Below are 72,089 nucleotides of genomic sequence, written 5' to 3' on the forward strand. Positions count from 1 at the left end.
GAATCCACCAGGTGCTCCTTGGAAAGTCTATGGGGGCAGTTCTATTCTGTCCTATAGGGTCGCTATGAGTGAGAATCAACTCAATGGCAATGGGTTTGGTTTCTGTTCATTATTCAACCCATTTGGCCACATACTTCCTAAAAATCAGCCGTGAGATTCAAGTTGACTCAGTGGCAACTGATACCGGTAGTCAACCCAATACATATGGTAAAACTGACTTTGCAGAAGTGACTAAATTAAGGATTTTGAGATGGGGAGATTATCCTGGATTATCCAGGTGGGCACAATGTAATTATAGGTGTTCTTACAAGGGGGAGACAAAAGGGTCAGATGCGATGATGGAAGCAAGAGGCTGGATTGATGCCACGAAGGGGACATGAGCCAAGAAATGTAGGTGGAATCTAGAAGCTGAAAAAGACAAGGAAATGGGCTCTTCCCTGAAGTCTCCAGAAGGAACTGGCCCTGCCAACACCATGGTTTTATGCTTCTGGCCTCCAAAACTGTAGGATAATACATCTGTGTTATCTTGAGCCACTAAATTTGTGGTCATTTGTTACCTCAGCAAAAGGAAACGAATACAGGTGAAAACTGGAGCATAGGTGGGATTACCTCTTTTACATGAGAGAGAGTCCAACATTTCTGACTATGCAGTGCGATGGATAACTTCTGTGTGGCCTTCCTAGCCATGTGACTGGGCAGGAGTGTGTTATAGGGTAATTTTGGCACCACATATTTCCTCCACTAGTGTGTCAGGTTGTCATTCTATGGGGGGTTGTGTGTTATTGTGATGTTTGAAGCTATGGCAGAGGTATTCAAATACCAGCAGGGTCACCTATGGGGGACAGGTTTCAACTGAGCTTCCAGACTAAGATAGACTAGAAAGAAGGACTTGGTGATCTACTTCTGAAAAGAATGAACAAGTGAAAACCTTATGAATAGCAGAAGAACATTGTCTGACATACTGCCAGAAGATGAGCCCTTCAGGTTGGAAGGCACTTAAAATACTACTAGGGATTGGCTGCCTCCTCAAAGTAGAGTTGACCTTAATGAAGTGGTTGGAGTCAAGCTTCCAGGACCTTCATTTGCTAATGTGGCATGACTCAACATGAGAAGAAAGAGCTGCAAACATCCATTAATTTTTGGAAAGTGGAATATACAAAGTGTGAATCTAGGAAAATTGAAAATCATCAAAAATGAAATGGAATGCATAAACATTGTTATCCTAGGCATTAGTGAGCTAAAATGGACTGGTATTGGTCTATTTGAATCAGAAAAGTATATTGTCTACTGTGCTAGGAATGACAAATTGAAGAGGAATGGCTTTGTATTCACCATAGGGGGGGAAAGAAAACATTGTAAGTTCTATCCTAAAGTACAATGCTGTCAGTGATAGGATAATATTCATATGTCTACAAGGAATACCAGTTGATAGGACTATTATTCAAAATTATGCACCAACCACTAAGGCCAAAGGTGAAGAAACTGAAGGTTTTTACCAACTTCTGCAGTCTGAAATTGATCGAACATGCAATCAGGATGCATAGATAATTACTGGTAATTCGAATGTGAAAGTTGAAAACAAAGAAGAAGGAATGGCAGTTGGAAAACATGGCCTCGGTGATAGAATGATGCTGGAGAACACATGATAGAATTTTGTAAGACCGACAACTTCTTCATTGAAAATACATATTTTCACCAACATTAACGGCAACTATACACATGGTCCTCACCAGATGGAATAATACACAGAAATCAAATCGACTACATCTGTGGAAAGAAACAATGGATAAGCCCAATATCATCATTCGGAAAAAGGCCAGGGGCTGATTGTGGAACAGACTATCAACTGCTCATATGCAAGTTCAAGTTGAAACTGAAGAAAATTAGAACAAATTAATGAGAGCCAAAATACAACCTTGAGCATATCCCACCTGAATTTAGAGACTATTTCTATAATATATTTGGTGGCTTTAACACTAATGACTAAAGACCAGATGAGTTATGAAATGCCATCAAGGACATCATACATGAAGAAAGCAAGAGGTCATTAAAAAGACAGGAAAGAAAGTAAAGACCAAAATGTATGTCAGAAAAAAAACTATGACACTTGCTCTTGAACATCAAGTAGCAAGCAAAAGGAAGAATGATGACGTAAATAGCTGAATAGAAGATTTCAAAGGGAGGCTCAAGAAGACAAACTAAAGTATTATAATGACATGTACAAAGACCTGGAGGTAGAAAACCAAAACATTAGAACACTCTCAGTATTTCTCAAGCTGAAAGAATGGAGGAAAAAATTCAAGTCTTGAGTTGCAATATTGAAGGATTCTATAGGGAAAATATTAACGACACAGAAAGCATGAAAAGAAGATGGAAGGACTGCACAGAGTCACTGTAGTGAAAAGAATTGTTTGACATTCAACCATTTCAGGAGGTAGTATGTGATCAGGGGAACTGATGATACTGAAGGAAAAAGTCCAAGCTGCACTGAAGGCATTGGCAAAAAACAAGCCTCCAGGAATTGACAGAATGCCAGATGAGATATTTCAACAAATGGATGCAGCACTGAAAGTGCTTACTTGTCCATGCCAAGAAATTTGGAAGACAGCTATCTGGCCAACTGAATGGAAGAGATCAGTGTTTATGCCTATTCCCAAGAAAGGTGATCCAACCGAATGTGGAAATTATCAAACAATATCATTAATATCATATGCAAGCAAAATTTTGCTGAAGATCATTCAAAAGTGGCTACAGCACTATATCAACAAGGAATGGCCAGAAGTTCAAGCCAGATTCAGAAGAGGATATAGAACCAGGGATATCATTGCTGATGTCAGATGGACCCTGGAAGAAAGCAGAGACTACCAGAAAGATATTTACCTGTGTTTTATTGACTATGCAAAGGCATTCCACTGTGTGGATCATAACAAACTATGAGTAATGATGCGAAGAATGGATATTCTAAAGCACTTCATTTACTCATGAGGAACCTTTACATAGATCAAGAGGCAGTTGTTCAGACAGAACAAGGCGATACTGTTTGGTTTAAAGTCAGAAAAGGTGTGTGTCAGGGTTGTATTCTTTCACCATACCTATTCAATCTGTATGCTGAGCAAATAATCCGAGAAACTGGACTATATGAAGAAGAACGGGGCATCAGGATTGGAGAAAGACTCGTTAACAACCTGCATTATGCAGATGACACAACCTTGCTTGCTGAAAGTGAAGAATACTTGAAGCACTTACTATAGAAGATCAAAGACCACAGCCTTCAGTATGGATTGGACCTCAACATAAAGAAAACAAAAATCCTCACAACTGCATCAGTGAGCAACGTCGTGATAAATGGAGAAAAGATTGAAGTTGTCAAGGATTTCATTTTACTTGGATCCACAATCAACAGCTGTGGAAGCAGCAAAAAAGAAATCAAAAGACGTATTGCATTGGGTAAATCTGCAGCAAAGGGCCTCTTCAAAGAGTTGAAGAGCAAAGACGTCACCTTGAAGTCTAAGGTGTGCCTGACACAAGCCATGTTTTTTCCAATCACATCATATGCGTGTGAAAGCTGGACAATGAATAAGGAAGACAAAGAAGAATTGCCGCCTTTGAACTGTGGTGTTGGCGAAGAATATTGAATATACCATGGACTGCCAAAAGAATGAACAAATCTGTCTTAGAAGATGTGCAGCCAGAATGCTCCTTAGAGGCAAGGGTGAAAAGACTGCATCTTACGTATTTTGGACACGTTGTCAGGAGGAATCAGTCCATGGAGAAGGACACCATACTTTGCAGAGTACAGGCTCAGCGGAAAAGAGGAAGACCCTCAAAGAGGTGAATTGACACAGTGGCTGCAACAATGAGCTCAAGCATAACAACAATTGTAAGGATGACTCAGGACTGGGCAGTATTTCGTTCTGCTGTACATAGGGTCACTATGAGTTGGAACCGACTCGACGGAACCTAACAACAACAACAAAATGCAGGGATGGTTCAACATGAGAAAAAGAATTAATGTAATCCATCACATAAATAAAACAAAAGGCAAGAACTGCATGATTTTATCAATTGAGGGAGAAAAGGCATTTGACAAAGTTCAACACCCATTCATGATAAAAACTCTCAACAAAATAGGAATAGAAGGAAAATTCCTCAACATAATAAAAGGCATTTATACAGAGTGAACAGCCAGCATCATCCTAAATGGAGAGGGCCTGAAATCATTCCCCTTGAGGTCAGGAACCAAACAAGAATGCCCTTTATCACCGCTCTTATTCAACATTGTGCTGGAGATCCTAGCCAGAGCAATTAGGCTAGATAAAAACATAAAGGGCATACAGATTGGCAAGGAAGCAGTAAAATTATCTCTATTTGCAGATGACATGATCTTGTACACAGATAACCCTAAGGAATCCTCAAGAAAACTACTGAAACTAATAGAAGAGTTCAGCAGAGTATCAGGATACAAGATAAACATACAAAAATCAGTTGGATTCCTCTATGCCAACAAAAAGAGCATTGAAGAGGAAATCACCAAATGAATATCATTTACAGTAGCCCCCCAAAAGATAAAATAGTTAAAATTAATCTTACCAGAGATGTAAAAGACTTATGCAAAGAAAACTTCAAAACACTTCTGTAAGAAACAAAAAGATACCTACGTAAGTGGAAAAACATACCTTGCTCTTGGGTAGGAAGACAACATTATAAAAATGTCTATTCTACCAAAAGCAATCTATATATTTTATGCAATTCTAATCCAAATTCCAACAACATTCTTTAAAGAGATGGAGAAACAAGTCACTAAATTCATACAGAAGGGAAAGAGGTCCCAGATAAGTAAAGCATTGCTGAAAAAAGGAACAAAGTGCAAGGCCTTACTCTACCTGATTTTAGAACCTATTATACCGCCACAGTAGTCAAAACAACCTGGTACTGGTACAACAACAGATACATAGACCAATGGAACAGAATTGAGAATTCAGACATAAATCCACCTACATATGAGCAGTTGATATTTAACAAAGTCTCCGAAACAGTTAAATGGGGAAAAGACTGTCTTTTTAACAAATGGTGCTGGCGTAACTGGATATCCATCTGCAAAACAATGAAACAAGACCCATACCTCACTCTATGCACAAAAACTAACTCAAAATGGATCAAAGACCTAAATATAAAATCTAAAATGATAAAGATCATGGGAGAAAAAATAGGGACAATTTTAGGAGCCCTGATACATGGCATAAACAGTATACAAAACATTACTAAAAATGCAGAAGAAAAAGTAGATAACTGGGCGCTTCTAAAAATCAAGCATCTGTGCTCATCCCAAGGCTTCACCAAAAGAGTAAAAAGATTACCTACAGACTGGGAAAAAGTTTTTAGTATGACATTTCCAATCAGCACCTGATCTCTAAAATTTCCATGATACTGCAAAAACTCAACTACAAAAAGACAAATAACCCAATTAAAAAATGGGCAAAAGGTATGAACAGACACTTCATTAAAGAGGACGTTCAGGTAGCTTACAGATACATGAGGAAATGCTCATAATCATTAGCCATGCAGAGAAATGCAAATCAAAACTGCAATGAGATTTCATCTGACTCCAACAAGGCTGGCATTAATTCAAAAACCACAAAACAATAAATGTTGGAGGGGCTGTGGAGGGATTAGAACACTTCTACACTGCTGGTGGGAATGTAAAATGGTACAACCACTTTGGACATTGATTTGGCGCTTCCTAGAAATAGAACTACCATATGATCCAGCAATCCCTTTCTTTGGAATATATCGTAGAGAAATAAGAGCCTTTACATGAACAGATATATAATCACACCTGTGTTTATTGCAGCACTGTTCACAATAGCAAAAAGATGGAAGCAACCAAGGTGCCCATCAATGGGTAAATGGATAAATAAATTATGGTATGGTCACACAATGGAATACTACGCACTGATAAAGAACAGGGATGAATCTGTGTAACTTTTCATAACACGGACGAATCTGGAAGGCATTACGTTGAGTGAAATTAGTCAGTTGCAAAAGGACAGATATTGTATAAGACCACTATAATAAGAACTCAAGAAATAGTTTAAACAGAGAAGAATATATCCTTTAATGGTTATGAGAGGGTGGAGGGACAGAGGGTGGGAAAGGGGTATTCACTAATTAGATAGTAGATAAGAACTACCTTAGGTTGTGGGAAAGGTAACAAATAATACAGATGAGGTCAGCACAACTAGACTAAACCAAAAGCAAAGAAGTTTCCTGAATAAACTGAATGCTACGAAGGCCAGCGTACCAGGGGCAGGGTTTTGGGGACCATGGTTTCGGGGGACATCTAAGTATATAGGCATAATAAAACCTGTTAAGAAAACATTCTGCATCCCACCTTGGAGAGGGGCTTCTGAGGTCTTAAATGCTAGCAAGCAGCCATGTAAGATGCATTAATTGGCCTCAACCCATCTGCACCAAAGGAGAATGAAGAACACCAAAGACACAAGGTAATTATGAGCCCAAGAGACAGAAAGGGCCACATAACTAGAGACTATAACAGCCTGAGACCAGAAGAGCTAGATGGTGCCCAGCTACAACCAATGACTGCCCTGACAGGGAACACAACAGAGAACCCCTGAGGGAGCAGGAGAGCAGTAGCATGCAGACCCCAAATTCTCATAAAAAGACCAGACTTAATGGTCTGACTGAGACTAGACGGACCCCGTTGATAATGGCTCCCAGGCCTTCTCTTTGCCCAGAATAGGAACCATTCCCAAAGCCAACTCTTTTGACAGGGATTGGGCTGGACAGTGGGAGGGAGAGGGATGCTGGTGAGAAGTGAGCTTCTTGGATCAGGTGGACACTTGAGACTATGTTGGCATGTCCTCCCTGGAGGGGAGATGAGGGGGAGAGGGGGTTAGAAGCTGGTGAAATGGACACAAAAAGAGAGAGTGGAGGGATGGAGCGGACTGTCTCATTAGGGGGAGAGCAACCGGGAGTATGTAGCAAGGTGTATATAAGTTTTTGTGTGAGAAACTCGCTTGATTCGTAAACTTTCACTTAAAGCACAATAAAAATTAAAAAAAAAAAAAATATCTCCAGACATTGATAAATGTCCTCTTTGGGTAAAATTAAAAATGCACCTGGTTGAGAATCATAGATCTACCATGACCTAGAACAGTCAGGAGAAGTGAATGCAGGAAAAATAAAGTGAGGGAAAACCCTGGTTGTCCTAAGGCTCAGAGCAGAGCAGACATCTAGCCAGAGGGTTCTTTGAAAAGAGGTGGACTTAATCCTGTAATGAAGGAGTGCCAATGCACATTTGTTGAAGAAAAATCTGTTGAATATTGTTAGTAATCCCAAAACTCAACAGGTTAGTAACCTTGTCTGTTCTTAATACCTGCTTTTATCTCCAATGCCTACTACACACATTGCTGTCGAGCCGATTGTGACCCATACTAACCCTATAGGTCAGAGTAGAAGAACCCAATAGTTTTTCCAAGGCTGTAACCTTTACAGAAGCAGACTGTCACATCTTTCTCCCATGGAGCCACTGGTGGGTTTGAACTGATCACCTTTTGTTTATCACCTAAGCACATAACCTACTGCACCACCAGGGCTCCTGCCTACTACTAAAAAAAAAAAAAAAAACTACTAAGATGATCCTAAATAAATATTTACTAAATTAAATGTCAATGAAAGTCCCTGGGTAGCACACAGCTGCATTGACAGGGAACTGACAGATATTCAAGCCAGATTCAGTATAGGACATGGAATGAAATCCATATTTGTACCCATTCCCAAGAAAGGTGATCCAACGGAATGTGCAAATTATCAAACAATATCATTAATATCAGACACAAGTAAAATTATGCTGAAAATCATTCAAAAGCAGTTGTAGCAGTATATCCACAGGGAACAGCCAGAAATTCAACCTGAATTTAAAAGAGGCTGTGGAACCAGGGATATCATTGCCTATGTCAGATGGATCTTGGCTGAAAGCAGAGATTAGGAGAAAGATGTTCCCCTGTGTTTCATTGACTATGCAAAGACATTTGACTGTGTGGATCATAAGAAATGATGGATAATATTTTGAATAAGGAATTGTAGAACACTTAATTGTGCTCATGAAGAACCTGTACATAGATCAAGAGGCAGTCATTCGAACAGAACAAGAGGATACTGGATAGTTTAAAGTCAGAGAAAGTATGCGTCAGGTTTGTATCCTTTCACCATACTTATTCAATCTGTATGTTGAGCAAATAATCTGAGAAGCTGGATGATATGAAGAAGAATGGGGCATCAAGATTGGTGAGGAAGACTCATTAGCAACCTGTGATATGCAGATACCAACCTTGCTGCTGAAACTGAAGAGGACTTGAAGCACTTACTGATGAAGACCAAAGATTATAGGCTTCAGTATGGATTGCACCACAACGTAAAGAAAATAAAAATCCTCACAACTGGACCAGTAAGCAACATCATGATAAATGGAGAAAACATTGAAGTTGTCAAGCATTTCATTGTACTTGGATCCACAATCAACGCTCATGGAGGCAGTAGTCAAGAAATCAAAGGACGCATTGGATTGGGCAAAACTGCTGCAAAAGACCTCTTTAAAGTGTAAAGAAACAAAGATGCCACTTTGAGGACTACCGTGTGCCATGGTATTTTCAATTGCTTCATACGCATGTGAAAGCTGAACAATGAATAAGGAACACTAAAGAAGAACTGATGCCTTTGAATTACAGTGTTGGCAAAGAATGTTGAATATACCATGGACTTCCAGAAGAACAAAAATATTTGTCTTAAGAAGTACAGCCAGAATGCTCCTTAGAAGTGAGGATGGTGAGACTTGGCCTCACGTACATTGGACAGCTTATCAGGAGCAGCCACTCCCTGGAGAACATATCATGCTTACATCTTTGTTTACATCCTTTTCCTGCCCTATCCACCTTCTCCTACTTTTCTTCTTTCCTAGAGTGCTGCTCCAAAAATCATTTAATAAGAGCCCCTTCTTCAATGGAACATGACCAGAGAAACTGAGTTTAGAGAGTTTGCCAAACAGCACAGAGCCACAAAAAGAGAAAAATCAATTTTCAACCTCAAGTTCAAATGTGTTGTTATTAGGTGCTACCGAGTCAATTGCGACTCACAGTAACCTTATGTACAACAGAATGAAATACTGTCTGGTCCTACACCATCCTCACAATTGTTGCTATATTTGAGTCGATTGTTGCAGCCACTTGTCAAACCATCTCACTGAAGGTGTTCCTCTTTTTCACAGACCCTGTACTTTACCAAGTATGATGTCCTTCTCCAGGGATTGATCCCTCCCCATAACTTGTCCAAAGTAAGTGAGATGAAGTCTTGCCATCCTCGCTTCTAAGAAGCATTCTGGCTATACTTCTTCCAAGCAGATGATTGAAAATACCCTGGCTTGGATCAGATGCACCTTAGTCTTCAGAGTGACATCTTTTTTTTAACACTTTAAAGAGGTCTTTTGCAGCAGGTTTGCCCAAAGCAATACATCATTTGATTTCTTGGCTACTGCTTTCACGGGTGTTGATTGAGGATCCAGGTAAAATGAAACCCTTGACAACTTCGAAATTTTCTGCATTTATCCTGTATAAGTTGAAATGTAATTAGCCATTTTGTTATCTAGTTGTTGTAGAAGAACTTGCTAATGAAACAGCCAGACATCCTTGATTAGCGGTATTCCTTCCACTTTGACACATCCTACAGTCCCAAGCCCAAAACAGATGACATAATCACTAAAATGATGGTATCCTACTGATGAGTTTCCTCAAGGCTACCTTCATGTTCCTGTTCCTCAAGCTGTAGATAAAAGGGTTCATCATTTGAGGGACCGCATTGTACATCACTGAGGCTAGTGCTATGTTCCTGGGAAAATGTGAAATGCAGAACTGATGTACACACCATGGCCTGTCCCATAGAATAAGGAAACAACTGAAAGCTGAGACATACAGGTGGAAGAACCTTTATACTTTCCACCTGTTGATGGCATTCTCAAAACAGAGAAGACAACCTGAGTGTAAGAGTAAATGATTCCAGAGAGAGGAACACCACCCCAAACAGTAGCCACAAAAAACAATAGGATATAATTGATGAGGGTATCAGAACAGGCAAGCTTGAGAATTTGAACAAGTTCACAGAAGAAATGAGGGGTCTCCAGGTCTGTGCAGGAGCACACGTGCAACACCATCAGAGTGTGAATTAAGGCATCCATAATGCTAGTTAGCAAGGAGAGTAGGGACAGCAAGCCACAGAAGTGGGGTTTCATGATGATGGTATACCTCAGTGGATGGCAAATGGCCACATAGTGGTCATAGACCATTACTTCGAGGGGACAATTTTCCAAACAAGCAAAAATCATTACAAAGCAGGCCTGGGTGAGGCAGCCTGTGTATGTGATGCTCTGATTCTCTACTTGGAGGTTCACCAGCATCTTCGGTGTCGTGGTTGTGCTGAAACAGATGTCAGTGAAGGAGAGATTGGAAAGAAAGAAGTACATGGGGGTGTGGAGGTGGGAGTCAGAGCTGATGGCCAGGATGATGAGTAAGTTTCCCAGGAAGGTGACCAAGTATGTGGACAGAAACAGGCTAAATAAGAGGGGTTGCAGTTCTGGATCCTCTGTCAGTCCAAGAAGAAGGAATTCTGAAGCATCTATTTGGTTTCTGGGTTCCATACTGTTGGTGAACCTGTTGGAAAAGATGAAGTGACAAATAATCAAATGTGTGAATCCTAGATGCCCAGCAAGAACATTACCTGGGATCTTGTTAGAAATGTAAATACTTGGGACCCACTCCAGACTTACTGATGATAAGCTCTGGAATGAGGACCAGCAGTTAATGCTTTAACAAGACTTGCATGTGATTCTGATGTATGCTAAAATTTGAAAACCAATGCTCTAGAAAAAAAAAAAAATTCTCATATATATTATGAACCTAAGTGAATATTCAAATCTTTTATCCACTTGCTTTTTCCCTCCATCTCTCTTCTCTCTCTCTACCCTTCACTCCTTCTAAAAGGTCAAATATTAATTAAGTGCCCAGCCCACTCTATTTCACACATTGTACGAAGGTGTGAGAATGAAGTAAAGAATAAGGTATGGCCCTTTTCTTTCGAAATTTTTTCATGCCTTCAAATAGAATAAAATTATGAAATCTGTTTTTAGAGAAATTGTTATCAAACTTTGGAATGCTTCAGAATCACTTAAAGGGATTGTCAATGGTGAGGTAGTTTATACTGTCACCACCATCAACCTGGGAGTACACTTAGGAAAGGTGGTGTTATGTCAGACACAAAGTACAAACTGAGTGTGTAGCAGGGATTGCATCTGAGCTCAGATTATCTGATCGAGTTGATTCTCTTGACCTCTCTCTGTTAATGCCTCTGGAGAGTACACAATTGACATCTCTAAATAGTCACTCAGATTTTATAATTTCCCTAAAAAATTTTAATATCATCTTCTGAAAAAAGTCTTTGTCTTCTGGGTGTTTCCACGTCTGTCATCGAAGTTAGTATGTAGCAGGTGGAGGGCATCCAACTAGGTCCATGCTTTGGATCTGAGGTAAAGATAAAAAAATGTTATTGATAAACCTAAGCTCAAAAAATTCCTCATGGAAAAGTAAGTCACTTGCATTAGTGATTGATTTTAAGAGAAGCTAGGCAACTACATCAATGAGATTCTCTCTTCTCCCAGTTATGTAAGGGTTAAAAAGTTCTCTCCATGACATGATAGATGGCATATCAATGGGAAAAAAAAAAAAAAACCCGATTTCACCAATGAGGATATTTAAATGTCCAACAAGCACACAAAAAGACTCTCAAAGTCATTATACATTATTAAACAAAAACAAAACAAACTCATTGCCTTCGAGTCAATTCCAACCCATAGCTACTCTATAGGACAAAGTAGAGCCGTCCCATAGGGTATCCAAGGAGTAGCTGGTGGGTTTGCACTGCCAACCTTTTAGCTAGCAGTCAAGCTCTTAACCACTACTCCATCAGGGCTCCCATTATACATTGTTGTTTTGTTGTTGTTAGGTGCCATCAAGTCAGTTCCAACTCATAGTGACCCTAAGCACAACAGAAAGAAAAACCTTCCAGTCCTGCGATATCCTGACAATCACTGTTATGCTTGAGCCCACTGTTACAGTCACTGTGTCAGTCCATATCCTTAAGGGTCTTCCTCTTTTTCACTGACCCTCTAGTCTACCAAGCTTGATGTCTTTCTCCAGGAACTGGTCATTCCTGATAACATGTCCAAAGTATGTGAGATATATTCTCACCATCTTCCCTCCTAATGACCATTCTGGCTGTACTTCTTCCAAGACAGATTTGCTCATTCTTTTGGCAGTCCATGGTATATTCAATATTCTATGCCAACAACAAAATTCAAAGGAATCATTACTTTTTCAGTCTTCCTTATTCATTGTCCAGCTTTCACATGCATATGAGGCTATTGAAAACACCACCGCTTCTGTCAGGTGCACCTTACTCCTAAAGTGATACCTTTGCTTTTTAACACTTTAAAGTGATCTTTCACAGCAGATATGCTCAATGCAGTGCATCGTTTGATTTCTTGACTGCTGCTTCCAAGATTGTGGATCCAAGTAAAATGAAATCTTTCACAACGTCAATATTTACTCTAATTTCATGATGATCCATATTGGTCCAGTTGTGAGGATTTTTGTCTTATTTATGTTGAAGTGTAATCCATATTAAAGGCTGTAGTTAGTCTTTGATCTTTATTCAGTAAGTGCTTCAAGCCCTCTTCCCTTTCAGCAAGCAAATTTGTGTCATCTGCATAATGCAGGTTGTTAATGAGTCTTCTTCCAACCCTATGTACTGTTCTTCTTCATATAGTCAAGCTTCTTGGATTATTTGCTCAGCACATAGATTGAGAAAGTATGGTGAAAGGATACAACCCTGATGCACACCTTTCTTGACTTTACACCACACAATAACCTCTTGTTGTATTCAAATGACTGTCTCTTGGTCTATGTACAGGTTCCTCAAGGACACAATGAAGTGTTCCAGAATTTCCATTCTTCATAATGTTATCCATAATTCGTTATTATCCACACAGTGGAATACCTTTGCATACTCAATAAAACACAGGTAAACATCTTTCTGGTATTCTCTTCTTTCAGGCATGATTCATCTGACATCAGCATTGATATCCCTTGTTCCACACCCTCTTCTGAATCTGGCTTGAATTTCTCACAGTTCCCTGTTGATATACTGCTGTAGTCACTTTGGAAAGCTCTTCAGCAACATTTTACTTGTGTGTGATATTAATGACATTGATAATTTCTGCATTCTGTTGGATCTTTCTTTGGAATGGGTACAAATATGGATATCTTCCAGCTGGTTGGCCAGGTAGCTGTCATCCAATTTTCTTGGCATACACAAATGAGCACTTCTAGCACTGCATCCGCTTGTTGAAACATCTCAATTCATATTCCTTCAGTTTCTGGAGGCTTGTTTTTCACCAACGCCTTTAGTGCAGCTTGGGCTTCTTCTTTCAGGGCCATCAGTTCTTGGTCATAAGCTACCACTTGAAGTAGCTGAATGTCCACTAATTCTTTTTGGTGTAGTGTCCCTGTGTATTCCTTCCCTCTTCTTTTGATGCTTCCTGCATCATTTAGTCTTTTCCCTATGGAATTCTTCAATATTACAACCTGAGGCTTGAATTTTTTCTGCAGTCCTTTCAGCTTGAGAAATGCCAAAGGTGTTAGAACCTTTTGTTTTCTATTTACAGGTTTTTGCACATTTCATTGCATTTTACTTTGCCTTCTAGAGCTACCCTTTGAGGTCTTCCATTCAGCTCCTTTACTTCATCATTTCTTCCATTTGCTTTAGCTACTCCACGTTCAAGAGAAAATTTCAGAGTCTCTTCTGACATCCATTTTGGTCTTTTCTTTCTTTCCTGTCTTTTTAATGGCCTCTTGCTTTCTTCATGTACCATATTCTTGATGTCATTCCATAACTCATCTGACCTTGGTCATTACTATTCAATGCACCAAATTTATTCTTGAGATGGTCTCTAAATTGAGGTGGGATATACTCAAGGTCATAGTTTGTCTCTCGTGAACATGTTATAATTTTCTTCTTCTTTAGCTTGACCTTGCATAGGAGTAATTGATGACCTGTTCTGCAGTCCTCCCCTGATCTTGTTCTGACTGCTCATATTGAGGTTTTCCATCATCTCTTTCCACAGATGTAATGGATTCTATCTGGCAAGGTTCACAGATATAGTCCCATCTGTCAGTTTGTCACACTGTGGGGGCTTATGTGTTGCTGGAAGCGATGCCACCGATATTCAAATACCAGCAAGGTCACCCACGGTGGACAGATTATAGCTGAGTTTCCAGACTAAGACAGAATAGGAAGAACGACCTGGTGATCCACTGATGAAAAAAAAAAAATTAGCCACTGAAAACCTTACGGATAGCAGCGGGACACTGTCTGATATAGTGCCAGGAGACAATCCCCTCAGGTTGGAAGGTACTCAAAAGGGAACTGGGGAAGAGCTACCTCCTCAAAGTAGAATTGACCTTAATGACATGGATGGAGTCAAGATTTGGGACCTTCATTTGCTGATGCAGCATGACTCAAAATGAGAAGAAAGAGCTGCAAACATCTATTAATAATCAGAACATGGAATGTATGAAGTTTGAATCTGGGAAAATTGGAAATCGTCAAAAATGAAACAGCATGCATAAACATCGACATTCTAGGCATTAGTGAGCTGAAATGGACTGGTAGTGGCCATTTGAAATAAGACAATCATATGGTGTACTCTGCTGGGAATGGCAACTTGAAGAGGAATGGTGTTGCACTCACCATCCAAAAGAATATTTGTAGATCTATCCTGAAGTACAATGGTGTCAGTGATAGGATAATATCCATATGCATTCAAGGAAAGTCAGTTAATACAAATATTATTCAAATTTATGCACCAGCCACTAAGGTTAAAGAAGAAATTCAAGTTTTACCACTCTGAAATTGATCAAACATGCAGTCAAGATGCATTGATGATTACTAGTGATTGGAATGGGAAAGTTGGAAATAAAGAAGGCTTGGCAGTTGGAAAATATGGCCTTGGTGATTGAAATGAAGCCAGAGATTCATTATGCACTGGAGAGATGCAAATCAAAACCACAATGAGGGAGGCTGTAATCTTCAGAGAAGCACACTGCCATATCTCTCTCCCACAGAGCAGCTGGTGGATTCAACCTGTCAACCTTTGCATTAGCAGCCAATTGCTTAACCACTGTGCCACCAGGGCTCCTTTTGGATGAACCTTAGTAGAAAACATTACACTGAGCAAAGTCAGTCAGTCACAAAAGGACAAAGACTGTATGATGTCACTTATATAAAATGAGCAAATATAAATAAACCAAACCTTATTAGTGGTTACCAGGGGTAGGAGGGAAGGGGGAAAGAGGAAGTTTTTGCTTCAAGGGCACTGAATGCATGTTCCTGGTGGTAGGATAATTTGAAAAAAAAAAAATGGTCACACAACTTGAAGAACGTAATCAAGGTCACTGAACTGTATGTGTAAAAAATTATTGAATTACTGTACTTTTTGTTGTATATATTTTCACCACAATATAAAACATTTTTTAAAACCTTATGGAGATGTTGCAATGATGAGAAGTGAGTAAGCAAAAAGTCCTTGGTACAGTGATCAGCACATGAGGTCCTCACAATAGCATGTCCTACTGTGATTGTGCATGTGTGCGTGTGTGTTTGACATGAACAATAGCTATTTGCATGTTTTACTCCTTGGATAGAAGTGATTAGTAGAACAGTAGAGGGAAGAGAAAAAGAGAGAACATTCCTAGCATAATAACTGCAAACTTCAGGAAAGAATTGATATGCTGAAACTCCCACTGGGAATCTTGCTCATGTACAGAAGCAGAAGGAAGAAACACCCTAAATGAACATCAGTGATATCAATATTCATTTGGCACGGACAGATGATGAAACGTATAGCAATTAAAAGCAATAAATTAGGCCCAGATGAATCAATACAAATAATGAAAACCTAGCAGAGAAAAAGAAGAAATTCTTATGACAAGAAGTCTACAGCTTGAAAAATTTTAAAATATTTTTTTAAATCTATACAGTTTTTTTTTTATTATTATGGATAATTAAACCATAATGAAAAGTACAGAATAACAATGAAGGGTTGGGTACTCACCAGTCCATGCTGTCAATTCCCACATTTCACTACCCTTGCTTTAGATATTTTTATTGCAACAAAATAATGCAGGTATAATGATGACCTCCCTGACAGGGAACAAAAGAGAGAATCCCTGATGGAGGAGGAAAGCAGTGGAATGCAGACCCCAAACTCTAGTACAAAGACCAGACTTAAAGATCTGCCTGAGACTAGAGAGACCCCGGAGGTCATGGTCCCCAGACCTTCTGTAAGTCCAACACTGGAATCACTCCCAAAGATAACTCTTCAGACAGGTATTGGACTGGACTATAAGATAGAAAATGATGCTGGTGAGGAGTGAGCTTCTTGGCTCAAGTGGGCAGCTCCTCTCTGGAGGGCAGATGAAAAGGCAGAGGGAGACAGAGGCTGCCTGAATGGACATGGGGAATACAGGATGGAAAGAAGGAGCGTGCTGTCTCATTAGGGAGAAAGCAACTAGAAGTACATAGCAAGGTGTATATAAATTTTTGTATGAGAGACTGACTTGATTTGTAAACTTTCACTTAAACACACAATTTTAAAAAATGCAGGTATATTTGAGGCTCTCCACATCATGTATTTTGCACAATATTGATTCTTTTCCTTCCCCAGGGCTAAGCGTTGTATTAACTTGATAGACATTATTCCTCTGTACTTTTCACTATATTTGGTATTATTCTTCCATAAAATTGCACTGTTCGCATTTTTAAAAGCTTTATGTAAACAGAATCACACTGTACATATCATTTTACAATTGGCTGCCTTAATATAATTTTTTAAATGAATGTTGATATATTTAGTTCTGCTTCATTGATTTTAACTATAATAGAGTATCCCACTATATTATTATGCCATAATTTACTTCTTTACCCCCTAACTGATAGTTATTATAGTTATCGCCATCTATCTATCTATGTATCCATCTCTCTATCTACTGCCTTCAATTTATATACCAACTCGATGGCACTGGGTCTTATATATATATACACACACACACACAGATATATACATATATAATATAAAACCATGCATGGGGGATACCATCACATGCAAGATGCTGTTGCTTCTGGGTCGAAAAGAGAGCAACAGAGAGAACTACAAAAAGAATGCTTTCTGTATACATATTATTTTGTCACTTAAAAAAATATCCAAAGCTGCTACAGCAAAACGTCAACAATGTTAATTCTGGAAACACATAAGAGGTGGTCATTTTTTTTTTTTTTAACACCGTAGTGTTCTAATTTTAAATATTTGATAATTTTATAAAGAGAAACAGATAACCTAGTGAGGCAGCCTGCTAAGTCTGTCTGGGTCTCCACTTCCTTCCCCAGAGCCCTCAGAGGCTGGCACCAGGGATAATACCAAAGCTCTCCTAAAGATGATGTGTAAGAACCAGAGATAGGAAGATAAAGTGAAGCTCACCAACTCTCCTCCTCACCCCACCAGCATGAGAATACAAGTAAATGTCAGGGATTTTTGTAACAGTCATTGTATTTGAGAAGGGGCAGATTTCTGCTCCGGAAGAAAGTGATCCTTGCCATTCTAGAGACAGAGTAAGAGTCTACGGAGTTGATTAAGAGCTGCTTGATATTGGTGCAAAGATACAAGTAAATAAGTCAGTAGGATGGGAGACAGGCAGGAGCCCACGAGTTACTCGGCTCTAACCTTTTCATGCGTGTATTCTCTTCACATCTTCCACTGGATGTAGCTATAGCGAAACACCTGTCCTCATTTCCAGACACTAACTAAGGGACTCTAGGTTGCCTGGCTGGCATCATGAAAGACGATGCTGGATATCTTCCATGGATGTTGGATGGCGTTGACGAAAGATCCGTCCTCAGGAAATGCAAAGTGACTGAGGCACTGGTCTCTTGCACAAGAAGATGATCTGGGGGCACAGTCTCAGGTGTGCTGCTTCCTGACTGGAAAAGGGCTGCTGAGTGAGGGGGTCACAGGCAGAGTATCTGCAGCCTCTGTGTCCCTGGGTTCTCAATATCCAAAGCTCCTCATTAACCAAAGACTTTTATTGTCATTCTGATCCCAGGGCTGTGCAAATCCTGAAAGACCAAGACAATAACCAAACCAAACCCAGTGCCGTCAAGTTGATTCCAACTCATAGCGACCCTATAGCACAGAGTAGAACTGCCCCATAGAGTTCCCAAGGAATGCCTGGCGGATTTGAACTGCCAACCCTTTGATTAGCAGCTGTAGCACTTAACCACTACACCACCAGGGTTTCCAACCAAGACAATAGTAGAAGGAAATTCAGAATGGCTGATTTACTTACCCTTAGAGGCCAGGTGTCTGCCATTTACTTCTTTCCATCTGTTTCAGCTCACCTCCAATTCACATACCTTGCACACCAGTCTTCCTTTTTTATGTACAGCTGAAAGCATCTCTATCTCATCAATTATATCAGCAAGTCTGATTCCAATTTAAAGTGTCAAAATATAGTTTACTTATGGGGACATAGATGATATATTTATAATAGCTAAAATATGTAAAAATGCAAATACTTGAGAGTTTATCTTTCTAAAGGTCATTGAATGTCTCCTGAACTTTAATCTTCATTCTGAATATTTCATATGGCAGATTTTAATCTATTTGTTGTGGTCATTTCTGGCTGTGATCAGTGTAGTCAGACCCGTTACATCCTCTTTTGCATCCCATATGCACTTTTTCCAATTTTGTCCAAATAGTTTCAACGTGTATTGTTCTTTACACTAAAGGACTATGCGTTGAAAGTGTGATTCTTCATTTTTAACAGAGTTGGGACAAATCACAGTGTCACTGACTAGGCACTAGTCTCCAGGTTTATCTATAAAAAAAAAAAATACTCTCAGTAAATTCAGGTAAAGGACAACCATTATTTAATAGGTGAAGATGGTGCTCTAAGTTAATAGTCACTTAAAAGCCTTTCACCTTTTACTGAATTCAATATTTTCATGCGTTTGCCAATTTCTTATACCTCGTGTTAGCTGTTTCCATATGAACTTTGTTAATATATGGTCTTCTCAATACACCATTTGAAAACCAAAGATGGCATTGCAATGTCACCTTTTGCCATCTTAATGCTATTCACTATCAAACACATGAAATAATAGATAAAATATAATGAGACATAATGGGATCACCTTACACGATAGAATGAATACATAGATGGAAAGAGAGAGCAGAAAAAAAAACTTCCCATTCAGAAACTATCTGCAAACTATGATTTAAATAGCCAGGAAGAGAAATAGTTCTGAAACAGAGAGCCAACAAAATCAATAATCAGCATATGGAGGCCTGCAGAACTATAATAGAATGAATTATGGGGAAAATAGAAACATGAGATCAAAGACATAGTGTGAGTAGATTATACAAACAGCCTCCCGATGGCAAGGGCAGATGTAGGGAGGCTGTTTGTATAATCTACTCACACTATGTCTTTGATCTCATGTTTCTAAATCTTAAAATGATGGTGGCTTGGACCATGGTGATAATGGTGAAGGTGGTGAGATTTGCTTGAATTCTGGATATACTTTAATGTACAGATAACAGGGTTATCTGAAAGGTTGGCCACAGGGTGAAAGAAGAGAAGGATCAAAGATCATGCTCAATGACAGAAAACTACCTAACACTTGAAAGAATAGAGTTGTCGTCCACTGTGATAGGTAAGGTCCCTGTGTGGTGCAAAGGGTTATGTGCTCAGCTACTAACAAAAAGGTTGGTGGTTCAAACCACCAAACCAGAGGAACCTCAGAAGAATGGCCTGGTGATCCTTCCAAAAGATCACAGCTATTGAAAACTCTACGGAGCACAGTTCTACTTAACACTCATGGGGCTGCCATGAATTGGAATCAACTTGTGGGAAATGATTTTTTTTTTTTGTGATAGGTAATTTTGTGGGCAACGCATATTGAGAGATAGCAAGTGGGCAGTTGGATATACAAGTCTGGGACTCAGGTGATACTTCCTGTCTAAATACAAACTTAGGACTCATCTGTGATCAGACGACTTTTAAATGAATGGGTCTGGATGCTGTTGCAAAGAAGTGAATGTAGCTGGAGAAGAAGAGGCCTGAGGATTGAGACAAGAGACCCTCTAGTGTTTGGGTATTGGAAAGATGAGAAGACACATTAGAGGAGACTGAGAAATAGTGAGGTAGGAGTAAAACCAAAATAATGCGTGCTGCTGAAATCCAAGTGAAGCAAATGTTTCAATAAGTGATAAACTGAGTTAATGTGATTTACAGGTCAAGTATGAGAAAGACAGAATGTACTGGACTGGACTGGACTTAAGGTAGGAAACATTGGTGTTTCTTCAAGAACACTTTCCATGAAGTGTTGGGGCAAAGCTTGATTGCATTGAACACGGAAGAAAATGGAAGAAGAATTGGGGAGAGTGAGTGGAGACATCTCTTTTGAGGAGTTTTCCTATAAAGGAAGCAGGGAAATGAGGCTAGTGCTAGAGCAAAATGAGGGGTCTCAAGAGGGGTCTTTTTTTTTTTTTTTTTTTTAAAGATTGGAGGAACTCGATCTTGGATGCTATTGAAAATGAACAAATCAAAAGGAGAAAACTGATGATGCAAGCAAGAGATGATGGAATTACCGGAGTTATGTCCTAAAGTAGGCAGGAGAGATTGAATTCTATGCCCAAGTGGAAATGTTGGTCATGGTTAAATCCAACTGACCACACTTCTCGCAAGAAGAAATAGAAAGCAAGTAATCTTGGAAACTGTAAATAAATTAAAATTCTCAATAATATAATTTGTCATGAAACACAACCTGAGATACATAGTTTTACAGGCAAGTTCTTCCAAGCATTCAAAGGAGTTAATTTCAATTTTAAAGGAAGGGTTCCAGAAAATACAAGGGATGGGATATTCTTTATCTCATTTTATAAGGCCAGCACGAACTTGGTGCCCAAACCAGACCAGGTTAGCACAAGAAAGAAAAACCCCAGCATTTAAAAATATGTGGAAGAACAATGGAGAAACAATATTTACCTTGATGGCAAGTAAGAACAATCTGGAGTATTTGCCTTACCAACTATCAGAATGTATCATGGAACTATAATAACTAAAATGGTATGGTTCTAGTATAAGACTGAAAAATGGAAGTAATAGAATACTCATCTATTTGAAGACTTACTGAATACAGAGGAGACATCACTTTTTTATGACCCAGCTGCATCACAGGGAAAGGATGGTATCATTCAGAAAATAGTGCTGAAATCATTGTTTATCCATATGAAAAGAAAACGAAATTGGATTCTCCATCACACTATATTCAAAGATTATTCCAATGTCCTTTAAACACAAAAGGAAAAATGGTTAAATGTTTACAAGACAGTACAAGAAAATATTTTCATGAGATTTGAGGAGCTAATCACCTCTTAAATGAGATATAATATGCACAATCCAAAAGGGGAAACACTGACCAATCCAACCACTTTAAAAATAAGCCACTAAAACAAATCATTTGAGAATGAAAATTCAAAGTTGTTCTTTCAGTGTAACAAAAAGAAGACAGCAGGACAAATAAGCATCCACTGCAGCATTTCCAAAAGTGGCCTTGCCTGCACCATAAGTATCAACTGCTGATAAATATTTAAATTAATAACCTAGGAGAATAGCTGAAGTATGTGCTAAAAATACGTGACAGCAGAAGGAGCCAAAAAAGGAGAACGAGAGCAGCACTACCCTTGGAAAGTAATTATGCTGGCTCACACTCGTTGAGTATACTGAGTGCTTATTAGGTGGCAGGCATTATACTCTTACGTTGTTAGGTGCTGTCGAGTCAGTTCCAACTCATGTCAACCCTCTGTACAACAAAATAAAACACTGCCAGTTCCTTCATCATCTTCAAAATGGTTATTATGCTGGAACCCATTGTTGCAATCACTGTGTCAATTCAACCCATTGAGGGTCTTCCTCATTTTCGTTTACCCTCTACTTTGCCAAGCATGATGTCCTTCTCCAGAGGCTGACCCCTCCTGATAACATGTCAAGTATGTGAGGCATACTCTTGTCATCCTTGCTTCTAAGGAGCATTCTGGTTGTACTTCTTGCAAGGCAGATTTTTTTGTTCCTTTGGCAGTCCATAGTATGTATATTCAATATTTTTCACCAACACCGTAATTTAAAAGCATCAATTCTTCTTTGGTCTTCTTTATTCATTGTCCAGCTTTCACTCACATCCATATGAGGAGATCGAAAGCACCACAGCTTGAGTCAAGCACGTCTTAGTCTTCAAGGTGACATCTTTGCTTTTTAACACTTTAAAGAAGTCTTTTGCAGCAGATTTGACCAATGCAGCACATCATTTGATTTCTTGACTGCTGCTTCCTTGGGCATTGATAGAGGACCCAGGTAAAATGAAATCCTTGACAACATCAATCTTTTCTTCATTTATCATGATGTTGTTTATTGGTCCAGTTGTGAGGATTTTTGTGTTCCTTATGTTAAGGCATAATCCATCCTGAAGGCTGTGGTCTTTGACCTTCAGCAGTAAGTGCTTCAAATCATCCTTATTTTCAGTAAGCAAGGTTGTGTCATCTGAATATGTTGTTGTTAGGTGCCATCGAGTCAGTTCCAACTAAGAGCGACCCTACATACCATGCAAGGAAACACTGCCTGGTCCAGTGCTATCCTCACGATTGTTGTTATGCTTGAGCCCATTGTTGCAGTCACTGGGTCAATCCATCCCCTTGAGGGTCTTCCTTTTTTTCACTGACCCTCTACTTTACTAAGCACGGTGTCCTTCTCCGGGGACTGATCCCTCCTGACAACAAGTCCAAAGTTTGTAAGATGCAGTCTCACCACCTTGCTTCTAAGAAGCATTCTGATTGTACTTCTTCCAAAACAGATTTGTTCATTCTTTTGGCAGTCCGTGGTATATTCAACATTTTTTGCCAACACCACAATTCAAAGGCATTAAGTCTTCTTTGGTCTTCCTTATTCATTGTCCAGCTTTCACATATATATGTATGATGCAATTGAAAATACCATGGATTGGGTCCGGTGCACCTTAGTCTCCACGCTGTCATCTTTGTTTTTCAACACTTTAAAGAGGTCCTTTGCAGCAGATTTGCCCAAGGCAATGCATCTTCTGATTTCCTGACTGCTGGTTCCATGGGTGTTGAATGTGGATCCAAGTAAAATGAAATCCTTGACGACTTCAATCTTTTCTCCGTTTATCATGATTTTACTCATTGGTCCAGTTGTGAGGATTTTTGTTTTCTTTACGTTGAGGAGTAATCCATACTGAGGACTGTGGTCTTTGATCTTTATTAATAAGTGCTTCAAGCTCTCTACACTTTCAGCAAGCAAGTTTGTGCCATCTGCATAACGCAAGTTGTTAATGAGTCTTCCTCCAATCCTGATGTCCCATTCTTTTTCATATAGTCCAGTTTCTCAGATTATTTGCTGAGCATACAGATTGAATAGGTATGGTGAAAGATACCACCCTGACGCACAACTTTCCTGACTTTAAACCACTCGGTATCGCCTTGTTCTGCCTGAACAACTGCCTCTTGATCTGTGTACAGGTTCCTTTTGAGCACAATTAAGTGTTCTGGAATTCCCATTCTTCTTAATACTATCCATAATATGTTATCATCCACAGAGTCGAATGCCTTTGCTTAGTCAGTAAAACACAGGTAAACATCCTTCTAGTATTCTCTGCTTTCAGCCAGGATCCATCTTATATCAGCAATGATATCCCTGGTTCCACATCCTCTTCTGAATCCAGCCTGAATTTTTGGCAGTTCCCTGTCGATTTACTGCTGTAGTCGCTTTTGAAAGATCTTCAGCAAAATTTTGCTTGCTTGGGATACTAATGATATTGTTTGATAATTTCTGCATTTGGTTGCATTACCTTTCTTGGGAACAGGCATAAATATGGATCTCTTCCAGTCAGTTGACCAGGTAGCTACTGTCCTCCAAATTTCTTGGCATAGACGAGTGAGCACTTCCAGGGCTGCATCTGTTTTTTGAAACATCTCAATTGATGTTCCGTCAATTCTTGGAGCCTTGTTTTTTGCCAATGCCTTCTGTGCAGCTTGGACTTCTTCCTTCAGTGCCATTGGTTCCTGATCATATGCTACATCTTGAAATGGTTGAACATCGACCAATTCTTTTTGGTATAATGACTCCATGTATTCCTTCCATCTTCTTTTGATGCTTCCTGTGTTGTTTAATATTTTCCCCACAGAATCCTTCACTATTGCAACTCAAGGCTTGAATTTTTTTTCAGTTCTTCCAGCTTGAGAAATGCCTAGTGTGTTCTTCCCTTTTGGTTTTCTATCTCCAGCTCTTTGCACATGTCATTATAATACTTTATTTTTTCTTCTAGAACAACCCTTTGAAATCTTCTGTTCAGTTCTTTTAGTTTAACATTTCTTCCTTTTGTTTTACTGCTCTGTGTTCAAGAGCAAGTTTCTGAGTCTCTTCTTATATCCATCTTGCTCTTTTCTTCCTTTCCTGTCTTTTCAATGACCTCTTGCTTTCCTCATGTATGATGTCCTTGATGTCATTCCACAACTCATCTGGTCTTCGGGCATTAGTGTTCAACATGTCAAATCCATTCTTTACATGGTCTCTAAATTCAGGTGGGATATACTCACGGTCGTACTTTGGCTCTCGTGGACTTGCTCAGATTTTCTTCAGTTTCACCTTGAACTTGCATATGAGCAATTATTATCTGTTCCACAGTCAGCTCCTTGCGTGTTCTGTCGGATGATATTGAGCTTTTCCATCGTCTCTTTCCACAGTTGTAGTCGATTTGATTTCTGTGCATTCCATCTGGCAAGGTCCATGTGTATAGTCACCATTTATGTTGTTGAAAAAAGGTATTTGCAATGAAGAAGTCATTGATCTGCAAAAGTCAATCATGAGGTCTCCAGCATCATTTCTATCACCAAGGCCATATTTTCCAACTACCGATGCTTCTTTGTTTCCAATGTTTGCGTTCCAATCAGCAGTAATTATCAATGCATCTTGATTGCGTGTTCGATCGATTTCAGACTGCAAAAACTGGTAAAAATCTTCAATTTCTTCATCTTTGGCCTTAGTGGTTGGTGAGTAAATTTGAATAATAGTAATGTTAACAGGTCTTCCTTGTAGGAGTATGGATATTATCCTGTCACTGACAGCGTCATACTTCAGGACAGATCTTGAAACATTCTTTTTGATGATGAATGCAACACCATTCCTCTTCAAGCTGTCATTCCCAGAATAGTAGACTATACAATTGTCGGATTCAAAATGGCCAATACCAGTCCATTTCAGCTCATTAATGCTTAGGATATCGATGTTTACTTCTTCCATTTCATATTTGACAATTTCTAATTTTCCTAAATTCATACTTTGTACACTCCAGGTTCCAATTATTAACGGATATTTGCAGCTGTTTCTTCTCATTTTGAGTCATGCCACATCAGAAAATGAAGATACCAAGAGCTTTACTCCATTTAAGGCATTAAGGTTGACTACTTTGAGGAGGCACCTCTTTCCCAGTTGCAGGCTGTTAATGAGTCTTCCTCCAATTCTGATGTATAGTCCAGGTTCTCAGACTATTTGCTCAGCAGACAGATTGTGTAAGTATGGTGAAAGGATACTACCCTGTTGCACACCTTTGATGATTTTAAACCACACAGTATCCCCTCATTTTGTTTGAGCAACTGCCTCTTGGCCTATGTACAGCTTTCACATGAGCACAATTAAGTATTCTGGAATTCCCACTCTTTGCAATGTTATCCATAATTCGTTATGATCCACACAGTTGAAAACATATGCGTAGTCAATAAAACACAGGTAAATACCTTTCTGGTATTCTCTGCTTTCAGTCAAGGTCTATGTTGTCCACCACTCGTCTGTCAGTTTGTTCTACTATGGTGGCTTGTGTGTTGCTGTGATGCTGGAAACTATGCCACCGGTATTTCAAACACCAGCAGAGTCACCCATGGGGACAAGATTCAGCTGAATGTCCAGACTAAGATGTACGAGGAAGAAGAACCAGGTGAGCTACTTCTAAAAAGAATTGGCCAGCAAAAACCTTATGAATGGCAAGGAAATATTGTCTGATATAGTGCAGGAAGATGAGCCCCTTAGGTTGAAGGCATTCAAAATAAAACTGGGGAAGAGCTGCTTCCTTAAAATAGAGTTGACCTTAATGATGTGGATGGAATAAACCTTTCAGGTCCTTCATTTGTTGATGTGGCAAAACTTTAAACGAGAAAAAATAGCTGCAGTCATCCATTAATAACTAGAACGTGGAATATATGAAGTATAAATCTAGGAAAATTGGAAGTTTTCACAAAAGAAATAGAATGTATAAAGGTGATATCCTAGGCATTAGTGAACTGAAATGAACTGCTATTGGCCATTTTGCATCAGACAATCATATCGTCTACTATGTCAGGAATGAAAAAATGAAAAGGAATGGCATTGTACTAATCACTTGTAATCATTATACCACTTGATCCCACATCAGACTTTTCTAATCAAAGAATTTATCTAACCCTTCCTTCCAACCTTCTAAGGTAATGAAATTCCTCTTGCCAATAGTTTTAGAAGGGGATATGCCCCGATTCTGGCTGATGACATAGGATGTGTTCTGGATGAGTACTTTGAAAGATTATCTCTCGATTACAGAGAACCAGTAGGAAGCAGTTTTCTCTTTCTGGCTATTGTATCTAAAATGACCCCTGTGCCACTGCAGGCATTGGTGACAGGAACATATTTAGGAAGAAACCAACACATGCAGCTGTGAAATGGAGCCCTGCATTCTGTAGATTCAGGACTACCCTATCTCTGAAATCTGTTTTTTTACCATTTGATCCTATATGAGTTGAAACTTTTCTCTTAGTATAGCTGAAGACATTCTCACTCATAGAGTTGAAGTATCTCAAATCTATACGAAAAAAATGTGAACGAATATAAAAAAAAAACCCACTGCAATCGAGTCAATTCTGACTCATAGCAACCCTGCAGGACAGAGTAAAACTGCTCCACAGGGTTTCCAAGGAGCACCTGGCAGATTCAAACTGAATATAAATACACCAGATTTATAGATGACTAAACTGAACTCACTGTTATTATTGTTAGTTGCTGTCAAGTTGACTGGGACTCATGGTGTCTCCATGTGTTACAGGACAGAATTACTCCATAGGGTTTTCTTAGCTTTAATCTTTACAGAAACAGATTGCAAGGCCTTTTCTTCAACAGTACCTCTGGGTGGATTTGAACCATCAACCTTTAGGTTAGCAGTTCAGTGTAAACCATTTGTACCACCTAGGGGGTTCAAACTGAGCTTAGAAAGCTCAAATAAATATTCAATATCCAGAAAGCTATTGCATAGAAGAGGTAGAATTCATACCCAAGTGGTCTGATGTGAAATTTTCACCCTTACCCATTACGATCTCTGGATTCTTACTATTCAAAGAATTTGGCCAGATTTTCTGAATCACTATTGTTTATTTCCCTCTGGCATATTTTAATAGCATCATGGATTGAATTGTGTCCCCCAAAAATATGTGTATCAGTTTGGATAGGCCATGATTCCCAGTATTGTGTGATTGTCCACCATTTTGTTGTCTGATATGATTTTCCTGTGTGTTGTAAATCCTATCTCTATGATGTTGCTATGATGTTGATGAGGTAGTATTCCTGGCCTTTATGTTAATGAGGCAGGACTCAATCTACAAGATTACATTGTGTTTAAGCTAATCTCTTTTGAGATGGAAGACACACAAGAGAGAAATGAGCAGAGAGACAGGGGGACTTCATGCCACCAAGAAAGAAGCACTGGGAACATAGCATGTCCTTTGGACCCGGGGGTCCCCACATGGGAAAGCTTCTTGACCGACCAGAGGGAGATTGGTGACAAGGACCTTCCTCCAGAGCTGACAGAGAGAGAAAGCCTTCCCCTAGAGCTGACGCCTTGAATTCAGACTTCTAGCCTACTAGACTGCCAGCCAATAAACCTCTGCTTGTCAAAGCCACTCATTTGAGATATTTCTATCATAACAGCACTAGATAACAAAGACAAACATTTTAAGCCCTGTGCAGGTGACACATTAATGGAAAGAAGATATTTTAGAGATGAGTTTCCTCAAGGTGCCCATCATTTCCTTGTTCCTCAGGCTGTAGATGAAGGGGTTCAGCATGGGTGTGACCATGGTGTGCATCAATGATGCAACTGCACTTTTTCTAGAGGAGAGAGTAGCTGCAGAGTTAAGATACACCCCAAAACCTGTCCCGTAGAACAAGGAAACAACTGAGAGGTGAGACCCACAAGTAGAAAAAGCTTTATGCATTCCTCCTGTTGAAGGCATTTTCAGGAGGGAAGAGACAATTTTCAGGTAAGAGAAAATGATCCCAAGAAAGGTTCCAGCACCCAAAATGCTAGTCATAAAATATAACAGGATGTTATTGAAGAGGGTGTCAGAACAGGCAAGCTTGAGGACCTGAGGAAGTTCACAGAAAAACTGGGGGATTTCCAGATCCGTGCAGAAGGACAGACGCAGCACCATCAGACTGTGGAGCAGGGCATTCATGATGCTAATGACCAAGGAGAATAGAATCAGCAGGCCACAGAGGCGGGGGTTCATGATGACCGTGTACCACAGTGGGTGACAAATGGCTACATAGCGGTCATAGGCCATTGCTGCAAGGAGACAATTTTCCAAACAAGCAAAAACCAGGAAGAAGCAGATCTGGGTAAGGCAGCCTGTGTAACTGATGGATTTGCTCTGTGTCTGAATGTTCACCAGCATCTTGGGGACCGTAGTGGTGCTGAAACAGATGTCACTGAAGGACAGGTTGGAGAGGAAGAAGTACATGGGGGTGTGGAGGTGAGAGTCTGAGTTGACAGCCAAGACGATGAGCAGGTTCCCAAGCACAGTGACCAGGTACATGGTCAGGAACATTCCAAGAAGAAGCTGCAGTTCTGGATTCTCTGAGAAGCCTAGGAGGAGGAATTCTGCTACATCTGTTTGGTTTTCTGATTCCATATAGTTGATGATTCTGATGGGAAGAACAGAGATGGGATACACAGCAGATGTTCAAAGATCCCGTATTTTAGAGAAACACTCTAATCTATATTGTGAAATGAAATGAACACTATAAATCTTTCCTGTGGTTCTCTCTCTCTCTCTCTTTCTCACCTCCTCTTCTTTCTCCTCCCTCCTTTTCTCTCTCCCTCCCCCTCTGTTCTCTTTCCTCCTACACTGTCATTTCTTTCTGTCCTCCTTTCACTTCCTCTACCATACCTTTGCAAATTTTAAGTACCTACTCTTTTTCCACAGTTGTCAACTAGCATAAATATAATTTGAAATGATATATAAATATTTTCTGAAGAATTTTCTGACCATTGCAAATTAGCAGGAAAATCAAAATCATATGATGTTAAATATGTGTTTCGGAAGAGTGGTTCTCCAACTTTCTTGCATCAGAGTCAGCTGGAGTTCCTGCTAAAATTCAGATTGCTGGGCACCACCCTTAGAGCATTGGATTCAGAAGGTTAGGCATCAGGGCTCCGAAATGTGCCTTTCTAACAGATTTCCAAATACTGCTGCTGTTCAACTGGGAACCACACACTGAGGACCGATATTCTAGGATACAGAATTAGAGAAGACCTGGTGCACTTCCTGAGGAGGTAATGACCTGGCTCATCAATGCACTTCAAAGTGGACTGGCAGCTCAAGTCCATGACTCAGCCCATTTTAGTGAGTCTTCACAATTTGTCCTTTTACTTATTCAAGTCCTTTTCAGTATTCCATTCTTTGGATCCTTATCCTAAACTCTTGCCTAATTATTCTAAGTAATAGTAGTATTAGCAGGAGACCCTGGTTGGTGCAAAAGGTTAAGCTGCAAAGGAGAATGTTGAAGGTTCAAGTGTATTCGGAGGTACCTTAGGAGAAAGGCCAGATGACCTACTTCTGAAAAACCAGCCATTGAAAACCCTATGGAGCACAGCTCTACTCTGACACACATGGAGCTGCCAGAGTTGGAAGTGACTTGACAGCAACTGATTTGGCTTTTGTTTGATTAGCAGATAACATAGTAACAAATATAATAACTATTATAAACTTCTATAACCAGACCACCAACAGACAGCTCTGTGTATTGCCATACAGAATTCTTGACATTTATATGAATTAATTTTATTCTCCCTACAGATATGTGACTGAAGTGATTCTATCATCCCCTATTTTAGCCATGATCTTGTGTAGGTAACATGAGCTTAAGTGATACATTCAAGACACATGGCCTTCTTGTAAGAATTGCTGGAGGAATTTGAACTTAGTTTGACAGATCAATCTGGGCGTCTTACCACCATGTGATATGACCTCTGAGGAACACAGGCTCAGGCATCAGAAGGGTCAACAGATTCCATCACTTGGCTTTTGAAAACTTCCACCTGAATACAGAACCTAGTGTCTTCCCTGAACTTCAAGGTCATCTACTTTCTGACTCCATAGGTAGTATACAGCAGGGAACAACATCAAAGCACAACCCACATTCAGGACTTGAGGTCAATATTGGAATATGCCCCCTGAAACCTCAAGCTGTTATGGTTATTATGTTCATAAGATTCTTTTTTCTCTCAGTAGTCGAAGGTTAAAACATTACTCCCTAAAATTATACGTAGCACATTTTTTTCCCCTAAAACAGAGAAACGGGAGAAAGAATGAAATGCATTGTCTTTAAATAACAAAAAAAAAGAGAGAGAAACAATTTGTTAGTGTATCCTAAATGGACTTTTAGAATGAGAAAGACACAATCTAATAGCACAAGCTTCCAAGTTGCTTGTCAGACAAGTCCCCACAGGTGTAGGAAGAGGGGTAATAGAAGCTTGCCAAGTCAGTCTTAAGAGGGAAAAGGATCTTGACCAAAGTACACCTAGACACCTCAACAACGTTTTTATGGTTGTGAGACTTAAACATTGAATCAATACATATGGCCCAGTAACTAACCTGGCAACTGGTAACCATGGGAAGTACTTACAGGTTAAGGTGTGAAGTGCTTGTTATAGTCAGATGATCATGACAATTGGACAAGATAGTAAGACCTTAATTTTAGGAATTCCTTATCTTATACATATGACAAACAGCAATGTAGGAAATAAACACATACACACTTTTCTGTTTAACTGCCACTCACATTTATACATCAAAAAAATAGGAAAACACACACACACAATTTCAAATTTTAAACTAATAACCCATAGCCATCATGTTGATCCTGACTCATAGCAACCCTATAGGACAGAGTAGAACTGTGCCATATGGTTTCCAAGGAGTGCCTGGTGGATTCCAACTGCTGAGCTTTTGGTTAGCAGCTGTAGCTCTTAACCACTACACCACCGGGGTTTCCATTAAACTAATAGGAGTCATAATTAATCTCCATTAACACATTATTACTTCGATATTTATTTTCCTTTTTCTTTACTCATTTCCAAGGATTCCCATTGAAATCTGTCCCTTCTTTCCTTTCTCCCTTAATATGCCAGATTATAGGAATAATTAACCCTTTGACACTCAGTAGCTTGATCCAGTCCCTATTCCTTCTATGGTTTGACTCAATGACTCCGTTGTATAATTAGCAGATAATGGTAGAAAAAGAAATATAGAAAATAAATCACGAAATTTCACATCCTCCTTCCTTTTGTTTGTGGTTAAGCTCATCAAAGCCTGGATCAATAAGCCTTGGGAACTGGTTCATACAGGAATCTCAAAGTTGTGTACGAGGATCAAGTCCAGGACACTACCATTTTCTATGTTAGGGTGAGGTCCTGAGAATATGGTCACTGGATCCTCAGAAACAGGCAAGAGTTGATTGCCTAAGTCCTGGGAACATTTATGTTTTTACTCATTATTCTTATGAACCAACGATTTAGAAAAAGTCTCAAAGGAGTCCCAAGGATGAACACCTCATTAGAATCCTTATGTTCAGAGTAAATCCCCCTAGACAAACACTGCTTCCCCTACAAGAAAATATGGGGCCCTAAACATGTGATTATGACAACAAGCAACCCTAACAATCAATTGTTTGCTGGAAGATTTGGAATCAGACACCTGGGTTTATCGCCAGCTTTAGCACTTGCTTTGTGAACAAGGAAACTTTTATGACTGTTCAAAAAGCCTCAAATGTCTCCTTTGTATAATGGAAACCAATATAAAACCTTATAGGAATCTTGCAAAGATCACAAACGAATAGAAAATCATCAAGCACAGCAGTCAACATATCACATCCTCTCAATATTTTTCTATTGTAATATATTTTTCATGGGCACAACCTGGTATTGTTCAGATGGAAAGGAAGAGTAACAGGTGGGGCCAGATAAAGGTGGATCAAAGATAGAACATTCCTGGTATGATAATTGCAAATTTTAGGGAGGAAAGAATGTGGCAAAAGTTTATTGGAAATCTTTCTCATCTAGAGAAGCAGGAGGAGAGAGCAAGCCAAAGGCACATCATTGATATCAGTGTAAAAGGAGCCTGGTGACGCAGTGGTTAAGCACTTGGCTGCTAACGGAAAGGTCAGTGGCTTGAATTCACCAGGCATTCAATGGAAGGAAGATGTGGCAGTCTGCTTCTGTAAAGAGTTCAACCTTGGAAACCCTATGGCACAGTTCTACTCTGTCCTACAGCGTCTCTATGAGTTGGAATCGACTCAACGGCAATGGGTTAATGGGATATCAGTGTTCATTTCACACAGATATAAGAAACATCTAGCAATTAAAATGAATAAATTAGACCTAGATGGACCAACACAAGTAATGAAAACTTAAAAGACACAAGTAATTTCTCTAACAAGACATCTGTAGTGTGAGAAAATTGAAATAAGGTTTAAAATCATACAGACATAAATTTTCATTTTTTATTATGAAATATTTCAAGCATACTGAAAAATACAGAGAAAAACAGTAAAGGTCTAATCTTCTAACACTCAGCACCATCAAATTAAAATATATTATCATAACTGCATTAGATACTTTTTAAAATTATGATTATTTCCCTTGATTCCTGTGCTTCAATCCTTTATTTTATATATTTAATTATTTTTAAAATTGTGTTGTATTCTGCATTTTTTTAATTAAAAAAAAAATTTATTTGGACACTTTCTCCTTTAGTTTTGCGGTCTTTTATTTTCTCTACCAGGTGAACCACAGCACTGAATTGGTATACATTATTCCCCAGTGTTTTCACTACTTTCAGTCTGATTCTCTCAATGAACAATGCTATCGTTTTACATTTTAATACCTTATATACTGTGAATGTCATTTTACAATTGGTCTCTTAAAATAATACACCCAACCTTGTCAGTCTTGATACATTTCAGTAGGGTTCATTAACTTAAACTAACAAGATATTTCACTCTGTTATTCCACAAGAATTTATTTTTTCCTTCTCCAACATTTGGGTATTTTTACTGTGGTATGCACATACAAACACATGAGTAAAAAATACTTTAATATCTGGGTAACTACCAAATGTAAGATTGGTTGCCTGTTGGAAGCAAAGGAGACTAAAGGATGGGAATGGAGTGGAATAAAAAGGGTATATATATCATCTTTATGTATACTACTTTTTTACTTTAAGAATAGAACTGTCATGGCAAAATATCAACATTTATTAGTTCTGGAAGCATTGATACATGGGTATTTGTCTTATTATCCTGGACTATTGTCTTAAAGTATTTCATAGGTTAATATAGAGACACCAGTAGATACAGGTATGTAGCCTGTGGGGTCAGACTGGTTCTCCACTTCCTCTCTTTGAGCCCTCATAGCCAGGTTATATCATAGCCAGGTCAAGGATCCCCCCTAAAAAGGGGGTATCAAGAATCAGGTAAGGAGAAGCTGACCAAACACGCCTGCCCCCTGCCTAAGAGATACAAGCAAAATTTTGAGAATTCTAGAAAATTTATCAAATTGAGCAAAGGCATATTTTGGTTGAAGACAGAAAAAGTCCCTGGAAATTTAGGTTCAGAAGAGGTGCATAGCAGAATGAGAGCTCAAGCATTGGTGTAAAGGCACAAGGAAACATGTCAAGAAGATGTTGGACTACTAGGCAGACATCTCACAAGTATCTCCATTCTGCTCATTTTCTGCATGTACTCACCTCACAGCTGCCCCCAGATGGACTGGAAAACAAAGGCCTATCCCTATTTGCAAAAGATACATTAGGGGACTTCAGATTACCTGACTGCCAGCATTAAGATATGACATTCAGCCCTCCCCTGAAGGTTGAACGATAAAAATAGAAGTTCTGGACTCACAGAGCACAGAAGACAGAGAAGGGCCGGGCTCCTATAGAAAGTGATGGGGACAATGCTCAGGTGTGCTACTCCTGCCTCCTGACCTGGGTGAAGCTATTGAGTGGGTGGTCACTGGCAGTCTATTTGTAGTGTCTGAAGCCTGGGGGATTTCAATAATCAAACCTCCTCATTAGTCAAATTATTTTGCTGTCATTCTGCTCCCAGGGTAGTACAAAACATTAAGGAGCAAGGCTTAGAGAAGGAATAATTTATGTTGAATGATTACAACACCCTAAGAGCGCAGGGGTATTCCATCTTATTTGCCTCACCTTCTTCTGCTCGCATCCATTTCAAGTGCCTTGTACACATGAACTCATCTACCTTCTGTAATTATATTACTCTTCTTTCCTTATGTTCAAAGTTGCCCCTATCTTAACAACAACATCAGGAAGGCTGACAACATATTTAGGATAAAAATATATACTTTATTATATGGGGATATGTATCCTATATAAATATAAGTGATACTATAATAAATTTATCTTAAAATGGAGGTCCTAAGGGCTGATTCTATGTATGGTACATTGATCCTGTTTCTGCATCTAATATTCAGCAGTTTCTAAGTCTCTGTAATCAAACAGAATTGAGCATGAAACAGACATTTTACCTCCTTTTTAGAATTCCACTAAACCTTCCCCAATATTACAGTAGTAACTTCAATATCCCACCATGCTTCTGTCAGTTTGTTATATTGTGGTGGCTTGGACGTTATAATGAAACATGTGAAGACTGGAGTTGGAAAACCAAATGGGAGAACACCCTCAGCATTTCTCCAGCTGAACAAACTCAAGAGAAAGTTCAAGTCTCGAATTGCAATTTTGATGGATTCTATAGGCCAAATATTGAATGACGCAGGAATCATCAAAAGCAGATGGAAGGAATACACACAATCACCAGACCAAAAAAAACTGGTTGACGTTCAACAATTTCAGGAGGTACCATATGATTTAGAAAAGATGGTATTGAAGGAAGAATTCCAAGCTTCACTGGAGGCACTGACGAAAAACAAGTCTCCAGTAATTCATGCAATACCAATGGAGGTGTTTCAACAGATGCAATACTGGAGGCACTCACTTGTCTATGCCAAGAAATTTGGAAGAGAGCTACCTGGCCAACCAACTGGAAGAGATCCATGTTTGTGCCCATTCCAAGGAAAGGTGATTCAACAGAATGTGGAAATTATAAGACAATATCATTAATACCACACACAAGTAAAATTTTGCTGAAAAATCATTCAAAAATGGTTGCAGCCATACATCGACAGCTTAATGCCAGAAACTCAAGTCAGATTTAGAAGAGGACATGGAAGGAGGAATATCATTGCTGATGTCACATGGATCCTGGCTGAAAGCAGAGAATACCAGAAAGATATTCACTTGTGTTTCATTGACTATGCAAAGGCATTAGACTGTGGGGATCATAACAAATTACATATAACACTGTGAAGAATGGAAATTTCAGAGCACTTAATTGTGCTCATGCAGAATCTATACATAGACCAAGAGAGAGTCGTTTGAACACAGCAAGGGGATACTGTGTGGTTGAAATTCAGGAAAGGTGTACATCAGGGTCATATCCTTTCACCATACTTATTCAATCTGTATGCTGAGCAAATAATCTGAGAAACTAGGCTACATGAAGAAGAACATGGCATAAGGATTGGTGGAAGACTCATTAACAACCTTCATTATGCAGATGCCACAACCTTGCTTCCTGAAAGTGAAGAGGACTTGAAGCACTTACTGATGGAGATCAAATGCTACAGCCTTCAGTATGGATTACACCTCAACATAAAGAAAACAAAAATTCTCAGAACTGGACCAATGAGCAACATCATGATAATGGAGAACAGATTGACATTGTAAGGATTTCATTTAACTTGAATCCACAATCAACGCCCATGAAGGAGCAGTCAAGAAATCAAATGACATATTTCATTGGGCAAATCTGCTGCAAAAGACCTCCTTAAAGTGTTAAAAAGCAAAGATGTCACTCTGAGGACTAAGGTGCACCTGACTCAAGCCATGGTATTTTCAATCGCCTCAAATACATGTGAAAGCTGGACAAGAATAAGGAAGACTGAAGAAAAATTGACGACTTTTAATTATGGCGATGGCGAAGAATACCGAATATACCATGGATTGCCAGAAGAGTTGTCTGTCTTGGAAGAAATATAGTAAAAGTGCTCCTTGGAAATGAGGATTGTGAGACTTCATGTCACTTACTTTGGACATGTTATCAGGAGGGACCAGTCCCTGGAGAAGGACAATATGCTTAGTAATGTACAGCATCAGCAAAAAGAGGAAGGCCCTAAATAATGTAGAGTGACATAGCAGTTTAAACAATGGGCTCAAACATGGCAATGATTGTGAGGATTGTACAGGACCAAGCGGTGTTTCATTCTGTTTTACATAGGACTGCAATGAGTCGGAACCAACTCGACTGCACTGAACAACAACTTCAATATCCACCACCTGTCTGGCAGTTTACTATACTTGTGTGTTGCTCTGATGCCGGAAGCTATACCACTGGTATTTTAAGGAACAGCAGGACCCTTGATGGACAGGATTCAGCAGCAGAGCATTCAGAATAAGACAGGCTAGGAAGAAGGATCTGGTGATCCACTTCTAAAAAATTGTCCGGTGAAAGCCTAAGGAATAGCAGCAGAACAAGGTCTGTTATGGTGGCAAATGATGAGCTGCTCAGGTTGGAAGCACTCAAAATATGACTGGGGAAGAGCTGCCTCCTCAAAGTAGAGTGTATCTTAATGATGTAGGTGGAGTAAAGCTTTCAGGATGTTCATTTGCTGATGTGGCATGACTCAAAATGAGAAGCAACAGGTGTGAGCATCCATTAATAACTGGAACATGGACTGTACAAAGTGTGAATCTAGGAAAATTGTGAGTTGTCAAAAAAGAAATGGAACACATAAAGATCTATATCCTAGCCATTAGTGAGCTGAAATGGGCTGGTATTGAACATTTTGCATTAAACAATCATATGGTCTACTATGCCAGAAATAACAAATTAAAGAGCAATGGTGTCACACCCATCATCGAAAAGAACAATTCAAGATCTACCCTGAAGTACAACACTGTCAGTGTTGGGAAAATATCCATAGGGCTACAAGGAAGACCACTTAATACAAGGATGGTTCAAATTTATGCACCAACCACTAATGCCAAAGATGAAGATACTGAAGATTTTTACCAACCTCAGCAGTATAAAATTTCAGACATGTGATCAAGATGCATTGATAAGTCTGGTGATTGGAATGCTAAAGTCAGAAACAAACAAGAAGGACTGGTAGTTGGAATATATGGCCCTGATAATAGAAATGATGCATGATAGAATTTTGCAAGACCAACAACTTCATTGCAAAGATCTTTTTTCAACAACATAAACGGCAAGGATACACGTGTACCTCACTAGATGGAATACACAGGAATCAAATCAACTACATCTGTGGAAAGATACTATGGAAAAGCTCAATATCATCAGTCAGAACAAGGCCAGGGGCAGATTGCAGAACAGGCTATCCATTGCTCATATACAAGTTCAAGTCGAAGCTGAAGAAAATTGTAACAAATCCATGAGCGTCAAAGTACAACCTTGAATATATCCCACCTGAATTTACAGACAATCTCAAGAATAGATTTGATGCTTTGAACACTAATGACTGGAGATTAGATGAGTTATGGAATGACATTAAGGACATCATTCACGAAGAAGGCAAGAAGTCATTAAAAAAAACAGGAAACAAAAGAGAGAAGACCAAAATGAATGTCAGAAAATACTCTTAAATTTGCTCTCGAAAGTAGAGTAGGTAAAGTGAATAGAAGAAATGATGAAGCAAAAGAGCTGAAGAGAAGATTTCAAAGGGTTGCTCAAGAAGACAAAGTAAAGCATTATAATGAAGAGTGCAAAGACCTGAACTTTGAAAGCCAAAAGAGAAGAATATGCTTGGCATTTCTCAAGCTTCAAGAACTGAAGAAAAAACTCAAGTCTCGAGTTGCAACAGTGAAGGATTCTACAGGCAAAATACAGAATGATGCAGAAAGCATCAAAAGAAGATGGAAAGAATACACAGAGTCACTGTACCAGTAAGGAGTGGTTGATGTTCTACCATTTCAGGAGATAGCATATGCTCAAGAAGCGATGATACTGAAGGAAGAAGTCCAAGCTGTGCTGAAGGCATTGGCAAAAAACAAGGCTCCAGGAATTCATGGAATAACAGTTGAGATGCTGCAACAAACGGATGCAACACTGGAAGTGCTCACTCATCCATGCCAAGAAATACGGCAGACAGCTACCTGGTCACCCGTCCAGAAGAGATCCTTATTTGTGCCTATTCCAAACAAAGATGATCCAAAAGAATGTGAAAATTATATAACAATATTGTTAATATCACACAAGGCAAAATTTTTCTGAAGGTAATTAAAAAATGTTGCAGTAGTTCATTGACAGGGAACTGCCAGAAATTCACACTGGATTCAGAAGAGGATGTGGAATGAGGGATATCATTGCTAATGTCAGATGGATCTTAGCTGACAGCACAGAATACCAGAAAGATGTTTACTTGTGTTTTATTGACTATGCAAAGACATTTTATTGTGTGGATCATATCAAATTATGGATAACATTGCAAAGAATGGAAATTTCAAAAACTTGAGAGGCAGTGATTCAAACAGAAAGGAGACACTGTGTATTTTAAAATCAGGAAGTGTGTGTGTTAGTGTTGTATCATTTCACCATACTTATTCAATCTGTATGCTGAGCAAATAATTCAAGAAGCTGGACTATTTGAAGAAGAACACAGTATCAGGATTGGAGGAATAATCATTCACACTCTGTGATATGCAGATGACACACCTTGCTTGCTGAAAGCAAATAGGACTTGAAGCACTTACTGATGAAGATTAAAGAGTATAACCTTCAGTATTGATTACACTTTAACAAAAAGAAAACAAAAATCCTCACAATTGGACCAATAAGCAACACCATGATAAATGGAGAAAATGTAGAAGTTGTCAAGGATTTCATTTTACTTGAATCCACAATTAATGCTCATGGAAACGCAGTGAAAAAAATCAAATGATGAATTGCATTGGTAAAATCTGTTGTAGAAACTTGAAAGTGCTGAAAAGATGTCACTTTGAGGAAAAAGGTGAGCCTGACCCAAGCCATGGAAACCCTGGTGGTGAAGTGGTTAAGAGTTTGGCTGCTAACCAAAAAGTCAGCAGTATGAATCCACCAGGCCCTTTTTGGAATCCCTATGGAGCAGCTCTACTCTCTCCTATAGGGTCACTGTGAGTTGGAGTCTTCTCGATGGCAATGGGGTTGGTAGGGTTTTGGTTTGACCCAAGCCATGGTATTTTCTCTTGCCTCGTACACACATGAAAGCTGCAGGATGAATGAGGAAGACCAAAGAAGAACTGACCCTTTTGTATTATTACATTGGTGAAAACTATTGAATATACCATGGACTGCCAGAAGAATGAACAAATCTGTCTTGGAAGAAGAACAAGCTCCTTGGAAGCAAGGATGGACAGACTTCATCCCACATACTTTGGACATGTTATCAGGAGGAACCAGTCCCTGGAGATGGAGATGGACATCATGTTTGGTAGAGGTTCAGCCACAAGGAAGAAGACCCCAGATGGGATAGATTGACACAATGGCTGCAACAATGGGCTCAAGCATAACAACAATCCTGAGAATGGCACAGGATCAGGCAGTGTTTCGTTCTCTTGTACATAGGGTCGCTATGAGTGAGAAGCAACTTGATGGCACCTAACAATAACAGCATATGCATTGAAAAGCTGGACAATGAGTAAAGGAGACTGAAGAAGAAGTGATGCTTTTGAATTATAGTGTTGGTGAAGAATATTGAATATACCATGGACTGCCAGAAGAAAGAACAAATCTGTCTTAGCAGAAGTACAACCAGAATACTCCCTAGAAGTGAGGTTGAAGAGGCCACCTCTCATGTACTTTGGACATATTATCGGGAGGGACCAATCCCTGGAGAAGGACATCATGCTTTGTAAAGTAGAAAACCAAAAACCAAACCCATTTCCATGCAGTGTATTTTGACTCATAGCGTCACTACAGGACAGAGCAGAACTGCCGCATAGAGTTTCCAAGGAGCGCCTGGTGGATTTGAACAGCTGGCCTTTTGGTTGACAGCCTTAGCTCTTAATCACTATGCCACCAGGGTTTCCTTGTAAAGTAGAAGGTCAGCGAAAAAGTGGAGGAACCTCAAGGAGATGGGTTGACACAGTGGATGCAAAAATGGGCTCAAACATAGCAGTGATTGTGAGGATGGTGCAGGACGGGGCAGTGTTTTGTTCTGTTGTATGCAGTGTCACTATGAATCGAAAGCATCTTGATGGCACCTGACAACAGGGTAGCACAAATGATTAAGCACTCGATGACTAGCCAAAAGGTTGGCAATTTGAACTCACCCAGAGCCACCTCAGGAGTCAGGCCTGGCCGTCTGCTTCCAAAGGGTCACAGCCTTCAAAATCCTATGGAGCAGTTCTACCCTGCACACACGGGGTCACCATGAGTTGGAACTGACTCAATGACAACTAACAACACCAAATTGAATAATATTTGTTTTGTGCTCAGTGTGCCAGGCATTATTCTAAGTAAGTTTTAATTTGGTTAATCCTCACAACTACTTTAATGAGACAGGTACTGTTACTAATTCCATTCTGCAAAAAGGTAAACAGTGGCCCAGAATGATGATTCATAGATATCGCTGAAGTATTTTTCATTCTATTGTCTGAAAATTTCCACTCCTGATCCCCAAGAAGAGACTTTCCTGCTAATTCTATTTCCAAGTGGGCTACTTTGGTGAAAGATATACACCTCTCTCACTGACCTCCCTTCTTCTTGGAGGAGCTCTGCCCTTAGGTCTGATCCCTAGGATGTGGGAGCCAAGTCCCAGCAGCATCTAAGGTGCAATTTCTTCCACCAGCGGAAAGACTAGGGAATGTTTGCAGAAAGTATTCTGAATGTCTACAGCCTTGACTCAGAGATGTGGAGTCTGGCCAGACCTACCTCCACGCAGGATAACTTCACCCCAAATCCCATCCCAAACCACTAGGACAAGCCCAGGAAAAGGAACCCACAGGGTCAAAAGCCACTGTCATCCAACTCAGGGTCATACTTTTCTACTGAAAAAGAGAACATTTCTATGAATTAACCAGAGAGGATGCCATCTGTAGCCACCTCCTATCCTATACAATTTCCGACGCCCAAAAAAGGGCCTGATATATAACCTGGGCTCTAACCTCTCTAAATAAATAAATGGTGACCCTTATGTAGAATGTGGCTGGAAAGTGTCATGCTTTCACCTGTCCCCTTTGAAACCTGAAAGCACAGAGTTGATGACTAGAGTTTACAGGGCTTACTCGGTCTCAGTAGTAAAGAGGAACCAAGAGAATCAGCCAGATTTATTTATTTTTTTTAGGTCCTTCAGACCTGAGCTGCTTATTCCCAGGGTCTGAGTGGCTCTACAAAGAACACCAGTCTCATAAAATATGGCTTTTGGTCTCTTGTGGGTGCTCAGCCTCTTAGAATTGTAAACCAAATTTTCTTCCATCTCTGTAGACTGTTCTGTTTCCATCCTTTTAAGGAGACTCCTTGTGGCAGCTCCATAGCTTCCACTAGAGGGCTCAATAGTACCTTCACTGTGAGCTGCTTCCGAGGGACAGAGGACTTTCAAAGTAAAAAAATATATATAAGGTTATTCATTGTCCAGCTTTCACATGCATATGACGCAATTGAAAATACCATGGCTTGAGTCAGGCACATCTTAGTCTTTGAGGTGAAATCTTTGCTTTTCAACACTTTAAAGAGGTCCTTTGCAGCAGATTTGCCCAAGACAATACATCTTTTGATTTCTTGACTGCTGCTTCCATGGGTGTTGATTGCGGATCCAAGTAAAATGAAATCCTTGACAATTTCAATCTTTTCTCTCTTTTATCATAATGTTGCTTATTCGTCCAGTGGTGAGGACTTTTGTTTTCTTTATGTTGAGGTGTAATCCATACTGAAGGCTGTGGTCTTTGATTTTCATTAGTAAGTGCTTCAAGTCCTCTTCACTTTCAGCAAACAAGGTTGTGTTATCTGCATAACTCAGGTTGTTAATAATTCTTCCTCCAATCCTGATGCCCCATTCTTCTTCGTATAGTCCAGCTTCTCGAATTATTTGCTCAGCATACAGCTTGAATAGGTATGGTGAATGGATACAACCCTGACACACACTTTTCCTGACTTTAAGCCAATCAGTATCCCCTTGTTCTGTCCGAACAACTACCTCTTGATCTATGTACAGGTTCCTCATGAGCACAACTAAGAGCTCTGGAATTCCCATTCTTCGCAATGTTATCCATAATTTGTTACGATCCACACAGTTGAATGCCTTTGCATAGTCAATAAAACACAGGTAAACATCTTTCTGGTATTCTCTGCTTTCAGCCAGGATCCATCTGACATCAGTAATGATACCTCTGGTTCCATGCCCTATTGTGAATCTGGCCTGAAGTTCCAGAAGTTCCGTGTCGATATACTGCTACAGCCACCTTTGAATGATCTTCAGCAAAGTTTTGCTTGTGTGAGATGTTAATGATATTGTTCGATAATTTCTGCATTTGGTGGGATCACTGTTCTTGGGAATAGGCATAAATATGAATCTCTTCCAGTCAGTTGGCAGGAAGCTGTCTTGCTTATTTCTTGGCATAGACCAGTGAGCACTTCCAGTGTTGCATCCATTTGTTGAAACATCTCAATTGGTATTCTGTCAATTCTTAGCGCCTTGTTTGTCGCCAATGCCTTTGGTGCACCTTGGGCTTCTTCCTTTAGTACCTTAAAACAGAGTTGGCCTTAATGATGTGGATGGAGCAAACCTTTCAGGGCCTTCATTTGCTGATATGGCACAACTCTAAATGAGAAGAAATAGCTGCAATCATGCATTAATAACTAGAACATGGAATATATGAAGTATAAATCTAGAAAAATTGGAAGTTTTTACAAATGAAAAAGAATGTATAAAGATGATATCCTAGATATTAGTGAACTGAAATGAACTGATATTGGCCATTTTGCATCAGACAATCATATAGTCTGCTATGCTGGGAAATGAAAAACATTAAGAGGAATGGTATTGTACTAAACACTTGTAATTGTTCTAGCACTTGATTCCACATCGAACTTTTCTAATCAGAGAATTTATCTAATCCTACCAAGGTAATGAAATTCCTCTTGCCAATAATTAGTTTTAGAAGGGGATGTGCCCCAATTCAGGCTGATGATACAGGATGTGTTCTAGATGAGTACCTCCAAAGATTGTCTCTCCATTACAGAGACCCAGTAAGGAACAGTCAGTTTTCTTTCTCTGGCTGTTGTATCTTAAATGACCCCTGTGCCACTGCAGCCATTGGTGACCATCACAGGAACACCTTTAGGAAGAAACCAACACATAGAGCTGGGAAATGCAGCCCTGCGTTCTGTAGATTCTAGACCTACCCTACCTCTGAATTCTTTCTTTTTACCATTTGCTCCTATGTGAGTTGAGACTTTTCCCTTAGTATAACCGAAGACACCTTCACTTATAGAGTTGAAGTATCTCAAACCTATATGGAAAAAAATGTGACTGAATATAAATACAACAAATTTATAGATGAGTAAACTGAAATTACTGTTGTTATTGTTGTTAGTTGCTATCAGGTTGACTGGGACTCACACTGAGTCCATGGTTACAGAATAGAACCACTCCATAGGGTTTCTAAGCTTTAATATTTACAGAAACAGATTGCCAGGCCTTTTCTTCTACAGTACCTCTGGGTGGATTTGAACCACCAACCTTTAGGTTAGCAGTTGAGTGCAAACAATTTGTGCCACCTAAAGGCCTTCACACTGAGCTTAGAAAGGTGAAATATTCAATATCCAGACAGCTATTGCATAGACGAGGTAGAATTCAAACCCAAGTGGTCAGACGTCAAATTGTCACCCTTAACCGTTATGATCTCTGGCCTCTTACTATTCAGAGAACTTGGTTAGGTTTTCTGAATCACTATACTTTATTTCTCTCTGGCATATTTCAACAGGGTCATAGATTGAGTTGTGTCCCCCAAAAATATGTGTATCAATTTGGCTACGCCATTATTCTCAGTATTGTTTGATTGTCCACAATTTGGTCATCCAATGTGATTTTCCTGTGTGTTGTAAATCCTATCTCTATGATGTTGATGAGGTGGTATCCGTAGCACTTATGTTAATGAGGCTGGACTCAATCTATAAGATTACATCGTGTTTTAAGCCAATCTCTTTTGAGGTATGAGATATAAAAGGAAGAAATGAGCAGAGAGACAGGGGGACTTCATACCACCAAAAAAAGAAGCACTGGGAACATAGAGCATCCTTTGGACCTGGGGGTCCCCACGTAGAAAAGCTTATCAACCAGGGGAAGATTGATGACAACAAACTTCCTTCAGAGCCAACAGAGAGAGAAAGCCTTCCCCTGGAGTTGACACCCAGAATTCAGACTTCTAGACTGTGACAGAATAAACTTCTGCTTGTTAAAGTCGTTCACTTGTGGTATTTCTGTTACAGCAACACTAGATAACTAAGACAAACAGCTTAAGCCCAAAGCAGGTGACACATTAATAGAAAGAAGATATTTTAGAGATGAGTTTCTGCAAAGCGCCCATCATGTCCTTGTTCCTCCGGCTATAGATGAAGGGGTTCAGCATGGGTGTGACCATGGTGTGCATCAATGATGCAACTGCACTCTTCCTAGAGGAGACAGTAGCTGCAGAGTTAAGATACACCCCAAAACCTGTCCCATAGAACAAGGAAACAACTGAGAGGTGAGACCCACAAGTAGAAAAGGCTTTATACATTCCACCTGTTGGAGGCCTTTTCAGGAGGGAAGAGACAATTTTCAGGTAAGAGAAAATGATCCCAAGGAAGGTTCCAGCACCCAAAATGCTAGTCATAAAATATAACAGGATGTTATTAAAGAGGGTGTCAGAACAGGCAAGCTTGAGGACCTGAGGAAGTTCACAGAAAAACTGGGGGATTTCCAGATCTGTGCAGAAGGACAGACGCAGCACCATCAGACTGTGGAGCAGGGCATTCATGATGCTAATAAACAAGGAGAGAAGAATCAGCAGGCCACAGAAGCGGGGGTTCATGATGACCCTGTACCTCAGCGGGTAACAAATGGCCACATAGCGGTCATAGGCCATTGCTGCAAGGAGACAATTTTCCAAACAAGCAAAAACCAGGAAGAAGCAGATCTGGGTAAGGCAGCCTGTGTAACTGATGGATTTGCTCTGTGTCTGAATGTTCACCAGCATCTTGGGGACCGTAGTGGTGCTGAAACAGATGTCACTGAAGGACAGGTTGGAGAGGAAGAAGTACATGGGGGTGTGGAGGTGGGAGTCTGAGTTGACAGCCAGGATGATGAGCAGGTTCCCAAGCACAGTGACCAGGTACATGGACAGGAACATTCCAAGGAGAAGAAGCTGCAGTTCTGGATTCTCTGAGAAGCCTAGGAGGAGGAATTCTGCTACATCTGTTTGGTTTTCTGATTCCATGTTGTTGATGATTCTGATGGAGAGAACAGAGATGGAATACACAGCAGATATTCAAAGATCCCGTATTTTAGAGAAACACTCTAATCTGTATTGTGAAATGAAATGAATGCTATAAATCTTTCCTGTGGTTCTCTTTCTCTGTCTCTCTCTCTCTCTTTCTCGCCTCCTCTTCTTTCTCCTCCCTCCTTTTCTCTCTCCTTCCCCCTCTGTTCTCTTTCCTCCTACATTCTCATTTCTCTCTGTCCTCCTTTTACTTCCTCTACCACACCTTTGCAAATTTTAAGCACCTACTCTTTTTCCACAGTTGTCAACTAGCATAAATGCAATTTGAAATGATACATAAATATTTTCTGAAGAATTTTCTGAACATTGCAAATTGGCAGGAAAATCAAAATCATGTGATATTAAATCTGTGTTTTAGAGCAGTGGTTCTCCAACTTCCTTGCATCAGAGTCATATGGAGGTCCTGCTAAAATTCAGATTGTTGGGCACTACCCTCAGAACATTGGATTCAGAAGGTTAGGCATCAGGGCTCCAAAATGTGCCTTTCTAACAGATTTCCAAATACTGCTGCTGTTCAACTGGGAACCACACACTGAGGACCAATATTCTAGGATACAGAATGGAGCAGACCTGGTGCACTTCCTGAGGAGGTAATGACCTGGCTCATCAATGCACTACAAAGTGGACCTGGAGTTCAAGTTCATGACTCAGCCCATTTTCATTGGGTCTTCAGAATTTGTCATTTTAATTATTCACTTCCATTTCAATATTCCATTCTTTGGATTCTCATCACAAACTCTTGCCTAATTGTTATAAATAATAGTATTAACAGGAGACCCTGGTTGGTGCAAAAGGTTAAGCTGCTAAGGAAAACGTTGAAGGTTCAAGTGTATCCAGAGGTACCTTAGGAGAAAGGCCTGATGACCTACTTCTGAAAAACCAGCCATTGAAAGCCCTATGGAGCACAGCTCTACTCTGAGACACATGGAGCTGCCAGAGTTGGAAGTGACTTGACAGCAACTGATTTGGCTTTTCTTTGATTGGGGGATAACATAGCAAAAAATAACTATTATGAACTTCTACAGCCAGGCCACTAACAGACAGCTCTGTGTACTGCCATACAAAATTCTTGGCATTTATGTGAATTAATTTTATTCTCCCTACAGATCCATGACTTAGATGCTTCTGTCATCCCTCATTTTACCCATGATCTCATGTAGGTAACATGAGGTTAAGTTATACATACAAGATACATGGTCTTCTTGTAAGAATTGCTGGAGGAATTTGAACTCAGATTGACAGATCAAACTGGGCCTCTTACCACCATGTGATATGACCTCTGAGGAACACAGGCTCAGGCATCGGAAGGGTCAACAGGTTCCATCACTTGGCTCTTGAAAACTTTCACCTGAATACAGAACCAAGTGCTTTCCCTGGACTTCAAGATCAACTACTTTCTGACTCCATAGGTAGTATATAGCAGGTAACAGCATCAAAGCAGAACCCACATTCAGGACCTGAGGTCAGTACTGGAATATGTTCCCTGAATCCTCAAACTGTTATGGCTATTATGCTGATAAATTCTCTTTTCTCTCAGTACTTGAAGATTAAAACATTACTCCCTAAAATTATATGTAGCACATTTTTTCTCCTAAAACAGAGAAATGGGAGAAAGAATGAAATGCATTTTCTTTAAATCACTGAAAAAAAAGCCAAAAAATTCATTAGTGTAACCTAAGTGGAATTTTAGGATAAGAAAGATACAATCTAACAACACAAGCTTCCAAGTTTGCTTGTCAGGCAAGTCCCTGCAGCTGTAGGAAGAGGGGTAATAGAAGCTTGCCAAGTCAGTCTTGAGAGGGAAAAAGGAAGTTGAGCAAAGTACACCTAGACAACTCAAACGCTTTTATGGTAGTAAGACTTAAACATTGAATGAATACAAATTGCCTAGTAAGTAGCCCGGCAGCTGATGACCATGGGAAGTACTTACCAGTTAAGGTATGAAGAACTTGTTATATAAGATAATCATGACAATTGGACAAGACAATAAGACCTTATTTTTAGGAATCCTTATCTTATACATATGACACACAGCAACGCAGGAAGTAAACACATTCATACATTTTCTGTTTAACTGCCACTCACATTTGTACACGAAAAACAATAGGGAAAAATGCACACAATTTCTAATCTTAAACTATTAACCCATTGTCATTGAGTCAATCCTGAGTCATAGCAACCCTCTAGGACAGAGTAGAACTGCCCCATACATTTTCCAAGGAGTGCCTGGTAGATTTCAACTGCTGACCTTTTGGTTAGCAGCTGTAGCTCTTAACCACTACACCACCAGGGTTTCCATTAAACTAATAGGAGTCATAAACAATCTCCATTAATAGATTATTACTTCTATAATTATATAAAAAAAATATTTTCCCTTTTCTTTACTCACTTCCTACGTATCCCTTTGAAATCTGTCCCTCCCTTCCTTTCTCCCTTAATATGCCAGATTATAGGAATAAATTAACCCCTTGACAACAGCCTGATCCGGTCCCTATTCCTTCTATGGTTTGACTCAATGTCTCCATTGTACAATTAGCAGATAATGGTAGAAAAGGAAAAATGGAAAACAAATCACAAAATTTCACATCCTCCTTCCTTTTGTCTCTGGTTATGCTCATCAAAGCCTGGGTCAAGCAGCCTTAGGAAGTGGTTCCTATAGGAATCTCAAAGTTGTGTACCAGGATCAAGTCCAGGGCATTCCCATTTCCTTTGTTAAAATGAGCTTCTGAGAATATGGTCACTGGATCTTCAAAAACAGGCAAAAGTTGATTGCCAAGTCCTGGGAACATTTATGTGTTCACCCATTGTTCTTATGAGCCAATGATTTAGAAAGTCTCCAAAGGAGGCCCTAAGATGGACGGCTTATTAGGATCCATATGTTCAGAGTAAATGCCTGTAGGCAAACACTGCTTCCCCAACAAGGAAATCTGGGGCCCTAAGCATTACGACAAGCAACCCGAACAAGCAATTGTTTGCTGGAAGATTTGGAATCAGACACACCTGAGTTTATCGCCAGCTTTAGCACTTGCTTTGTGAACGAGGAAACTTTTATGACTGTTCAAGAAGCCTCAAATGTCTCTTTTGTATAATGGAAGCCATCATAAAACCTTATAAGAATCTTGCAAAGGTCAGAAATGAATAGAAAACCATTGAGCACAGTGTTCAACGTATTAAACTCGTTGCAATATTTTCTACTGTGATATATTGTTCATGGGCACAACCTGGTTTTGTTCATTACAGAAAGGAAGAATAACAGATGGTACCAGATGAAGGTGGATCAGAGAAAGATAGAACATTCCTAGTGTGATAACTGCAAATTTTAAGGAAGAAAGAATGTGGCAAAAGTTTATTGGAAATCTTGCTCATCTAGAGAAGCAGGAGGAGAGAGCAAGCCAAATGAACATCACTGATGTCAGTGTAAAAGGAGCCTGGTGATGCAGTGGTTAAGGACTTGGCTGCTAACGGAAAGGTCGATGGTTTGAGTTCACCAGGCATTCAATGGAAGGAAGATGTTGCAGTCTGCTTCTGTAACCTTGGGAACCCTATGGGGCAGTTCTACTCTGTCCTATAGGGTCTCTATGAGTGGGAATCAACTCGATGCCAATGGGTTAATGGGGTATAAATGTTATTTGGTATGGACATGTGATGAAATATCTAGCAATGAAAAGGAATAAATTAGACCAAGACAGACCATCACGAGTAATGAAAACTTAAAAGACACAGTAATTTCTCTAACAAGACATCTATAATATGGGAAAAATGAAATGTTTTAAAGTTATACAGACATTAATTTTCATTTTTTATTATGAAATATTTTGAGCATACTGAAAAGTACAGAGAAAAACAGTAGAGGTCTAATCATCTAACACTCAGCACCATCAAATTAAAATATATTACCTTCATTGCATTAGGTACTTTTTTAAAATTATGATTAGTCCCTTTATTCCTGAGCTTCAATCCTTTTATATATTTAATTATTTTAGAAATTGTGGTGTGTTCTGCATTTCTAAAGTAAAAATAAAGATTATTTAAATACTTTCACCTCTACTTTTTCACAATCTGTCTTTTTTTCTCCACCAGGTGAACCACAGTGCTGAACTTGGTATACATTATTCCCTGGTATTTTCACTACTTTCAGTCTGATTCTCCAATAAACAATGCTTTGTTTTACATTTTAATACTTTATATACTGTGAATGTCATTTTACACTTGGTCCCTTAAAATAATACACTCAACCTTATCAGTCTTGATATATTTCAGTAGGGTTCATTAACTTAAACTAACTTAAAGTATTTCACTCTGTTATTACAAAAGAATTTATTTTTTTCCTTCTCTAACTGATGGCATTTTTATTGTGGTACACACATACAAACTCATGAGTAAAAAATAGTTTAAAATAATATCTGGGTAACTACTAAATATAAGATTGGTTGCCTTTGGGAAACAAAGAAGACCAAAAGATGGGAATGGAGTAGAATAAAAAAGGTATATATAGAATCTTTATGCATGTTATTTTGTTACCTTAAGAATAGAACTGTTACGACAAAATGTCAACATTTATAAATTCTGGAAGAATTGATACATAGGTATTTGTCCTATTATCCTGGGCTATTTTGTCTTATAGTATTTCATAGGTTAATAAGGAGACACAGGTAGATACAGGTATGTAGCCTGTGGAGTCAGACTGGCTCTCCACTTCCTGTCTTTGAGTTCTCATAGCCAGGTTACATTGTAGCCAGGTTAAAGATCTCCCCTAAAAGGGGCACCAAGAACCAGCTAAGGAAAAGCTGACCAAACACACCTACCCCTGCCTAAGAGATATAAGAAAATTTTTAGAGAATCCTAGAAAACTTATCAAAATTGAGCAAAGACATATTTTGGTTGAAGACAGAAAAAGTCTCTGGAAATTTAGGTTCAGAAGAGGTGGTTAGCAGAATGAGAGCTGCTCAAGTATTGGTGCAAAGGCAAAGGAAACATGTCAAGAAGATGACAGACAATTAGACAGATATTTTACAAGTAGCTCCATTCTGCTCATCTTCTTCATGTACTCACCTCACAGCTGCCCCCAGATGGACTGGAAGACAAAGACCTCTCCCTGTTTACAAAAGATAAATTAGGGGACTTCAATGAAATGACATTCAGTTCTCCCCTGAAGGTTGAATGATAAAAACAGAAGCTCTGGATTCAGGGAGCATAGAAGACAGAGGACAAAGTTGCTGTGAAAAGTGATGGGGACAAGGCTCAGGTGTGCTGCCTCCTGCCTCCTGCCTCCTGACCTGGTTAAAGCTGTTGAGTGGGTAGTCACTGGGAGTCTACTTGCAGTCTCTGAAGCCCGTGGGGTTTCAATAACCAACCCTCCTCATTAGACAAATTCTTTTGCTGTCATTCTGATCCCAGGGGAGTACAAACCCTTAAGAAGCAAGGCTCAGAGAAGAATAATTTATGTTGAATGATTACATCACCCCAAGAGCCCAGTGATATGCCATCTTATTTGCCTCATCTACTTCTGTTCACATCCATTTCAAGTGCCTTGTACATAGGAACACATCTCCCTTCTGTAATTGTATTAGTCTTCTTTCCATGTATTCAAAGGTGCCCCTATCCTAACAACAACATCAGAAAGGCTGACACCATGTTTAGGATAAAAATATATACTTTATTATATGGGGATATGTATCCTATATAAATACAAGTGATAATATAATAAATTTACCTTAAAATGGAAGTTCTAAGGGCTGATTCTATTGATCCTGTTTCTGCATCTAATATTAATTTCTAAGTCTCTGTAATCAAAGAGAATTGAGCATGTAACAGGCATTTTACCTTCTTTTTATAATTCTACTAAAGTTTTCTCAATTGTACAGTAGTAACTTTAATATCCCATCATGAATATGCCGGTTTGTCATATTATGGTGGCTCACATGCTATAATGAAATGCGTAAAGACTGGAGTTAGAAAACTAAAAGGGAAGAACACCCTCAGCATTTCTCTGGCTAAAAGAACTGAAGAGAAAATTCAAGTCTCGAGTTGCAATTTTGAAGGATTGTACAGGCAAAATATTGAATCACGCCAGAAGCATCAAAAGCAGATGGAAGGCATACATATAACCACAAGACCAAAAAGAACTGGTTAATGTTCAACAATTTCAGGAGGTACCATATGATCTAGAACAGATGGTTCTGAAGAAAGAAGTCCAAGCTTCACTGGAGGCATTGGCGAAAAACAAGTCTCCAGGAATTGACAGAATACCAATGGCAACATTTCAACAAACAGATGCAGCACTGAAGATGCTCACTTGTTCATGCCAAGAAATTTGTGAAACAGCTACCTGGCCAACCGACTGGAAGAGATTCATATTTGTGCCCATTCCAAGGAAAGGTGGTTCAAAAGAATGTGGAAATTATCAAACAATATCATTAGTATCACACGCAAGGAAAGTTTTGCTGAAAATCATCCAAAAGCAGTTGTAGCTGTACATCAACAGGTTATTGCAGAAATTCAAGCTAGATTCAGAAGAAGACATGGAAGAAGGGAAATCATTGCTGATGTAAAATGGATCCTGGCTGAAAGCAGAGAATACCAGAAAGATGTTCATCTCTGTTTCATTGACTATGAAAAGGCATCAGACTGTATGGATGACAACAAATTACACATAACATTGTGAAGAATGGGAACTTCAGAACACTTAATTGTGCTCATGTTGAAACTGTACATAGACCAAGAGACAGTGGTTCAAATACAGCGAGGCAATACTGTGTGGTTTAAACTCAGAAAAGGTGTGCATCAGGGTTGTATCCTTTTCCCATACTTATTCAATCTATATGCTGAGCAAATAATCTGAGAGACTAGGCTATATGAAGGAGAATGTAGCATCAGGATTGGTAGAAGACTCATTAACAACCTGTGTTATGCAGATGACACAATTGTGCTTGCTGAAAGTGAAGAGGACTTGAAGCATTTACTAATGAAGATTGAACAAACACTACAACCTGCAATATGGATTACACCTCAACATAAAGAAAATAGAAATTCTCAGAATTAGACCAATAAGCAACATCATAATAAATGGAGAACAGATTGCCATTTTAAGGATTTCATTTTACTTGGATCCATAATCAACACCCATGAAGAAGCAGTCAAGAAACCAAACAATGTATTGCATTGGGCAAATCTGTTGCAAAAGAACACTCTGATAGTGTTAGAAAGCAAAGATGTCACTTTAAGGACAAAGGTGTGCCTGACCCAAGCCATGATATTTTCAGTCACCTCATATCCATGCGAAAGCTAGAGAAAAATAAGACTGAAGAATAGACGCTTTTGAATTATGGTGTTGGTGATGAATATTGAATACACCATGGACTTCCCAAAGAATGAACAAGTCTGTCTTGGAAGAAATACAGTAAAAGTTCTCCTTGGAAGCGAGGATGGCGAGACTTCATCTCACGTATTTTGGACATGTTATCAGGAGGGACCCGTCCCTGGAGAAGGACAAGATGCTTGGTAATGTAGAGGGTCAGCAAAAAAGAGGAAGACCCTCAACAAGATGAATGACATAGTGGCTTCAACAATGGGCTCAAACACAGCAATGATTTTAAGGGTGATGCAAGGCCAAGCGGTGTTTCGTTCTGTTTTAAATAGGGTCACTATGAGTCAGAACCAACTCTACTGCACTGAACAACAACTTCAATATCCATAACCCATCTGGCGGTTTACCATACTGTGGTGGCTTGCGTATTGCTGTGATGCTAGAAGCAGCTATACCACTAGTATTTCAAATAATAGCAGGAACCTTGATGGCCAGGATTCAGTGGAGTGTACAGAATAAAACAGACCAGGAAGAAGGATCTGGTGATTCACTTCTAAAAAATTGGTCAGTAAAAGCCTTATGAATAACAGCAGAACAAGGTCTGATATGGTGGCCGAAGATGACCTGCTCAGGTTGGAAGCACTCAAAATATGACTGGGGAAGAGTTGCCTCCTCAAAGTAGAGTGTATCTTAATGATGTAGATGGAGTAAAGCTTTCAGGACGTTCATTTGTTGGTGTGGCGTGACTTAAAATGAGAAAAAAAAAACAGCCATAAATGTCCATTAATAATTGGAACATGGATTGTACAAAGTATGAATCTAGGAAAATTATAAGTTGTCAAAAATGGAATGGAACACATAAAGATCTATATCCTAGCCATTAGTGAGCTGAAACGGGCTGGTATTGAACATTTTGCACTAGACAATCATATGGTCTACTATGCCAGGAATAACAAATTAAAGAGCAATGGTGTTACATCCATCATCAAAAAGAACAATTCAAGATCTATCCTGAAGTACAACGCTGTCAGTGTTAGGAAAATATCCATATGGCTACAAGAAAGACCAATTAATACAAGAATTATTCAAATTTATGCACCAACCACTAATGCCAAAGATGAAGAAATTGAAGATTTTTACCAATCTCAGCAGTATAAAATTTCAGACATGAGATCAAGATGCATCGATAATTCTGGTTATTGGAATGTTAAAGTTAGAAACAAACAAGAAGGACTGGTAGTTGGAATATACGGCCCTGATAATAGAAATGATGCTGAAGATCACGTGATAGAATTTGGCAAGACCAACAACTTCTTAATTGCAAAGATCTTTTTTCAACAACATAAATGGCAATTATACACATAGACCTCACTAGATGGAATACACAGGAATCCAATCGACAATGTCTGTGGAAAGGGACAAGGGAAAAGCTCAATATCATCACTCAGAACAAGGCGAGGGGCAGACTGCAGAACAGACTATCCATTGCCCATATGCAAGTTCAAGTTACAGCTGAAGAAAATCGACACCAGTCCATGAGAGCCAAAGTACATCCTTGAATATATCCCACCTGAATTTAGAGATGATCTCAGGAATAGATTTGATGCTGTGAACACTGATGACTGGAGACTAGACAAGTTATGGGATGACATCAAGGGTATCATACATGAAAAAAGCAAAAGGTCATTAAAACAACAAGAAAAAAAAAAGACCACAATGCATGTCAGAAGAGACTCTGAAACTTGCTCTCAAATGTAGAGTAGCTAAAGTGAATGGAAGAAATGATGAAATAAAAAAGCTGAATGGGAGATTACAAAGGGTTGCTTAAGAAGACAAAGTAAAGCATTATAATGAAATGTGCAAAGACCTGGATTTAGCAAACTAAAAGAGAAGAACATGCTTGGCATTTCTCAAGCTGAAAGAACTGAAGAAAAAATTAAAGCCTCAAGTTGAAATATTGAAATATTCTATGGGCAATATATAGAATGACACAGAAAGCATCAAAAGAAGATGGAAGGAATACACAGAGTCACTGTACCAGAAAGGAGTGGTTGATGTCCTACCATTTCAGGAGGTTGCATATGATCAAGAACCGATGATACTGAAGGAGAAGTCTAAGCTGTGCTGAAGGCATTGACAAAATACAAGGCTCCAGGAATTGATGGAATAGCAGTTGAGATGCTTCAACAAACGGATGCAACACTAGAAGTACTCACTCATGTGTGCCAAGAAATATGGCAGACAGCTACCTGGTCAACCAACTGGAAGAGATCCTTATTTGTGCCTATTCCAAACAAAGATGATCCAAAAGAATGTGAAAATTATCAAATGATGTCATTAATATCACACGCAAGCAAAATTTTGCTGAAGAAAATTCAAAAATGGTTGCAGTAAGTTATTGACAAGGAATGCCAGAAATTCAAGCTGGATTCAGAATAGGATGTAGAATGAGAGATATCATTGCTGATGTCAAATGGATCTTAGGTGACCGCAGAAAGTACCAGGAAGACATTCACCTGTGTTTTATTGACTATGCAAAGGCATTTTATTGTGTGGATCATAACAAATTATGGATAACACTGCAAAGAATGGGAATTCCAAAGCACTTAACTTTGCTCTGGGAAACCTGTACATAGACTAAGAGGCAGTCATTCAAACAGAACAAAGAGATACTGTGTGGTTTAAAACAGGAAATATGTGTGTCAATGTTTTATCATTTTACCACACTTATTCAACCTGTGTGCTGAGCAAATAATCCAAGAAGCTGGACTATTTGAAGAAGAACACAGAATCATGATTGGAGGAATACTCCTTCACGACCTGTGATATACAGATGACATAACCTTGCTTGCTGAAAACAAAGAGGACTTGAAGCACTTACTGATTGAGATTAAAGAGTACAACCCTAAGTATTGATTACACTTCAACAAAAAGAAAGCAAAAATTCATACAACTGGACCAATAAGCAACTTCCTGATAAATGGAGAAAATGTTGAAGTTATCAAGGATTTCATTTAATTGAATTCACAATCAATGCCCATGGAAAAGGCAGTCAAAAAAATCAAATGATGAATTGCATTGGTAAAACCTGTTCAAGACTTGAAAGTGTTGAAAAGATGCCACTTTGAGGAATAAAGTGTGCCTGACCCAAGCCATGGAAACCCTGGTGGCGATGTGGTTGAGTTTAGCAGCTAACCAAAAGATCAGCAGTTCAAAATTCACCACGCACTCTTTGGAAACCCTCTGGAGCAGTTCTACTCCGTCCATAGGTTTGCTGTGAGTCGAAATCGACTTGACGGCAACGAGTTTGGTCGGGTTTTGGACTGACTCAAGCCGTGGTATTTTCAGTTGCCTCATATGCACATGAAAGCTGCATGATGAATAAGGAAGACTAAAGAAGAATTGACCTTTCTGAATCATTATGGTGACAAAGAATATTGAATATACCATGGACTTGTAGAAGAAGGAACAAACCTGTCTTGAAAGAAATACTGCCATAATGCTCCTTGGAAGCCAGGATGACTAGACTTCATCTCACATACTTTGGATATGTTATCAGGAGGAACCAGTCCCTGGAGAAGGACATCATGCTTGGCCGAGGTTCAGCCACAAGGAGGAAGACCCTAGATGAGATGGACTGACACGGTGGCTGCAACCATGGGCTCAAGCTGAACAACAATTGTGGGAATGGCACAGGATCAGGCAGTGTTTATTTCTGCTGCACATAGATTTGCTATAAGTGGGAACTGCCTCGATAGCACCTAACAATAACAACATATGCGTTGGAAAGCTGGACAATGAGTAAAGAAGACAGAAGAAGTGATGCTTTTGAATTATGCTGTTGGCAAAGAAGATTGGATAGACCATGGACTGCCAGAAGAACAAACAAATCTGTCTTAGAAGTACAGCCAGAATACTACTGAGAAATGAGGATAAAGAGACTGCATCTCATGTACTTTGGACATGTTATCAGGAGGGACCAATCTCTGGAGAAGGACATCATGCTTTGTAAAACAGAGGGTTAGCAAAGAAGAGGAAGATCCTAAAGGAGACAGGTTGACAGAGTGGGTGGAACAATAGGTTCAAACATAGCAACAGTTGTGAAGATGGTGCAGGACCAGGCAGTGTTTTGTTGTACGTAGTATCACCATGAATCAAAACCAACTTGATGGTACCTAACAACTGGGTAACACAAATGGTTAAACACTCAACCACTAGCCAAAAGTTTGGCAATTTGAACTCATCAGCACCACCTCAGGAGACAGGCCTGGCCATCTGCTTCCGAAAAGTCACAGCCTTGAAAATCCTATGGAGCAGTTCTACTGTGCACAAAGGGGTCACCATGAGTTGGAATTGACTCGATGGCAACTAACACCAAACTGAATAGTATTTGTCTTGTGCCGGGCATTACTCTAAGTAAGTTTTAACTTGGTTAATCCTCACAACTACTTTAATGAGACAGGTACTGTTACTATTCCCATTTTCCAAAAAGGTAAACAGTGGCTCAGAATGATTATTCACAGATATCGTTGAATTGTTTTTCATCCTATTATCTGAAAATTTCCACTCCTGATCCCCAAGAAGAGACTTTCCTACTAATTCTGCCTCCAAGTGGGCTACTTTGGTGAAAGATATGTACCTCTCCCGCTGACCTCCCTTCTTCTTGGAGGAGCTCTGCCCTTAGGTCTGATCCCTAGGATGTGGGAGCCAAGTCCCAGCAGCATCTAAGGTACAATTTCTTCCACCAGCTGAAAGGCTAAGGAATGTTTGCACAAAATATTCTGAGTGTCTATGGCCTTGACTCAGGGTTGTGGAGCCTGGCCAGACCTACCACTACACAGGATAACTTCACCCTGAATCTCATCCCAAACCACTAGGACAAGCCCAGGAAGAGGAACCCACAGGGTCAAAGCCATTGTCATCCAACTCTGGGTCAAACTTTTCTACTGAAAGAGAGAACATTTCTATGAGTTAACCGGAGAGCATATCATCTGTGGCCAACTCCTATCCTATTCTATTTCCAATGCCCCAAAAAGGCCCTGATATATAACCTGGGCTCTAACCACTCTAAATAAATAAATGGGGACTCTCAATGAAGAATGTGATTGGAAAGTGCCATGCTCCCACCTGTCCACTCTGAAACCTGAAGGCACAGAGTTGATGATTAGAGTTTACAGGGTTTACCCTGTCCCAGTAGTAAAGAAGAACCAAGGGAATCAGCCAGATTTATTTATTTATTTATTTTAGGTCCTTCAGACCTGAGCTGCTTATTCCCAGGGTCTGAGTGGCTCTACAAAGAACATCAGTCGCATAAAGTATAGTTTTTGGTCTCTTGTGGGTGCTCAGCTTCTCAGAATCCTAAACCAAATTTTCTTCCATCTCTGTACACTCTGTTCTGTTTCCATCCTTACAAGGGGCTCCACATGGCAGCTCCATAGCTTCCACTAGAGGGCTCAATAGTACCTTCACTGTGGCTGCTCCCCAGAGACAGATGCCTTTCAAAGATGATAAGGATGATAGTGAGATAAAGACTGTGGGTAGAGGGAAAGAAACTTGGTTGGAAGTCAGGATTTGATTCATCATAGGGAAACACAATTAGATCTGTTCAATAATGGAAAAATCACTGGGAAAGATGCGCTCCCCCACCACTCAAGATACTCAATTTTTCCCTAATATAAGAACACTAACCTTAAGGCAACAAAATGGAAGAATTTGAAAATGATGGTGCTGATAGAAGTCAAACAAATGAGTACATACTGTTGTCATTCTATTTATGTAAAACTCTACAATACAAACTAGCCGGTAGTAACAGAAAGAAGGTCATTGGTTGCCTGGGAGGAATTACAAAGGGGCATGAGAAAACATGGGGTTTGCTCTCTTGGTTGTGGTGATGGTTTCAGGAGTTTGTAAATGGCTTGTAGGCAAACATGACAGAAGCAGGGGCTAGAAAACCACTTGCATTTTGGAACTTGTGCTTTTTTGGAATCTTTCAGTACCATGAGAGCAAGTCCTGCTGAAGTAGGAGAGCTTAAGGAGCAGAGAAAAGCCCCCCCTAATTGAGGCCTCTCCAAGATCAAGTAACCCTCATCCAAACTGCAGCCAAGTGCAGACACAAGGGAGCCCAGCCAAGAAAACTTTCCAGCTAAGCACAGCTCAAATTGTCAACCAACAGAATGGTAAAGTAAATAAAAAGTGGTTATTTACCCTGTTTTGCATGGTTTGTTACATAACAACAACTAAGAGACACGCTCCCTTTATTCTCTATTAGGGCAGCAGTTACATTCTTAAATTGCAAAATCTTATTGTGGTACTTAAAACATCAATAGTTTTTTTTTCCAAATTCCAACTATCATTTAACTTGATATATGTGTATCTTAAAGTTTTAGATAAACTGAACCATGTTATCCCTTCAAATTTTATTTGCTTCTCCACTGGTACCTTCCTATCTCAAGTGGGATACATTTTAATTCTTCTGTGCCTTTGTGCTGATGATTGGCATGCTTATGCTTCTCCTAAACTCTGAAAGAACTCTCTATCCTTAGCTTGTATCACCTCTTCTACATGGCTTTCCTTGACTGTCCCAAGGTGAACAGCCCTTCCTTTGGGCCTTCTGGGTGGATAAACTGGCTGTACTAACTAATATATGTCTCTTCTTCTAGATCTGCTCCCAGACTGTTTAAAGGACAGTTTCATGTCTTAATGATCTCTGTCTTTCCAAAACCCAACTTGGCTTAAAACACTTAACTGATATTTGTTGGGTATATTACTGTAGTAGGTTCCCTAGAAAGAAAATGACTGAATGTATTGGAGGTTACCCAAACTTTACACAAGATAGCGCTGGTTCTGTCTGAAAAGACCCCCAAAATTGAAAGCCAGAGTGAGATAAGAACACTGGGCTACAGTGTAATTAGAAGTCTCCTCCAAGGAGATTGCATAAGATACTATGCCTGTCCCCATGATTGGCAGGAATGTGCAATCAGATGAAAAGACCCTGGAGCAACTTAGGTGTTATCAATGTAATGGAGGAATTGGACACAGTGGGAGTAGTTGTGCTGAATTCCCATGGCTCCCAATTAAAATAAAAGATCCTGTTTTACTCAACACTGAGAGAAAACACTCTCTTCCCCTTAGGACTGGCCCCTGTAGGACACATTGCTTTTTCAAACTAGGCCAAGAGCCAGCCAGCAATAAGTTTCTTCACTGAGCCAAGGAAAACCTTTGGACAAAGCCTGTGGACACTCAGCACCCTGACCCAGGGATATGCAATTACACCTACCACACACACAAGGACCTGAATGGAAGCACTGCAAGTGGAAGGGAGGTTGCAAGGATTTTAGGAAATCAAATGGAAGTTGGAAGCCCTGAGGCCATGCCTTCCTCCAGTCATGCACCTTGAGCCCAGCTGATCCATCCAATCAAGTTGATGGCAGCATGAGAGGCACCGCAGTCATGAGGTGGTGGAGGGCTAATTGGCAGAGTAAAGGCTTGATTAATTATCCTGTTTCCAGCTGGTACATTGACTCTTTTCACCTATCTCTTCTTCTCCAGAATAAGGGCTACTTTCAGTAGTGTTGGGAGGCCTGGAGTTAATCCATGTTAAGTGCTCGAATCCACCATCTTCTTGGGTAAGGTGGAGAAACAACTATCAAGAATTATCACTAAGATTAGGTCAAAACAATTGTCAAGGCCCAAAGTTGGAATGTTCTTTGGGAAGCAGATTTATTTAGAATCTCAAAGAGTAACTAAATTGGTTTCAAAGTCAGTATTTATTCTGAATTCAGGAAATTAGCAATGGTCTAGTTAAAAAGACACATAAAAGAACTCATGTTGGGAGAATCAGGAGGCGGAGCCAAAATGGCAGAATAGACAGACGCTTCCATAGAGCCCTCTTTACAACAAAGACCCGAAAAAACAAGTGAAAGGAGTATATTTGTGAAAAACTGGGAGCTCTGATAATCGAAGGCAAGCTTAGACAACGAACTGAGGGGCGGGGGATGAAGAGGTTGTTCAGAAGTAGAGGGGAGTTACCAGACCTGAATCGTGGGGAGCCCTCAGGCAACATTAACAGAGCGGCAGCAGCGGCAGGGGGCTGGCACTAGCATTCGGCCACAGTTTCCTCAGGGAGAAGCAGCCGGCCACACAGCCCACTCACACCTCCAGAACCTGAGAAGAACAGCGCTCTCGGCAAAAGCTTAGTACTTGCGTATATTTTACCGTGCCCCCCCACCCCAACCTGGCTTCAGCTGCTGAATCCCTGAGCCTGAGATAGACCCTGGTGAGCACCTAGAGCCATCCTCCCAGCCTTGGGGAAGGAAAAAATTTGCACCAGGGGGAAAAGATAATTTGCTAGCTCTATTAACCAGGGGAGCTCAGGACAGAAGTGGCTCCTGTCCAGGCATAAACCGTCCGTGGACCTTGAGCACCTTTCCCTTCTGCATGGACCTGTGTTGGCTTATTTCAGGAGAATAGGCCCTTGTTGGCAAACTCCAACCATTTCAGGTGTGTGGTGGAGAGGTGGGTGTTTGACATTGCTTTGCCTATTAAACAAGGCCCTCACCTACCCACATTAGGGACCTAAGGACTGGTAGCTCCACTCAGGTCAACCAGCCACCCACGACAGGGATCCAGAGATAACTGGTACCTCCCAGTTCTTACAACTAAAAATTTGGGGTGCCCATGGTCCCTTTGCAGAACCCAACCTTCAGCACGCTCTAGGGAAAGCAGATATATTTTCCTCAAAGACACTTGGGGGTCAGTTCTCAGCCTCCTGCCTTGTTCAGAGCGTGACCGACCACTGCAATCAGACACCGGTATATACGCCAATCACCCCTACCCCTCTAAGGCTGTAGGACAGAGCCTGTACCACACACACTTGAAATCAGCAACCTGGAAACCTGAGCTGAATTCATACAAGAAAACTGAATGGACTCCTAGACTGATATACCTAATAACAGCTCTAGCCAGCTGGGGACAGGACACCAGAGCTCCAAAGGCAAAAATAATCAAGCTAGCTCACGCAAGCAATCCATAGGGGTATACCAAAACAAAACAAAGCAAGCAGCTACGACACAGTAAGCAAGCATAAACTAATACAATAACTTATAGATAGATCAGAGACAACAGTCAATATCAAGTCGCATAAAGAAACAGACCATGATCACCTCAACAGGCTCTCAAAACAAAGAATCCAGAGATCTTCTAGATGAAAGTGCGTTCCTGGAATTACCAGATGCAGAATACAAATGTTTAATATACAGAACCCTTCAAGAAATCAGGAAGGAAATGAGACAATACACAGAACAAGCCAAGGAACACACAGATAAAGCAACTGAAGAAATTAGAAAGATTATTCAGGAACATAATGAAAAGTTTAATAAGCTGGAAAAATCCATAGACAGCCAGCATCAGAAATTCAGAACATTAACAATAAAATTACAGAATTAGACAACTCAATAGAAACTCAGAGGAGCAGAATTGAGCAAGTAGAAGCTAGAATTTTTGAACTCGAAGATAAATCACTTGGCTCTAATATATTTGAAGAAAAATCAGACAAAAGAATTAAAAAAAATGAAGAAACCTTAAAAATCATGTGGGACTCTATCAAGAGAAATAACCTGCGAGTGATTGGAGTACCAGAACAGGGAGGGATAACAGAAAATACAGAGAAAATTGTTGATGATTTGTTGGCAGAAACTTCCCTGATATTGTGAAAGACGAAAAGATATCTATCCAAGATGCTCATTGAACTCCACATACGGTAGGTGTTAAAAGAAAGTCACCAAGACATATTATAATCAAGCTTGCAAAAACCAAAGATAAAGAGACAATTATAAGAGCAGTGAGGGATAAAAGAAAAGTCAGCTACAAAGGAGAGCAAATAAGAATAAACTTGGAACACTCGACAGAAACCATGCAGGCAAGAAGACAATGGGATGACATATTTAAAAAAATGAAGGAAAAAAATTACCTTCCAAGAGTCATATATCCATCAAAACTGTCTCTTAAATATGAAGGTGAAATTAAGACATTTCCAGATAAACACAAGTTGAGGGAATTCGTAAAAACCAAACCAAAAACTACAAGAAATACTAAAGGGAGCTCTTTCATTAGAAAATCAATAATATCAGGTATCAGCCCCAGACTAGAACACTGGGCAGAGCAACCAGAAGTCAACCCAGACAGGGGGAAAAAAAAAAAAAAAAACCAAGGCAAGATAAAAAAAAAAAAAAAGCCCAAAAGAGGGTAACAGAGATGTTTTTATATAAAAAAAGACAACATTAAAATATTAAAAAGGGACTAAGAAATGTAATCATCGACCTCCCATTTGGAGAGGAAGATACAGTGATACAAAGAAATAATAGTTAGTTTTAAATTTAGAAAAATAGGGGTAAATATAAGGTAACCGTAAAGGAGACAAACTATCCCACTCATCAAAATAAAATACAAGGGAAAAATACAGACTCAGCAGAAACAAAATCAACAACAAATATGAGGAAAGGAGAATATATAAAGAAAATCTACTCAGCACATAAAATCAAGTGGGAAAAAGAAACTGTCAACAACACACAAAAAAAGACATCAAAATGATAGCACTAAATTCATACCTATCCATAATTACCCTGAATGAAGATGGACTAAATGCACCAATAAAGAGACAGAGAGTAGCAGAATGGATTACAAAACAAGATCCACCTATATGCTGACTATAAGAGACACACCTTAGACTTACAGACACAAACAAACTAAAACTCAAAGGATGGAAAAAAATATATCAAGCAAACAACAATCAAAAAAGAGCAGAAGTGGCAATATTACTTTCTGACAAAATAGACTTTAAAGTTAAATCCATCAGAAAGGATAAGGAAGGACACTATATAATGATTAAAGGGATAATACACCAAGAAGATGTAACCATATTAAATATTTATGCACTCAATGACAGGGCAGCAAGATACATAAAACAAACTCTATCAGCATTGAAAAGTGAGATAGACAGCTCCACAATAATAGTAGGAGACTTCAACACACTGCTTTTGGTGAAGGACAGGACATCCAGAAAGAAGCTCAATATAAGACATGGAAGATCTAAATGGCACAGTCAACCAACTTGACCTCATAGACATATACAGAACACTCCACCCAACAGCAACCAACTATACTTTCTTTTCTAGTGCACATGGAACATTCTCTAGAATAGACCACATATTCGGTCATAAAGCAAGCCTTAGCAGAACCCAAAATATTGAAATATTACAAAGCATCTTCTCTGACCATAAGGCCGTAAAAGTGGAAATCAATAACAGGAAAAGCAGGAAAGGAAATCAAACACTTGGAAACTGAACAATACCCTGCTGAAGAAAGACTGGATTATAGAAGACATTAAGCATGGAATAAAGAAATTCAGAGAATCCAATGAGAATGAAAATACTTCCTATCCGAACCTTTGGGACACAGAAAAGCGATGCTCAGAGGCCAATTTATATCAATAAATGCACACATCCAAAAAAAAAGAAAGGGCAAAATCAAAGACTTATCCCTACAACTTGAACAAATAGAGAGCAAGAAAAGAAACCCTCAGGCATGAGAAGAAAGCAAATAATCAAAATTAGAGCAGAATTAAATGAAATAGAAAACAGAATAACAAATGAAAGAATTAAAAAGACCAAAAGCTGGTTCTTTGAAAAAATGTGGAAGAACATACCTTGCTCGTGGATAGGAAGACTTAACATTATAAAAATCTCTATTCTACCAAAAGCGATCTATACATTTAATGCAATTCCAATCCAAATCCCAACGATATTCTTTAATGAGATGGAGAAACAAATCACCAACTTCATATGGAAGGAAAGAGGCCCCGGATAAATAAGGCATTACTGAAAAGGAAGAACAAAGTGGGAGGCCTTACTCTCCCTGATTTTAGAACCTGTTATACCGCAGCAGTTATACCGCTGCAGTAGTCAAAACAGCCTGGTACTGGTACAACAACAGATACATGGTCCAATGGAACAGAATTGGGAATCTAGACATAAATCCATCCACATATGACAGTTGATATTTGACAAAGCCCCCAAAACAGTTAAATGGGGAAAACACAGTCTTTTTAACAAGTGGTGTTGGCCTAAGTGGATATCCATCTATAAAAAAATGAAACAAGACCCATACCTCACTCCATGCACAAAAACAAGCTCAAAATGGATCAAAGAACTAAATATAAAATCTAAAATGATAAAGATCATGGAAGAAAAAATAGGGACAACGTTAGGAGCCCTAATACATGGCATAAGCAGTATATAAAACATAAAGAATGTAGAAGAAAAACTAGATAACTGGGAGCTCCTAAAATTCAAACACCTATGCTCATCCAAAGACTTCACCAAAAGAATAAAAAGACTACCTACAGACTGGGAAAAAGTTTTTAGCTATGACATTTCTGATCAGCACCTGATCTCTAAAATCTACATGATACTGCAAAACCTCAACTGCAAAAAGACAAATAACCCAATTAAAAAATGGGCAAAAGATATGAATAGACACTTCACTAACGAAGACATTCAGGTAGCTAACAGATATATGAGGAAATGTTCACGATCATTAGCCATTAGAAAAATGCAGATCAAAACTACAATGAGATTTCATCTCACTCCAACAAGGCTGGCATTAATCCAAAAAACACAAAATAATAAATGTTGGAGAGGCTGTGGAGAGATTGGAACACTTATACACTGCTGGAGGGAATGTCAAATGGTACAACCACTTTGGAAATCGATTTGGCACTTCCTTAAAAAGTTAGAAATAGAACTACCATAGGATCCAGAAATCCCACTCCTTGGAATATATCTTAGAGAAATAACAGCCTTTACAAGAACAGATATATGCATATCCATGTTTATTGCAGCACTGTTCACAATAGGAAAAAGATGGAAGCAACCAAGGTGCCCATCAACGGATGAATGGATAAATAAATTATGGTATCTTCACACAATGGAATACTACACATCAATAAAAAACAGTGAGGAATCTGTGAAACATTTCATAACATGGAAGAACCTGGAAGGTATTATGCTGAGTGAAATGAGTCAGTTGCAAAAGGACAAATATTGTATAAGACCACTATTATAAGAACTTGAGAAATAGTTTAAACTGAGAAGAAATCATTTTTTTGTGCTTATGAGAGAGGGGAGGGAAGGAGGATGGGAGGGGGCATTCACTAATTAGATGGTAGATAAGAACTACTTTAGGTGAAGGGAAGGACAGCACACAATACAGGAGAGGTCAGCACAATTGGGCTAAACCAAAAGCAAAGAAGTTTCCTGAATAAACTGAATGCTTTGAAGGACAGCGTGGCAAGGGCAGGGGTCTGGGGGCCATGGTTTCAGGGGACATCTAAATCAATTGGCATAATAAATTCTATTAAGAAAACATTCTGCATCCCACTTTGAAGAGGGGCGTCCGGGGTCTTAAACGCTAGCAAGCAGCCATCTAAGATGCATCAATTGGTCTCAACCCACCTGGATCAAAGACAATGAAGAACACCAAGGACACAAGGCGATTGTGAGCCCAAGAGACAGAAGGGCCACATGAACCAGAGACTGTAACATCCTGAGACCAGAAGAACTAGATGGTGCCTGGCTACAACCGATGACTGCCCTGACAGGGAACACAACAGAGAACCCCTGAGGGAGCAAGAGAGCAGTGGGATAAAAAAAAAAAAAAAAATTTTTTTTTTTTTTTTTTTTTTTGTGGGATGCAGACCCCAAATTCTCATAAGACCAGAATTAATGGTCTAACTGAGACTGGAAAGACCCCGGTGGTCATGGCCCCCAGGCCTTCTGTTGCCCCAGGACAGGAGCCATTCCTGAAGCCAACTCTTCAGACAGGGATTGGACTGGACAATGGGTTGGAAAGGGATGCTGGTGAGGAGTGAGCTTCTTGGATCACGTGGCCACTTGAGACTACGTTGGCATCTGCTGTCTGGACAGGAGATGAGAGGGTGGAGGGGGTTAGAAGCCGGCGAAATGGATACGAAAAGAGAGAGTGGAGGGACAGAGCGGGCTGTCTCATTAGGGGGGAGACTAATTGGGAGTATTTTTTTTTAGCAAGGTGTATATGGGTTTATGTGTGAGAGACTTACTTGATTTGTAAACTTTCACTTAAAGCACAATAAAAAGTATATTAAAAAAATCAAATACAAAGCATGTGTGTGCTCCTGTATACATTCCCTTGAATAAGAATGTGTTGTATTAAAATCAGTGAAGTTAATTACAAGGAAGAAAATGAATAGATTAGATTAAATATACTAAAAACGTCTATAGAGAGCAAATCATACTAAAGAAAATTAAAAATCAAATTTAATATATGAAAATAAACATTTACATTTTCCATAAAAGAAAAATAGTATTATTCATGCATAAAGAATAGTAATTAATAAAATGATTTAAAAAAAATCATTGAGAACATATAATCTAATCTGCGGAGATGAGTAGGAAAAGCTTTTCTGAAATAGGATCATTTCAGCTGAAAGAAGAATAGGTAACCAACTGCCTATCAGAAGAAGTCAGGAAAGGACAAGCACAAAAGGCTGAGAAAATAAAAGGGTTGGTTGCTCTGTGTGGCAGTGAGGTTTGTAATGGAAGGGGTTTGAGAGGCCAGTGAGTTGGAGAGCAGAAGTTGAGAGCTAAAACAGAATATCAGGAACTATTTCTTAATGTACCTTTTTGTGCGTAATTTTATGTTTACTTGTGAGTCAGAGGTTGTGACTTTGTTTGCCCACCATTGCCTTCACCCAATATAGAATGGTTGTTTTAAACCACAGCCAACAGGAAATCTACATTAAAACACTAAAATATTTGTGCCAAATTCATGAACAAGCCAAGGCAAACTAACCCCACTTTAGTCATTCTTCTGAACGTTTCAGATGAGAAAAGGAAATGGGTCTGAATACCAAAACCTCAGAAATAATTTTACTATTGTAGACGATACCGTGGACATTAAGTACAAACGGCATTAAAACTACAACATTTAAGTGCTATCAGTAAGATGACTTGATATTAAAGAAATATTTAGAGACCAATAACTTTTCATTTAAGTAGAAATACTTGGGGAATATACAGAAAAAAAAATCACATTAGGAATAAAATAGACAATACCTCCTGCATAATAGATGCTCATCGAGTAGGTAATGGATAAATTACTGGGTGTAGGAAATCTAACAGCAATCTACAATTTTTAGAAGAGAGTGGAGAATTGACATTTGATGAGAGAGATAAGATAAAATGTCAAAACTGGTTGAGTCAGAGCTTCTCTGGCAAATTACATATTCAAGAAATGGCCATTTGCAACTCTTCTTGGAGGGAGGCTTTAAATTCCAGAAAGACAAAGAAGAAATAGAAAGAGAGCTGCAGAAGACTGGCTGCAATGGAAACTAAAGTGCTTTTGAAGTACCGGAGTTCACCTCCACAAACAAATATGGGAAGTTTCAGAAGCATTACCAGAGAGACAAAGCCCAGTACCTACTTTTTTTTCCTCTTTTTCTTCTTACTCCACCAGCCCTAAAGGGGACACACTAACTTTCTCATGGCATCACTGAAGCTGTTTCTCTTCTCTGTGGTCTCTCTTGGGAGAGCCCGATTTTGTTTTCACCAAGGCTGGGATCAAATATTTAGAGAGTAATGGGCAATGAGGACACGTTTAAAGTTTACAGAGTCTCTGGGGTTGAATCTAAGAGTTCTTCACTAAAAAAAATTGTTCCATTGTCCTTCCACTCTCTAAACAATTCAGCAACCTTGGGTACTAAGAAGATAAAATGGAAAATTTTCTGCCAATTTTATCTCTTTGTAGGCAGCTATGGGGGTGGGGGAGGGTGAAATGGACTTATTTCCTCCAAGGAGAAATTCTTCTATCTTTAGTTTGATTTCAAAGTAACAAGCTGTCTCCTGAGGAAAGTTTAACATCTACGAGGAACCAAACCTGGGAATTATCTCTTGTAGAGTGAAATCCCACCCTGGGAAGTGTTTGCCTTAAAGAATATTTGGAAATTTTATGGGTCACTTGGTGGCCTCAAGGTTATGGAGGCAAAGAGGTTCTATCTGAAGAAAAGCCAACTGATCAATAGTTTTAATGCTTTTAAAAAACTAATAAGACATGGACTGGAAAGTATTACTTGACCTACAGTTAGTGACATGGAAGACTTTGTTGATCTTAGAGAAAACTGCATTTATTTCCTGGCTCTGTAAATAAACAGGTAGGGACAGAAATAATTCAGGTAGGGTGGTTGAAGGAAGGGTGATTATTGAGGAAATGTAGGTGGTAGGTATAATCCTATTGTACAAATGTTTGTTCAGAAAAGTGAAAGAGGAAGATGAAGAATATCCTAAACTGAATACAGAGTATGGGAGAGTTTTTTCTTTTTAAATAACGGAAGATTTAGAAACCCTGGTTGCATAGCGGCTAAGAGCTATATCTGCTAACCAAAAATCGCCAGTTAGGATCCACAAAGCGCTCCTTGGAAACCTTACAGCGCAGCTCTACACTGTCTTACAGAGTTGTCATCAGTCGGAATCAACTCGACAGCAATGGGTTTGCTTTTATTTTATGGGAAGACACAAAATTTTGAAGGGAATTATCATATTGCAACATTTAAATAGATAAGCAGAAATGGCTACGTAATTTGCAGGATACACTGAAGGAGCCCTGGTAGTGCAGTGGTTAAGTGCTTGGCTACTAACCAAAAGGTTGATGGTTCAAATCCAACAGCACCTCTGCAGAAGAAAGATATGTCAGTTTGCTTCTGTAAAGACTGTTGTTAGGTGCTATACAGTCAATTCTGACTTAGAGTGACCTTATATACAACAGAACGAATCACTGTCTGGTTCTGTGCTATCCTCACAATTGTTGAGCCCATCCTTGTAGCCACTGTGTCAATGCATGTTGTTAAGGGTCTTCCTCTTTTTAGCCTCTACCAAGCATGGTGTCCTTCTCCAGGGACTGATCCCTCCTGACAACATGCCCAAAGTATGTAAGATGAAGTCTCACCATCCTAGCTTCTAAGGAGCATTCCGGCTGTACCTCTTCCAAGACACATTTGTTCGTTCTTCTGGCAGTCCATGGTATATTCAATATTCTTTGCCAACATCACAATTCAAAGGCTTCCTTTCTTCTTAGTTCTTCCTTATTCACTGCCCAACTTTCACACGCATATGAGACAATTGTCAGTTTATCATACTGTGGTGGCACGCATGTTGCTACAATACTAGTAGTTTGCCACCGGTATTTCAAATACCAGCAGAGTCACCATTGGTGGACAGGTTACAGTGGAGCTTCCAGGCTAAGACAGACTAGAAGGAAGGACCTGGTGGTCTACTTCTGAAAAAAAAAAAAAATTGGCTAGTGAATAAGGATGTGATCTTATGAATAGCAGCAGAACACTGTCAAGATTAGAACCTTGGAAACTGTATAGGACAGTTCTACTCTGTCTTATAGGGTCTCTATGATTTGGAATCAACTTGATGGCAAGGGGTTTGGGTTTGGTTTAGTTGTTGTTGTTTGCTGTTGTTAGGTGCCGTCAAGTCAGTTCCGACTCATAGTGACCCTACGCACAACAGACTGTAAATCAATTAAAATCATAATGTTCTGTATCTCCAATATGTAGAATACCTGGCTCCAGAAATGAAAGTAGAAATAACCCAACATTGGCATCACTCCCAGTGACCCACTTGGAGAGTTTGTGCTTCAGGTTTTCTCAACTCTGGCCTTTTCAGGCTTAGAGGACTTAATTCCTAAAGGAAGAGTTCTTCTTCCATTTTACATTCCATGAATATCTCCACATCCTCTCTAACTCTGTTATTTTCTCTTTATTGTTATTATTATCATTTAAAGCCATCCTCACGGAAGTGAAGTTGTATCTCAATGTGGTTTTATTTGAATTTCCTTAATGACTAATGATGTTGAGCACCTTTCATGTGCTTCTTGATCCTTTGCATATCTCTTTTAAAGAAATATCTATTCACATCCTTTGCTCATTTTTTATTAGATTATTTTGTTTTGGCTGTTGAATTGTAAGAGTTTCTTTTATTCCCTCTTATACCACCTCGTTCCTTTTTATGCCATCTTGTTATATCCCACCATAGCATTACTGAGCTAATATCTTGGGTCAACTCTATGGTATAGCCAGTAGTAAACTAACTATGGAAGCATCAAGATTATGTCAGACTGCCTGGAAGGATGCCTTATTGCCCAGGTTCCTTTGACTATGTTCATTTTTCTAAGCTGGGTTTCTCACTTTGCTACTGAGTCTGTAAGTGAGTAGATGTTCATTTACGACATTTATTTTTCCTTTAATTTTTGCCAAATGGCAAGGGCAAGAATGACATTTTTGAAAATATCCTTCAGGTCTAGCTGCTTTATAATGTTCAAGTTCTCTATTTGCTTACTGATCTTTGGTCCAGATGCCCTAATCATAATTGAAAGTTATGTATTGAAATTTCCAACAATTATTGTAGAATCGTCCATTTTTCTCTTCAATTCTGTCAATGTTTGCTTCATATATTTTGGTGCTCTTTTGTTAAG

The 72,089-nt window shown here is 39.4% G+C and overlaps 2 protein-coding genes across 2 annotated transcripts; both read right to left on the reverse strand.

Annotated features, from left to right (window-relative positions):
- Positions 1–28,297: 28,297 nt before the first annotated feature.
- Positions 28,298–29,233, reverse strand: LOC126072097 (olfactory receptor 7G3-like). Its single transcript, XM_049876763.1, has one exon. It carries the CDS (start codon positions 29,231–29,233, stop codon positions 28,298–28,300), a length of 936 nt encoding a protein of 311 aa, XP_049732720.1.
- Positions 29,234–45,217: 15,984 nt separating this feature from the next.
- On the reverse strand, positions 45,218–46,156 carry LOC126072092 (olfactory receptor 7G3-like). The gene has a single exon (XM_049876759.1). The coding sequence runs from the start codon at positions 46,154–46,156 to the stop codon at positions 45,218–45,220; it is 939 nt and encodes a 312-aa protein (XP_049732716.1).
- Between the last annotated feature and the right edge of the window lie 25,933 nt (positions 46,157–72,089).

Source organism: Elephas maximus, chromosome 3 (genome assembly GCF_024166365.1).
Source record: "Elephas maximus indicus isolate mEleMax1 chromosome 3, mEleMax1 primary haplotype, whole genome shotgun sequence".
NCBI classification, from domain to species: domain Eukaryota; kingdom Metazoa; phylum Chordata; class Mammalia; order Proboscidea; family Elephantidae; genus Elephas; species Elephas maximus.

What these genes read in the sequence shown, in the direction of transcription:
- LOC126072092 (XM_049876759.1), bottom strand. Translation starts at nt 46,156, where the DNA reads ATGGAATCAGAAAACCAAACAGATGTAGCAGAATTCCTCCTCCTAGGC.
- LOC126072097 (XM_049876763.1), bottom strand. Translation starts at nt 29,233, where the DNA reads ATGGAATCAGAAAACCAAACAGATGTAGCAGAATTCCTCCTCCTAGGC.